This window comes from Eutrigla gurnardus (genome assembly GCF_963514095.1).
Source record: "Eutrigla gurnardus genome assembly, chromosome: 23".
NCBI lineage: Eukaryota > Metazoa > Chordata > Actinopteri > Perciformes > Triglidae > Eutrigla > Eutrigla gurnardus.
The window spans coordinates 18,516,211-18,571,946 of NC_139934.1; the positions used below are offsets into that span (position 1 = coordinate 18,516,211).

At 42.8% G+C, this 55,736-nt stretch overlaps 5 protein-coding genes and 1 long non-coding RNA gene across 8 annotated transcripts; 5 read left to right on the forward strand and 1 right to left on the reverse strand.

The window, feature by feature from the left end:
- Positions 1 to 4,390: 4,390 nt before the first annotated feature.
- Positions 4,391 to 13,817, forward strand: naa40 (N-alpha-acetyltransferase 40, NatD catalytic subunit). The gene is made up of 8 exons (XM_084003737.1): positions 4,391 to 4,706; positions 6,165 to 6,260; positions 8,135 to 8,187; positions 8,404 to 8,499; positions 8,929 to 9,087; positions 9,203 to 9,286; positions 9,994 to 10,071; positions 10,310 to 13,817. The coding sequence occupies exons 1-8, from the start codon at positions 4,701 to 4,703 to the stop codon at positions 10,455 to 10,457; spliced, it is 720 nt and encodes a 239-aa protein (XP_083859863.1). The 5' UTR covers positions 4,391 to 4,700; the 3' UTR covers positions 10,458 to 13,817.
- Positions 13,818 to 14,217: 400 nt separating this feature from the next.
- Positions 14,218 to 18,905, forward strand: b3gat3 (beta-1,3-glucuronyltransferase 3 (glucuronosyltransferase I)). The gene is made up of 8 exons (XM_084003733.1): positions 14,218 to 14,354; positions 14,664 to 14,771; positions 15,194 to 15,365; positions 15,472 to 15,655; positions 15,799 to 15,960; positions 16,078 to 16,164; positions 17,095 to 17,298; positions 17,814 to 18,905. Exons 2-8 carry the CDS (start codon positions 14,678 to 14,680, stop codon positions 17,910 to 17,912), a joined length of 1,002 nt encoding a protein of 333 aa, XP_083859859.1. The 5' UTR covers positions 14,218 to 14,354; positions 14,664 to 14,677; the 3' UTR covers positions 17,913 to 18,905.
- Positions 18,906 to 22,472: 3,567 nt separating this feature from the next.
- Positions 22,473 to 27,855, forward strand: LOC311009508 (uncharacterized protein). Its single transcript, XM_084003736.1, has 3 exons — positions 22,473 to 22,548; positions 23,962 to 24,678; positions 26,109 to 27,855. The coding sequence occupies exons 2-3, from the start codon at positions 24,013 to 24,015 to the stop codon at positions 26,262 to 26,264; spliced, it is 822 nt and encodes a 273-aa protein (XP_083859862.1). The 5' UTR covers positions 22,473 to 22,548; positions 23,962 to 24,012; the 3' UTR covers positions 26,265 to 27,855.
- Positions 27,856 to 28,334: 479 nt separating this feature from the next.
- Positions 28,335 to 32,752, forward strand: LOC311009512. 2 transcript variants are annotated; one of them, XR_014596653.1, is made up of 13 exons: positions 28,335 to 28,360; positions 28,869 to 28,899; positions 29,102 to 29,136; positions 29,744 to 29,790; positions 29,975 to 30,029; positions 30,220 to 30,261; positions 30,515 to 30,570; positions 31,078 to 31,124; positions 31,315 to 31,366; positions 31,786 to 31,838; positions 32,013 to 32,056; positions 32,251 to 32,340; positions 32,516 to 32,752. It is a non-coding gene; the product is annotated as an uncharacterized lncRNA (long non-coding RNA). The 2 variants fall into 2 exon arrangements; XR_014596654.1 differs by having other exon boundaries at positions 28,349 to 28,360; positions 28,869 to 28,964; positions 32,013 to 32,060; positions 32,259 to 32,340.
- Positions 32,753 to 34,343: 1,591 nt separating this feature from the next.
- arl2 (ADP-ribosylation factor-like 2) lies at positions 34,344 to 37,750 on the reverse strand. The gene is made up of 5 exons (XM_084003738.1): positions 37,563 to 37,750; positions 37,114 to 37,224; positions 36,178 to 36,340; positions 34,850 to 34,930; positions 34,344 to 34,757 (listed from the first exon to the last, which is right to left on the reverse strand). The coding sequence occupies exons 1-5, from the start codon at positions 37,709 to 37,711 to the stop codon at positions 34,623 to 34,625; spliced, it is 639 nt and encodes a 212-aa protein (XP_083859864.1). The 5' UTR covers positions 37,712 to 37,750; the 3' UTR covers positions 34,344 to 34,622.
- Positions 37,751 to 47,657: 9,907 nt separating this feature from the next.
- batf2 (basic leucine zipper ATF-like transcription factor 2) lies at positions 47,658 to 55,429 on the forward strand. 2 transcript variants are annotated; one of them, XM_084003729.1, is made up of 3 exons: positions 47,662 to 48,109; positions 49,670 to 49,789; positions 52,947 to 55,429. In XM_084003729.1, exons 1-3 carry the CDS (start codon positions 48,026 to 48,028, stop codon positions 53,991 to 53,993), a joined length of 1,251 nt encoding a protein of 416 aa, XP_083859855.1. In that variant the 5' UTR covers positions 47,662 to 48,025; the 3' UTR covers positions 53,994 to 55,429. The 2 variants fall into 2 exon arrangements, with proteins under 2 accessions (XP_083859856.1, XP_083859855.1); XM_084003730.1 differs by lacking the exon at positions 49,670 to 49,789 and having other exon boundaries at positions 47,658 to 48,109.
- The last annotated feature ends 307 nt before the right edge of the window (positions 55,430 to 55,736 follow it).

Genomic DNA, 55,736 nt, shown 5'->3' on the forward strand with positions numbered 1-55,736 from the left:
TGTACCACTCGCAGACTCTCGTTGCGCCCTCTACTGGCACGTGAAATAAATTGTTTCAACCGACAGCCGAGAGACAGATTTCCTGAAGACAAAAGACTGTAGGCGGGGTTTAAAGCCTGAACCATCTGCGTGCTGGGGAGGGCTGCTGTGTGTGTGTGTGTGTGTGTGTGTGTGTGTGAGAGAGAGAGAGAGAAAGAGTGAGCCCCCTAAACAAGGCCTTTATTTGCATTATGAAGAAGTGGGCAGCCCTGTGAGGGTTTCCATCCACCAAACCAATAACTCAGTTATAGCCAGTGATTGTTTTTGGTCCCCATTGCTGTTTGTGTAAACATGATATTAATAACTACAAAATGAACCATTTAAATGTATAGATACAAAATGTTAGATGTGAGCAGTTCTAACAACTAACCACTTCAGGAAGGAGCCACATGGCAGCCATCTTGCCGGGTTCAGTTTTAAACTTGCTTGCAATTGGAACCGGCAAAGAGGTTTTCTTCATACTCCTTGTAGATTTCTATCAATACGCAAAAGAATCTCCAATAAAAATAATAAAAAGATTCTGGCTGATTATTAGTTACAGCTCCAAGAGAGCAAATCAAGCTTGCTGGTTATGCCGTATCTATTTAGCTAACAGATTAATACAGCAGGCAATCAAGAGCCAATAACTCAGAACTCAGTGGGTCTGTTGGTAGCTAACAGTAAAGTCAGCTAGTTCACAAACTGTTTGTAGTTCTAGTTGACCCATCTGTAAAAGATAAGTCTCCCTCTATACTGAAATGTGGACAGTGATACATCCCTGGTCTCTTTGGTCCTTTGAGGAAACCAGTTTGGTGCTGAACAGCTAAAAAAGGTCCATTAGTGGTGATTGTAATCAAGCAGGCGGACGGCTAAGATCAAATCTAATGTTTGATATCTTTGGAAACAAATAAGATCATTTTATTGCTAGGACTCTAAGTATATAACTGAGTATGGTTTTATATCTCTTTCATCCATTTTACATATTTTTTCATCCTTTGCCATCTGCACTTAAAACTCCACCCTCTTGTATAGTTCTCAGGTTATATTCGTACATCAAAGTTCATCAGATTCAAGCTTAATCCTCATCTTTAATTCCATTTTATTGATAGTGTCATATCACAACAAAAGTTATCTCAGGACACTTTACACATGGAGCAGCACTAGAACACTCTCAGGAGTCAATGAGTTTCAGAGTCCCAACAGCACCAGGAGCCAGAGTTAGAGCGTCACCTAGTGGAGAGGAAAACAGCCCTAACAGACTCAGGCCAGAAATCTGGAGCATACCAGGTCGAATAGTCTATTTTGCCTAGGAAGGTTCCTAACTGAAGAAATGACCCAGAAGTTAACAAGTGACTATTCGACCGCAGCCCAAAGGTCTCCCTAAGGTCTAAACCCTGAACCCTCAGGGACTTAACTGACGTCACCTGGTAAATGGTGAATGTGAGAGGTTGTACAAATGGGACATCACTCGGCATGTTACTTTGATGACACTAAATATATTATCTAAAAGTGTTGGTTTTTATTTGACATTTTACAGCCTGGTCTGAACGTCTTTCAGACTCTTATCATCCCAGATGGACCTGTCACGTAATGTATTTACTGTGATGTAATGTTTCTAATGTTTTTTTTTATTCTCCAGGCTTCCCCTGGTAACGCTGTGTTTCACATCGCAACGCTATGAACTGTGGGTAATTCCCTCAGGCAAAGTCAGCATATGCTGACTTACAGAAAGTGGGAATAAAGGGCTCAAAGAGTCCGCAAGCCCTCCTGCACCTGATGATGTGACCGTGGGACAGACCTGAACCCTCAGGGACTCAACGGGAACGCCCATCAAAGTCCGTGAGTCCAAGGATGTTGGGATTGGTCCAAAAACACGATTTGACTGCAGCCCAGGATCTTGGTTCCATCTGTGTTTGCTGTTGGTAACTAGATTGGAGCATTGTCATACTGCTTGTAGATACCATCATATATGGGGAAACCCAACACATAGAAAATAACTCCTTAAAAAGACTAGATTGTGATTTCGGAGGGGCATTGTCAACACCGATCACACATGTAGGCCTAGAACAAATGAAATACCACTGTATGATGGATGTGTAAATGCTACTGTTTTAGAAACAACAACATGATGCTGTGAAATGTCTTCAGGGTAAAGTGTGTACTTGTGTACTACTGACCTTAATGGGCTCCTTGGGAATTACTCTGTGGTCTTACAGTGTTCTCACAGGGGCCTGTAGTTTGACTATGATACCGTTTTCCTCTAAATGTTGGGCATTCTCACCAAGTGAAAGAATCTGTGACTTAGCTTTACTGCTACAGGGTGAGGAAAGATACCACGGTGTGTTCTGCTTCTTTAGTCTGTAAGAACTGAGTCAGAAGTAAAAGAGCCTGAAATAAAAGAATAGATTTTCTATAGCTACTTGTCTTTTAAAATCTTGTCTGGAGCCTTTTCTTAGATTTGGAAGAAAGAAAAATCTGCAATGTGAGACTCCACATCGCCACCTAGTGGCCAATGCTATAAACGGCTTCTTAGATAACAAGGATCTATCAGCAGCTGATTTCACCCTCTGGGGTTATTGATGTAATTATTTTCTGAATAGAATTTTCTTGTGATATCAATGAGCCAGAGATGTGGTCAGATGTCCAAGCAGCCCCTCCACCCACATTTGCTTGTAAGAGACCTACCGATTTGAATTTTTTTTCATGTAGTTTTAAAAATAGAAATAGGCTACTTATTCTCTACTCTTTCTGCCGGAGATGTGTTTTGATAATTGTCATTTTTTTCTATAGTTTATGCATGTGTACATTTTCATAAAATATGAGCTGCCCCCCCAAAACGCCAAATATAAAACTTTAAATTACAAAATTCAAACTGCACTTCAGGCCTCCATATTCTTCCATAAGAAGCTTGTGAGCACATGATCTCTGTGTCGCAGCATTGAATCAAATCTACAGAAACAACGCCTTACAGAAAGCCTTTTACAACCCAACTGCATGTCTCACACGTTTCCTGTTTCTTTCTACTCACGATGGGCTGATTTGTCTCAAAATCTAGGTCAACACAATAGAGAACAACATAATGTAACCATGTGAAAGAAATTATTTTTGAATATAATAACTGAAAGGGGTGTAACGGATTCCAACATCTCATCGAGCTTGTTCAGTTAAATCATTGTAATTTTGTTATGTATTATAATATATTTAATATGTGTTTAAAACATTCTGTTATAGAATGGAAATTGCCGTTAAGGTCAAAGTTGAATTATGCTTGAATAAAGCGAAGTAGGCACCGCATGTTTCTTCTTCTGTCGTCACTTTGAACAAGGAAACCATATTCGCGCTAAAGCAGTGCTGCTTTCAAAGGCTATTGGAATACTGACATGCCAAGAATTAGCGTTAAAGAATATCTTCACATGGTAGCGTGGCCGAGCGGTCTAAGGCGCTGGATTAAGGCTCCAGTCTCTTCGGGGGCGTGGGTTCGAATCCCACCGCTGCCAAGAATGTTTTCTGTGGATATATTTGGTACTGTCTACAATTTCTATGTGTATAATATATAGTCACCCCATGTCCTCGTGATGTGGTGTAAACGCATCCGTGCTGATACCTTCGCGTACCACCACGTGGTCGTGCAGCAGTCCCTTGGATAATCATAAGAACCATCAACATAAAGTGGAAGATCAGAGCCATGTCTGCAATTACTGGTAAACTATGCGGTTACATTTCATGATCGGGAATCTATTGACTGTCTTTAAGGAATATATTGTTGCAAGAAATGTGCAGTAAGAACCACGTGGTTTTTAAACATAGATTAATTAAACTTTTACAAATACTCCGAGATGGTGTTGTACTTATTTACTCAAGTGCTGTACCATACTCAGTGTATAGTATATGTTAAGTATAATTTTGAGTTTCTTTCTGCTTCTTTAAATTTACCGAATAAATGATGATGCATTTTGTATGATAAACTATCCAAAGCTGTGTAAAATATTTTCAACTAACTCGACCAACTGCTTAATGACACGTTCACCTTTGATGCTCAAAGTACATTTTGTTGATAATAGTCTACATTATTTTACCAACGAGTATAGATAGCTAATACTCTTTGGTTCCACTATAAATGCAGGACTTGTTACGTACATTGTGGTATTGCTCATTTTAAATTAAAACAGTATAACGTAACATAACATAAGATATCAAGTAAAAGGTAAATCAACTATATTGTAAAATGTTAAATGTTAAATAAACAAGGTGTGTATTTCTCAAAAATACTAGGTTACTTTCCCCAAATTCTTTTTACCATTTGGGGCCTCAGATGTCGGAGCTAGTAGAGAGCACGTGAATGTAGCATAGTTGGACGCAACAGAAAGGAGAGGAAAGAAAGGGGCAAGGAAGGACCTGTAATAAATTCAGCCTCGTACTCTTGGCGCCAATCCGATTTAAAGAGAACAAAACGGCAAATTTTTCATTGATGTTTTAATCCATTTTTCGCTCTTTGCTGCTTCTCTCGCAGCCGTCGGTCGGTGCTATAGCTAGCTAGCGTCGTTAGCGCACTATCATTGTCATATTAATCTGACCCCCTTCTTTGCCTGTAGTGACGATACTAATAACTCAGCAACAGTAAAGCACGGGGACAATAGGTGTGTTTTCTCTCTCCAGGGGGATCGGCAAGACACAGCTGCAAAATGGGGGTGAGTTGTATGCGTTTTGCTTAATGTCTCGACGCGAGGTGATCTGATGAAAGGTGGATGTTTTGGGATCGTAAATGCGTGATGGGGAGAGGAGAGAAAGAGGGGAGAGGAGGGGGAAGGAAAGGAGACCATCGTGGATGTATGTAGTCCAAGGTGTTGGATGTCACTGCTCTTATTTGTTTGGGTTAGCTGCCCCCGGAGGACGTTAGCTTAAATAGCATTATAACGCCAGCCCAAGCGTTCACATAGCTCTATATTTCCAGCTTTACAACTGCATTGTCTCGCCGCTGTGTACAGTTAACTTCTCCTGGTGTGTGCTGTGCCATTGTTAGCGTGCTAGCTGCGTTAGCCACTTAGGAATGCCATATCAATGACGAGTGCTTTGCTAGCTGTTACTGCTAATCGTTTGTGTGCGTGTTTGTGTGTGTGTGTATATGTATATGTGTATATATATATATATATTTTACCAACAACCCAGAGTGTGGCGTCTAAGCCCACCTGGTTCTAATAAATGCAGACTTGTTGGATGTGGACGCTGTACTCTCAGCCGCAGCCAGGCCTCCACTCGTGCTGTAATTCTGAGTTAGTTTCCCAAACGTCAGCTAACGTGAGACTTGAGTTTCTCCTCCACTTTCACTAAACCGATCCACGTGTGTGCACAGTCCCAGCTCAGTGTGCAGCTGCTCGGTGCTAGGTACAGAGTTAATGCCCTAGCTGGCAGGTCGGTGCATTCCTTCACATTACTGTTACCCCTTCTGTTCAGGTCTGCCTCCGATGAAGGCGTTGAGATAATTACGATGTATCTGTTCATGGAGCATCAACCCACCAGTTCTACACTGCAAACATGGCCCAGAGGACTCGATTCATATGGAAATACCCCAGTATGGGTATAGCAGCATACATGTCAGAAAGTAATAACAGCAAAGACAATGACTCGCCATCCAAATACATACCAAGCTAGACTCGATTGTTGGTGTCAATAATCAAAGACAACTAATAATTGCTATTTATGGCAGTGCACCTACTAGAGGAGTATCTGTAGCAGCTTTAAGAGCGTCTTCTCAGCCAGGCATGGATGCGGTCAGAGTAATATTTGTGTGAATTATGGCTGCACCACTGCTGATACTAGCATTGGACATCGAGCCAATTAAACTATCAGCATCAGATTTATTCGACACTATAGTGCAACACTGAGGGGAACATGCAGCCATCAGCCACATGACATGGACTTTTTACACATAACTCAAAGCTCACTATCGTTACCTTGGTATTGCTTTTTATAGACAGAATTATCATGTTTATAATAGTAAATTAAACGTGTGTGTGTGTGTGTGCATACATACATATGTATGTATCAATCCTCTTCTCTTCCATGTTGTCCTTCTCTTCTCTTCTGCATGATTGCCACCACCTCAGCACATTCCCTCATTTATGCTTTTGCTTATTTCTTGTGGCCAGAGGAAGTCCAACAGAGCAAAGGAGAAGAAACAACGGCGTCTGGAAGAGAGGGCAGCCATGGATGCCGTCTGTGCCAAGGTGGAAACAGCCAATAAGGTGATGGTTGCTGATTAACCAGTGAGGCATTTGTGTCAGCCTTGGGAGTAGGCCACATGCAGGGCTTTTGAAGAGAACTTTAGGGAGATGGAGTTTAAAAGTTGCAGTTGTGTAGTCCTGTCGGTTGATAATGGACTTGCATTCATGTCCAATAAGTGCTTCAAAAGCATCCACCACTTGGCCCTCATACATGCTGCTTCCGACCTGGCTTAAATTGTATCCAGCACTTCAAGGACTTTAAACCTCCATCGTGAGCTTTGATTTGTCTAATTTGTTAACTTGCAGTAATTGACATGGTTTCATGACATGACAACACAAGATGGCGATGCCCTCCTCATCCTGAATGCACCCATACTGGATTTTAACACGACAGGAACAGGCAAATGCAGTGCCATATGTTTCTTTATGGATTATTAATACGTGTTATTAAATCCTAGCCATGTAGCAGCTCCTGTAGCTCTGAGGTTGGCTCAAGAGATGAATCTTATTGAAGCATGGAGGAGAACAAAGTTAACACTCAAGCTGAACTTTCACTACTTCCTCAACCAGCTCTGAACGGTAGGGAAGCAGAGAACAGCCTTGCAAAAATGGTTTTGTTTTATTTCATTATAACAAGTTATTGTCTCGTTATCCTGAGATAACAAAGCTTGATTTGTCTTGATAAAGAAATAATAACTTGTTATCATGAAATAGAAACTTGTTATCACCAGATAACAAAAGGTTGTTCCCTCTTATAGTTTATAATATTTAGCATAGATGGTATCCTGACAGCAGTAGCTGAAAATGTCAGAAGAAAGCATTGATGAATGCATCAGAGTGTAATTAAATCAAGGTTTAAAGCAGCAGAAATTGCATTGTATCTTTCTGTTCAAGATAATATTCATATAAATCCTCGTCAAATAAGGAGAAGAGTAGCCTGGCTACAGGCGCAAGGTAAGTAATCCTGCTGAGACTGTGAACTCCACCAGTAATAGCAGGACCAGGTCATCTTTCTGGTTACCAAATGATGCCCGAGAGGTGCACATTAGCTGGACTGCGTGTTACTCGAGATTTGGTTTCAGTCATACCTCGATCCAGAGGACGTACAGCAACGTATGCAGCAAACAAAACTCCACATTTATGCCTTGACCTACTGTTAGTTGCTGTCATCAAGAACTCTGCAGCAGCTTGTAGGCTACCATGCATTGCATACAAATAAAATAAATGATCTCATAATCTCCAGATGACGAACTAGTTACCTTCAAAATGTGCATGCATGGCCATTCTCAGCCTCCGTAGAACTGACCTGTGTGTGTATTACTTTCTGTGTCACTTTGTCCCTAAATGGGCCACTCACTGTGTTGCATACTGTTCTCCTGGGGAAGTCCTCACTTTTGTGAGCCTTAAATATATCTGCTGATTCCCAATCTGAACTGATATTTATTTGTACCATGTTTTTTCAACTTTCCTCTAATACAGCTGCATCATTCACATATCTGTGCCCAATGTCTCATAATCTATGCAAGAACAGTGGTATTCTTCATTTGATATGATGTATGCTCTCAAGGCCAAGGGAAATATTACTATGTGGGCACTTATTGTGAGTGAATAATAGGGGCTATAACATTGATAGCTCTGTGATTTCCCTGCCTGTATGGGCCCCGTTTGGCCTGTTTCAGCTTAGTTTGGCCTGTAGTTGAGCCCGAGGGATGTTTGGATTATACAATCTCTTAACTGTCCCTTTGTGGAGGTTTTACTGCATTTAGGGCCAGAATTCTATCACGATGAAGGTAATTTCATATCTCGCTGTGTAATAAGACGTTTGCATGGAAGGAGTTGATCGTGTTGTCTTTCTGAAAGTCTCTTTAAGCTAATTTGGCCTCTTCTCATCACAGCTTGATGACCCACTGGCTGCCTTCCCAGCCTTCAAAAAATACGACAGAAATGGGTATGCAATTTCTTTTTGTACGCCTACAAAGGACTTACTCAGTATTTCATGAAATGCATGCTTGTTTCATTTGGGTTGGTCTGCTGGTGACATTTCTGTGTGTTCTTCGTTTTGTGTATCTCTCATTTTAGTAGTGTTGAGACACACACACACACACACACACACACACACATTGTTGATGTTATTATTGACCCTCTTTCTTGTCCTTCCATCCAGTCTGAACCTGCAGATAGAGTGTAAGAGAGTGACCTCCCTCAACCCGCTGTCTGTGGAGTGGGCCTTCGAACTCACCAGAGCCAACATGCAGACACTGTAAGAAGTCTGTTCTTCTAGTTCACAGTGTAGTTCAGGAACCGAGTGAACATCTTTAACAGGGATCAGACCAGACTGGCGAATGGTAGATTACGGCTGGAAATACACCATCTTAGAAAAACAAGTGCAGACAAGCCAGGAGAGTGACTTCAAACATAGTGCATGTATGAATGAAATTCTAGTCACTGAGAGAGCAGAGGTAATGCAGACATTAGGAATTACTACAATTCATCTTCTCTCACTTTGCCAGAATTTGAATAGTGTTCAATGTAGCAAAAGGCAGCCAGCCAGTCGGAAGGAGTTGTTCCACCTAGAAAATGTGTCTTTTCTGGGTGGCGTGGTGGTGGATGATGGGTAAAATGCGAGGGTAAAATTAGCATGCCACGGCACCTTTTGAGATGACCCATTTTCTTTTTTGTTGTGCTGTAGGTATGAGCAGAGCGAGTGGGGGTGGAAGGAGAGGGAAAAGAGGGAGGAGATGAATGACGAGAGGGCGTGGTACCTACTGGCCCGCGATGGCGACTCTGCCCCGGTGGCCTTCTCTCACTTCCGGTTTGACGTGGAGTGTGGAGAGGAGGTTTTATATTGGTACGGCATCCTCATAACTAACGTAACTTTCTTAGAATAAGAGAAGAAAATACGAAACTTTTTTTAATTTTACAATATGCTCCCTCTGGTCTAACCCGTTGTCTTGACTCTCCAGCTATGAGGTGCAGTTAGAGAGCAGAGTGCGGAGGAAAGGACTTGGAAAGTTCCTCATCCAGATACTACAGCTCATTGCTAACAGGTAAAATCCACAGCTGTCATTGTTGTGTGTGACATTCAGATGCTTGAATCTGGATTAATGGTTATATTCTTTACATATAGCTGTAAAAATAAGTCAAATATATAGTCATTTGACAATTGTCTCTATGGCACAACAATTTCCATTTGGGTCCTACACTGCAAGATTTCACATTTAGTGTTGCACTACATAATATATAATCACAATGTGGTTTAAAGAGAGGTTTGCCTTGTTCTGTTTTTCTTATTGTTAATATAATCCCACTAAAAAGCCCCCAATCTGTAGACGAAGCAAACACAGATGTCAACAATGCAGGACATACAATATTTCTATAATGAAAAAATGTATCTTAACATGTTCTTAGACCTCCAGGATGTATGCATTGTGTTTTTTGGCGAGAAATGTTGTATGTTAAAACTTAAGTTTGTTAATAGGAAAACTCTAAAGGGCGCCTTTAGAGGATGAGTAGGTGAATGTCCTCTGTGGCCGTGGCAGGACTGTAAAAACCCCATCCAATCTGTTAGGTGTTTGTTTGTTTTTATTTATTTAGATCCCCATTAGCAGCAGCTATTCTTCCTGGGGTCTTTAAGTCTAACACTGTGTGTTTTTTCCAAATGACCTACTCTGACTTTAAGGAAAATGTGTCCGTGACATGTTTGAGGTTGTGAAACTAAGGTGTTTCCTTTGGTCCTCTTGTCCTTGCTGTCCAGTACACAGATGAAGAAAGTGATGTTGACTGTCTTCAAACACAACCATGGGGCTTACCAGTTCTTCAGGGAAGCTTTACAGTGAGTATACTGGCTCCACAAAGGCTGTGATGTTAAAGGAAATACCTGGTTGTTATTCATTTTATTCATGTTAGTTTGAGTGAAAAGGACTAAAAAGCATTTCCCTAGAAGAAGAAGAAGCAGCAGTTTCAGTGGTGATGGTTTCCTTCACACCAAAACTGGTCTCTTCCCCCTCGTTAACTGACCCCCGTCTTCCCCCCCTTCCCCCTATCTCCCCCCTGTCTCCACACACACTTAGGTTTGAGATCGATGAGACTTCGCCAAGCATGTCCGGTTGCTGCGGGGACGACTGCTCTTACGAGATCCTCAGCCGGCGGACCAAACACGGCGAGGCCTCGGCGGGACACACCCACGGGGGTGGGCACTGCGGGGGCTGCTGCCACTGATTCGCTTCAATTACACCTTTTTATGATTGGTTGAAAGCCAGCAACTTTCATGGCTGTGTGTGAAAGCTTGAGCTGCCTGCTACTCAGCAAGCATTTTCAGTTTGAGCGGCGGTAAAGTGCCGTTAAAAGTTAACCGATGGTGGAATACACGGCTACAGATATTGGTGTCGCATTATGGATTGAGATTTATGTGGTGTTTTGTTGTGTGTATTTCCTGCTGCGAAAGCAGTATGCAGTGTGAGCTTTCACACATAGCTTCTGTTCTTTCTTTCTTTCTTTCTTTCTTATTGGTTCAAAGTCCAAGCCATCCGTTCTCATTCTCTTATCCCAGTTAACGATGTTGATTAGTATTCCCAGTCAAGAAAAAGCTCAAGCATTGCTGACATTCTCTACCATGGCAATGGACCTCCTCTCACCCGGCTGTCATCTTTGAACGTGCTAGACTGTATTCAATCATTCTGCAGCGCTTCTTAAACTGGCTTGGGACCTGGGCTAAGGCTGTATTCTAGGAACTCACTACCTCAAGAAGTCAAGATTTCAGAGTACATATTTCTAGATAAATCATGCCCTCATTCAAATGACCATGAAGACAAACGCAGATACAAAGAGTTAGTCAGTTTCTGTGATACAAACCTGATTTCAGCTTGTTTCACTGAACCAGGGTCCCATGCCGAGTGTCCTCACATTTGGCTCTCCAGAAAAAGCCTGAGAAGCCCTGTTGGACCACCTGTTTGATTGCGAATGCTATGCACACTTGGCATGTAAGTAGTTTTGTAATGCATCTCCACAGCGGCCCATATACCACCGCTCCAACATTACAGTCCACATTGGCACCACCAATCTTCTCTATTCATGTGATGCCTACATGCAGCAGCTTCCCTGCTTTTAATTCTCATTCTTCTTTCGTGATGAGGCAAGGTGTCCAAGCTTCCTCTTCGGACCTTGTGCGTGGAAAAGAAATGAATCTGTTGCTGTCAATTGGCATCCAACCCAGAAAATAATCCCAGTATCATCTCTTTCAGATGTTCAACTTGCCCCCCCCCCCCCCCCCCAGCCATATTTGCTTATCACTGAAGCCATTTCCATCCTTCCTTCCCCATCCCCTGCTTCCAGACTCTTCCAGCCATCATGTGTTTTCTCATGCCTCACATCAGTTTGCAGTCCTTTTCTTCTCCTTCTGTCCTTTCTGCCTCCGCTCTGCCACCCAGTCCTAAAGGTGCCGGACGACGGCTGCAGACTTCCTCATTTTGCTCTCATCTTTAGTTGCCTTTGTACAATTTCATTCATCCTGCTTGCCTCCTGTTCACTTCATTTCCAAGAGGTACTAATGATGAACAAGTTGATCATGATGCTACATTTAGCTGTATTTAAAAACACAAATCATACTCCATCCCTTCTCTTACATATTTTGTTAGCATGAGCAAATCATATTGATTTAACATGGATGAGGATTGTAGAAGTCACCGTTCCATTCTGTGGCCGTCTGAGGCTGAATGCTGTTCACTTGGAGAAGGGAACACATCGGATGGATGGATGATAGAAGTAATTGAAAAGCACTGAAAGTTTATTTTGTATTTTTTGTGATCGTCGATATTCTCTTCTCCTCAGTCATCACCGGTTTACCCAGCCCGTTGTCATGAGTTTGAATGACAACATTTAGAAATGTTGTAAATCATGTAGTTTTAAATCACACTGAATCAACAACACTGTTTGAACACGTGTCTAAAATCCTCATGTGGGTCACATGGCATTACTTTAATATTTCATACACATCCCCCATGAACAAGTCCATGTTGGAAGTATGTAATGGGGGAGATGTGAAAAATCTTAAGTCAATGCTTCAGTTTGGTTTTCCTTAAAGCATCTTGGCACAAAGTCCCTTCTATGAGGTTTGGACTGTACATCTGCTGCCTGTTCACTTGGTCCATAATAATCTTACTGCCAACATTCTTGTAGGAATTCCATTCCAGATTTTAGATGACGCATTACTAGTCGAGAAAGGCTTCGACCTGCTTGATTCCATGTCTGTTTACAAAAGCTTCAGGGTATTTTTGGACAGTTTTGGAGCGCCAGTTGGCTGGTTTAGAAGCCTTCTCTAGAAACCATCATGAAACTCTTTAATTGCAGGACTGTAGTCAGTTTGTGCAGGTTTTCCTTGTGGGCTGGTGGCTAAAGATATCACTTTACACTGCTGTGGATTTAAAGATTCCTCTGTCTAGTGTGGCTGTGAAGTGCTTCAATTAGTATGTTTTTGAAAGGTATTTTTTCTTTTTTTATAAACTGGTCATATTGAGGCTCAACTTGAGATTTCATACAGGTTAATGCTTGGTCAAAGTATGTGAAGCAGAGCAGACAGATATGTGAGGTTGACGAACACCTCGGCGACACCTGAAATAATCTGTGTTACAAAAGATCAACATGTTATTTATCACCAAAATCAAGCCCTCTTGGATGAGCAGGTCCAGATCCTTGGGTGATGGGTTTTGTTTTTTTCCAGACCGGGCCGAGACAAAAAGAAAATATTCAGCACCTCGTGAGGACATGATGTCTCATGAACAACAAAAATGATTAAACAACATATTGCTTGTTTTAGTTCTAGACTACCTTCCGATAAGTACAGTTAGTCCGTTTTTGTACTGCATAGGTTCCAATACAAAGAGGCTGTTGTACACAGTGGTAGTATATAGTGTATCCGACAGACAGTCTCTCTCTCAGGTTAATCAAACGTAATCAAACCTCATCTGTTTCATTTAACAGCTGGATGTTCACTGGATTGGATTGGCCACAGCTCTGACCTAGAGTCGGTTTTTGTTTGTTTCATTCCATTGAAACGGAGAACGCCACTTTTCAGGAGGTGTTTTTGTTTTCACGATCTGTTACCGTTAATAGAAAAAGCTCCGCTCTACCTTGGAAATGTGAAAATGCATGAAAGTGAATGACACAAAGTTTGAACTGTCCCTAGATCAGTGCTCAGTTGTCACATTAAATCCAGATCGATGGGCTGTCTTTAAAAAAAGAAAAGAAAAAAGGATCAATCCTTTTGTGAATATATCTTCAGTTTGAAAAAGAACCCAAACTTAACCAGTTTGTTTTAAGACATTGAGTACTTTTATTTTGGAAAATGGTTACATACCCTCACTAAATCCCATAATTATCTTGGTCTTTGTTGTGAATCATCTTCATTTTCATTACTTGGCCTTTTACAGGTAAAACACTTTTTAAACATAATTAAAACTAAAACTCCATGTTTGAGAGTGAGTGTTACAGTCCTGTCCATAAACGACAATGAAAGGGAAAGTCATTCTGCCTTGTCAGTGTTTTATTTGTATGTTACAAATAAAGGAAAGTTGTTTGACTTTTCATGAGATGTCATTGTTTTTTAAGGGACTCTCCCTGGAAAAGGAAATGAAAATACTTTATAATAAATAAGTGATCGTTTTACTATAGTATCGCATCATTTAGATTTACCGTGAGTTTTATACATTATTTTAAAACAAAAACTAGGTGTACATGGACTTCCGCAGTAATACCGCTCCCGTTTTCATGTATTGTATTAGAGAAATCACACCTTTTGAAAGGCAACGTTGAATTATATAGATATATTCAGAATAATATAGATTAATGTGTGTGTGTGTGTGTATTTTATATATATATAAAAATAGTATTTGTAGAAGTGACGCTCGTCCAGCTCTCACGCGGGGGGATGACTTGTGTCTGCGCACGTTCTGGGGGCTCCTTACTGCGCTGCACACTTACCGGAAGTTGTTGGTCTACCATCGCCGAGCCCAATGAATGGATGCTCTGATGCACTGAGGGTGCCTTTGCTCACATTGTCAACGATGACATGAACCGTCGTGCTTCCGTAGCATCGCTCCCGTCGTCCACGTCTTCCCGCCGGTAAGTACACGGAGCTGCTAGCGCTGCCAGCCGGTTATCCGGCTAACGGCGGCCAACAGGCATTTCTCACCAAGCATATCCACGTTAGCCGACTTTCTCGGGAAGAGCGTCATCCTCAGCTTTCACAGCTGGCCTCTAAACATTCAAGGTTATTATGGGATGTCGCTCCACAGATACACGTTGTGTTGCTGTTGAGTTAAAATCTCTAGGACACGAGACAGAAATCACAAACTGATAAAAGAATACAAATCATCATGGAGTAATGATATGTGACTAGTAATGTCCTCGTGTCATATCGTCACCCTGCAGCTGGTCAGGGTACCATGGCAACGAGGATGAAGCTGAAGCTGAAGACTGTGTTTGTGCTGTACTTCATGGTCTCCCTGCTGGGACTCGTCTATGCACTGATGCAGCTTGGTAAGTGGTGCTGCACAGACTCAATGGACGCTTTCACTTGTCATAGTCGGATCCCTTAAGTGGAACGCAGCCATCATTTATGTGAGATGTCCAAATGTCTGCTTGACACACTGATCCATCAGTGTAATGGCACAGAAACACATTATTCTTGCATCACAGATAGGACACACGCTTATCCTGAGCCTGGATAAAATCCTATATCATCTCATCGCAAATAAGGAGCCAGTTTTTAGCCACTGTTGCTGATTAGTCTCTCCCCATTGGTCCCCTGATATTGGACGACACTGATACTGACACGATGGCTGCCCTTAAAGTTGAGAGGTTAACAAAGACAAACATATAAACAAACAGCGATTATGTCTCAGTTGTACAGGCAGAGAACGTTTTCTTTTTGTACTTTAACCTTCCCAAACACTTGGCAGGTCAGCGCTGCGATTGCTCAGAGCACGATATGCCTAAAGACCGTACCATATCTCGGCTGCGGGGGGAGCTGCACCGTCTTCAGGAGCAGATGAAGAAGTTTGAGGCGACCAAACAACCACAGAAACAGCCAGCCAAGACCGCCATCTTTGTTATTACCCCAACATATGCAAGGTAGTCCAGTCAGGCTGGGGTCCTTACCTCATGTCCTCTATCCCCCTCTCAAACTGTCCCTTTCTCGTCACACACACACCTGGGATTTGTGTCCGTCCCCGTCCAGGCTGGTGCAGAAGGCTGAGCTGACTCGTCTGTCCCAGACCTTCCTCCACGTTCCTCAGCTCCACTGGATCGTTGTGGAGGACTCGCCACACAAGACGCCACTGGTGACCGACCTCCTGGTGAAGAGTGGCCTGACCTACACACACCTACACATGCCCACTGCCAGAGACCGCAAACTGCAGGAGGTGGGCAGAGACATGGCAGCCGTTTATGGAGGCTACATTTTTCTCTTTCTTAACTTTGATTCATATTTTTCAGTGTTGTTCCTTGTTTTAGTGTCAACAAAAGAGTTTGAACTTTTGGTTGAAATGCTCATTTCCCACCTCAGGGCGACCCCAGCTGGCTGAAGCCTCGTGGAGTTGAGCAGAGGAATGAGGGTCTACGGTGGCTCAGAGAGGACAGAAGGGCACAGCCAGGAGGAGACAACCAGCAGGGCGTGGTGTACTTTGCCGACGACGATAACACATACAGCCTGCAGATATTTGAAGAGGTAGGTGTTGGAGTGTGAACATCTTCATCTTGTTACTGATGACGATCAGTCCACAGCTGTGTGCTTTAAAATGCCATGATGGAAGGAGAAAAACCAAGTTCTCCTGTCTTGTGTCAGATGAGGAGCACCCAGCGGGTGTCAGTGTGGCCGGTGGGGCTGGTTGGAGGGATGAAGTATGAGAGGCCGGTGGTGGAGGGAGGAAAGGTTGGTGCTTTCTATCTTGTGGTTTGCTTTTGCTCGAAGACCAGAAATACTGCTAATGCTGACCAGAAAAACTAGATCTCATCTCACGTTTTTTGTGCGAATCCTATGACTGATAATGTCTTCTCAGAACCACTTCAATGAAATTATGATTTAATCGCAGGTCTTTTGATCTCGCTGCATACACTGTCCCATAAGAGCAGATATTAAACATACAGTTTTGAAGAATCTAATATAATAAGTGTCAGACATTGTGTCATTACATAGTTTGGCCCACAGAGTGCACTGCCTCCTACAAGAGCCACACAAAACAAGTATGTTACATTTTGGAATCTAGAAGAGTAAACTTAATAAACTACCTGGTCTAGGCCAGGTGGGAAACACCGGAGGGGCTGTAGCATTTTACACTGCATAAAGTAGAGTTGTGGTGAGTGGGACTTTCCCTTCTACTCTTACACTAAAAAGTTCAGTCTGCATGTATGTTTTCTCAGGTTCACTTTACTGAAATAGAGCAGCTCATACTGATGGAGAGGGAAACCAGTTAGAGGACTGGTGATGGTTTGAATGTGAGTTTAGAGGTCACGGGAGAGAAAGTAGTAAACGGTAAATCCTCTTCACGATGAATTAGGAAAATCATTACTAAACGTGTCTTAATAATAAAAGAACACTTATCCAAACAAATGATATAAATATTGGGACAATAAATGAAAAACCAATCAAATAAGCAGGCAACTCAGATAAATCAGGATATGCTTCCAATTCAAGTATGTGTTTAGACGAGACACTGACTTTACAAAATATGAATATCAGCCGATATATTGATATTGGAATTTCTTAAGTCCAAAATATTGGAATCGACCCTAAAAATCCAACATGGATCAGGCTCTTAATTATTCCCCTTGCTTTGTTTGTGTTGTCTGCTGGTTCTTCTAGGTGGTTCGCTTCCATACCGGCTGGCGTCCCAGCCGTCCCTTCCCCATAGACATGGCCGGCTTCGCTGTGTCCCTCAAACTGGTCTTGGCCAATCAAGAGGCCTGCTTCGATGGAGAGGCACCTATAGGCTTCCTGGAGAGCAGCTTCCTTCAGGGATTGGTCACCATGGACGAACTGGAGCCTAAAGCAGACAACTGCTCCAAAGTATGACCATTATTATTGAATTGTGATTCACAATATTATCCTGCTAAACATTACAAATATGCATAAAACTCTAAAAATGGCACTTAAGCATACTGGAATCCCTTTCCGTTTTGTTAAGTAACAAATAATTTCATTGCATCATCAATCTCTTTCAAGTCATGACTCGTGACGATATTTACAATTATCTAATATAATGGAAATTCACCATGATCAACTAATTCTATGTCATCCCATCCCTATGTGCTTAGTTGGAAAGAAAACTCTCTAAAATCTGTGTGTGTGTGTGTGTGTGTGTGTGTGTGTGTGTGTGTGTGTGTGTGTGTGTGTGTGTGTGTGTGTGTGTGTGTGTGTGTGTGTGTGTGTGTGTGTGTGTGTGTGTGGTGTGTGTGTGGTGTGTGTGTGGTGTGTGTGTGGTGTGTGTGTGTGTGTGTGTGTGTGTGTGTGTGTGTGTGTGTGTGTGTGGTGTGTGTGTGGTGTGTGTGTGGTGTGTGTGTGTGTGTGTGTGTGTGTTGTAGGTGCTGGTCTGGCACACACGGACAGAGAAACCCAAGATGAAGAGAGAGGAGGCTCTGCAGGCTCAGGGACTGGGTTCAGACCGAGCAGTGGAAGTCTGAGGAACACACACACACTGTAAGGCGTACAATGCTGTTTAATGCTGCACATGTCACTCTGCATTGTAAATGCTGTAAAACAATATCTGTTAGAGGTCCCATTTAAATGTATCTGGTCTTTGATTTCAGGTAGTACATGTATATATTGAGTGTATGTTAGTGTATGTATAAAGGTATTCTTAATAAGTGACTTTGTCCAGCAGTAGAGTGGAGGGCGACTCGATAGTTTTAAACTTTGGAACGCTATGCTGCATTTTTTCTTCAAGCTGGAGGAACACAGCGTCTAATTACCATTTGTAGGGTTTCACGTGTTGCAGCGTAACATTCCTGATGCCGTTTCAATATTACGGCTGACTGAGAGCAGGTCTGTTCCCTCTGCTTTGTTGGGGCTGATCTCTAACCAGCTTCTTCAACATCTTAGTACAGTTGCAACGGAGCACTTTATTCACGCATGGCTTTTATCTTTGCTTGATTAATGTCCGTAAATCTGTATATTTAGCTATATAGAAATTATTTTTTTTCATCAAAGGCATGATAATAATCTTTAACCTGTCTAATCCAAATGTCTGCATCGCTATCAAGTTAACAAGTTGTTTCTTTTTCATTTGTAATGTTTTTATAATATACTATATTCATAACATACAAAATCTGCATTTAAATGACATACAAATTAATTAAATAGTTGTTTGCCTTGTATTTGTACCCTGTGCTTCACACACAAGCGGTGCAACACACACAACAGAAAATACACACACCCTGTGTTACTTTAGTGTTAAAGCTCAGAACATAAATGCTGGTTTTCAATTGTGTCATCATTGTAGTTGGTATTTTTCAATGTATATTTTATGTGATGCTTTTAAAAACATAAGGCTTGTGGGATCCGCTTGAAAGCCCTGGATAATGGAACAATACTACTGAAACTGAAATAAATCCCTTATGCAGTGAAGAAAACATGCCGTCCATGTTACATTTCCACTCTGATGGCCAGAAAAAGACTTGAATTTCATTGGCAGGAAAACCCCTTCCTGTGTTCAATAGTGTGTTTAAAAAAAGTTTCTGATATCAATCCAACCATTCGAGCTGTGCTTGATTATTTTCCATGAGATCCTCAAGAATAACGAGCAGAATCCCATTCTACATGCTCCTCAGCTGCTGCTGTATCATACTGTACAAACTGCTCCTGCCTGCTTCAGTGTCATTAGTGCCTGTAAGTCAATTATCTACTGGTCTATTATGTATTTATTTATGTAATATTGTTCTTTACATTAAACAATGTGATAATATCTGTCCTTGGCCTTGAAAATAAACTGGATCATGTCAAATGTTTTTGTATTTTGGTCTTTTTTTTAACTTGTTTTTGAAAATTATTTTTAAACATTTTGAAACACATGGATGTTATATTTAGTCTAGATGCTGATATGTGATCAGTTGTCTTCATAAGACGCCTCCGTCTTGCAACACAATTTGGCTTCTGACCCCAACTAGAGAAACGCAGAGTGGACAAAGAAGTTTGTCTGTGCGGCTGCTTGCTTCATGTGATGACACGTCTGTTCTGAGTGAGTCAGATAAACTTAACAGGGTCACACTTTACTGTCTGCCTTCCCACTAACATCTCTCATTCTCTCTGCCTCTGATGTTTTTAGGTTTCATCAAACATCCAGGCAGTACCAAACCCCCAACCTGTTGCTGCTTGAAGGTCACCGTGGCAACCGGCTCTCGGCGTCCCGGTGGCGACAGCAATAAGCACCCACGTGGGCGGAGATTCTCTGAGCTCCAACACAGCTGAGGTGTTCGACAGTTGTGATTGACAGATGCTACGCCCTCTCAGCAGGGAAGTCGCCTGCTTGGTGACTATATATGGAGTGTTTTATATCTGTGAGTCACACACACGGCCATAGATAATACATAAGATGGAGGTGAGTAAAGAGCTGAAGTCATAGACACACAATGACTCACTAAGACACACACACACACACACACACACACACACACACACACACCTGTAGACCACCCGTGTCACTAGAAAGTAGTTTAACTGAAAACTTAAACTATCGTCATCTATACTGTCATGCTTTCACCCTTAAATCTGTGTGTGTGTGTGTGTGTGTGTGTACAAGAGGGTGTGAATACATCCTCAAGCTGACATGTATTTCGTTACCACACACAACACCTTGTCCCACCCAAATGTTGACCAAACATAAGGTAACGTTCAGAGACCAGCTGACTCATCTTATCTACACATACATGCTTCCATTCAGCTGCATGTGATCAAAAGATAGAGTCCTATTTTGGACACAGTTAAAAAAAGATGTATGTATTCATTATGGATGTTTTGCAGAGGAATGGGATGATATAGGTTTTTATTGAGGGTCGCAATAATAATAAACACAATAACTTGCTTGTAGTTCATTTCCATTATCGGGATCATCGTGAGAAAAAGCTTTCTGTTATTCACAAATAAAGATCCATTTGTGATGCAATAAATATTGTTTCTCAACAAAATGCATAAGCGTAGTTTGATGATTATCGGTCCTTTAAAATTAGAAAAATCCACATTTTAAGATGATGGTTACTCTATTTGAGAATCTCCTGTTCTGAAAAGGGAAATCAAGCTCCTTAAACTTGCATTCTCTCAGCAGGCCATCAGGGGGCGACTCCTCTCTGATTGTATAGAAGTCTATGAGTAAATGTTTCTACTTCTCTCTATCGTATACATGAGTTTATGGTCTCGATCTCTAGTTTCAAGTCTTCTTCAATCCAGCCTGATGTTCATTTAGTACATTATGGTCCATTTAGAGTCCAACAGACCAGAAAGCAGGGGACGATTTAGGGGGTGGGGCTACCATCGTAGCTATCATTGCAATTAGCTACTTAAGATTAAAACCAGCGTTGCCGTGATAACTAGCAAAACCGGTCCCCATGGAAACGGTGACATCACAGCTCCACTTGATCATGTGTATTATATTTGCAGTCAAATCGCAAAAGTCTACAAAGTTTCATCGCAAACTACTGGCCTGGCATGCATACTACAGAGTTTTAGGTACGTTTCTACGGATCCCTGTGCATGCGGATCGTTTTCAAAACAATGTCTAAACACAACGACATTTTTAAAAATGCAAAGGAAAAACTTTACCATTTTTAGAAAGACCGTTGTCATGGAAACGTAGCCTGAGTGTAGATGGTTGTTGATTTGTGTGGGAACTGATCTAAATGTTATGTCTTGAACCACCTCCTATACATTTTATTCATAGTGTCATATCGTAACAAAAGTGCACACTTTTCACATAGAGCATGTAAAGTTGACCTTGAATTATGAAGCTAACTTTGTTAGCAGCTTCACACCAGAATCCAGATGGATCCAGATCCAGTAAGGGTGCTGCTCTGCTGCTTGTGTTAGTCAGATCCACCCGTCGCTCCCCTGCAGTCACTGCAAAAAACAAGATGGATGACCGTCAAAATGCAGAACTTGAGGCTTCAAAACCGTATGTCACCTTGACTACATTTTTTGAGAGTTAAAAACATGTGCTGGTTAATATTTGTCTTTTAATATAAACATATGATGCAAAGCTTTTTCAATTCATATTTTTAAGAATTGTGAAAAAGATGTGCTGAGTGGGACATCTACATGAAAGTCGACAGTCATGCTAGTAGCTCTGTGAGGCTGTACTTAAGGGTTAACTTAGCATGCTAACATGCTCACAATGACTGCTAGCATGCTGTTGTTAAGCAGGTATAATGATTACCATGTCCACCATCTTTGTTTTAGCATGTTAGCATGCCAGAATTGTCGAATAGGCTCCTCATTTGGAATATATCTGCCGCAAGCTCACAGCTGTGTATATATTTGCTCCATAGATATTTTTCCGAGGATAAAGTTTTCAAAAAATGGGTACATTTTAGCAGAATGATTGAAAAAGGCAAAGAGGACCCCATTAATCGCTTCCTTCAGGGGGTTTGACATCAATGAAAGAGAAATGAATGAAGTGTTTCATACAGCTACAGCCATGAAGGCCTTTAGGTACATTTATATTGTCATTTTGCTTTGAATGTATATATATATATATATATATATATATATATATATATATATATATATATATATATATACTGTATATACACGTGGTTGTGTGTTGAAGGTGGTAAACACAGCCTTTGTGGTTAAAGTTGAACTGAATTCACATCTGTGACAGCTGAGGACTTTCACTGTTAAAGATTGATAGCTGGTGATATCAGAAAAAGATGTTTGGCTAGTCGAAATACTGATCCAGGCCTGTGTGTGTGTGTGTGTGTGTGTGTGTGTGTGTGGGGGGGGGGGGGGGGGGGGGGGGGGGGGTTAAATAAGAACTTTATCTCCAAGTTGATGTGTTAAGGATGTAAAGAAGTGTGTGCGGTAGAAAGACGAGACACACAAAGAGTCCTTGAGAGTGAGAGTGTTTGGATATGCATGTCCTTTTTGCGTGCGTGTGTGTGTGTGTGTGTGTGTTTGCTTTGGTGACGACAGAGCTGCAGGTCTGAGCAGAGGGAGTGTGTGACGCTGTGGTTAGGGGAGTAACTCGGGAGTTCAGTCATTCAGTCTCACACACAGGACGTATTGTTGCTCAGCGGGCTCACAACACACACAGAGGGAGAGGAACGTCAGGTAAGACTCTTTCTTATCCAAACATGTCTTGTCTTCCTACACTGTGACATTATTCTAATATATAAACAATCAGTTATGTGGTTGTAAGTGACTATATTTACACTTTCTTCTTACAATAAACAGCATGATGTTAAATGAATTGTTTCAGTCCTATTGTTTTTTTTCCTGCTTGCTGCTCTATTAATCACTTTATTTGCTTTGACTAAATTCTCAAAATACATATTCTTTGTCTTTGTCACGTCCAGCCTTCGTTTCCCTTTTTAGTTTCCTCATTTAACAAGTAATCTGGGCCAGGCTGGCAGATGCTGTGATTTTGGACCTTCACCTCTCGACCTGTTTGCTCTCCTTCTGAGAGACGGACAGACGAGGAGCTGCTCTCATGTCTGTGTTGGAGATATGAAGAACAAAAGCCAGTTAGCTTAGCTTAGCATAGAGACTAAAACCAGGGGGAACAGCTCTTTTACAGTTTTTACAGTTAAACAAGAAATAACCAGTGAGCTTTACTGGTGCTGATCTTTGCACAGAGCCATTCTCACTGTTTCCCTGTCTTTATGCTAAGCTAAGCTAATTGGCTGACATGAGAGTGGTATTTATTCTTGTCAACATTAGGAGTATTTCCCCAAACAGAACTATTCCTCCATAACTGTAAATAAGTTTTCACTTTCATGTGATTGTAGTGGAATATTCTGAAGGAAAGATGAAAAGTGAACTCCAATAGAGTGCTGTTTGTGCAGACTTGTTGCTTATGTAAGGTTGGATTGTGAAAGATTTAAAGGGTAATTAACACTGAATCAAACTAAATCAGGCATGTGACAGAAGGTGTTTTAGCCTTGTTGGCTGATGGAAAATAACCTGCGGTGACACCGATCCCACCATCTGTGAATTTGATCCTTTTCTCTCTTTTGTTACTGTGAACGAGAGATGATCAATAACAAGTCATTGATTTTGGCTGCTGTGGAGCGTCCAACCAGACAGCCGTGTCAAAGTCTGAACCAAGTCTGAGCCTGTGTGTGTGTGTGTGTGTGTGTCTTCAGTGGTAAGAACATTGTGTCTTTAGCGCTGACATTATCACAACCCTGATAACACTGACCTACGTACACAAACACACACACACACACACACACACACACACACACACACACACACACACACACACACACACACAAACACACACACACACACACACACACACACACACACACACACACACACAAACACACACACACACACACACACACACACACACACACACACACGCTATAAGAGATTTTCAGAGATACTTGTAGAGATCCTAAGGACTTGAGTGTACACAGATCAAACATGCAGGCATACCCATGACACTGACATCTCATCATACGAGTGCGGGTGAGGGTTATGTAATGACACTAATCTCTCTTGCCCCCTGTCTTTCAGCCGTGAAGCACGAAAGCAAAAAGAGTGAAACAACAACAAGAAAGATAAAAGATGGTGATTGGGAAGAACTCCAGGAAAAGCTCTACGCGGAGCTCCATCCGAGCCCCAAAGTTTCTGGACAAATCCAGCGGCTTCTACGGTCGCCTTGATGAGCCCGAGGCTGCTGGAGGAGAAGAGGAGGTGAAGGGAAACGATGTGGAGGAGAGGTGGAAGGGGACGGCGGTCGCCAACAGTGTGGTGCACATTTGTGGGGCAGATGAGCGAGAAGAAGTCGGGGCGTTTGACCTCAACGAAGGGATGATGGAAGACGACGGGGAAACCCTTCTCCAGAGGAAACCCAGCCGCCGCAGCAGCAGGTGGAGAAGAAGCTCCAGGAGGAAGCAGAAGGAGCAGAGAGCCGAGGAGGACGCTGCCCAGGATGAGAGGCCCGACCTGGGCACAGAGGCTCCAGCTGACCCACATGGCCTGGAGGACACCAGGCTCGTGATCGAGGTAGAGATGGACAACGTGAAAGGCGAAGAGAATGAGAAGGCAGGAAGAGCAAAGGAGCCCACGCTCATTCAATTCCCGATCCGGGAGGATGCAGACGACCAGGTCCTGATCCGAGACAAGAAGAGGGGGAGGAAAGAGGAAGGAAAGCAGGAGAGGGAGATGTTGAGGGAGCAAGAGGAGGGGTTGAAGGTGGTGAAGAGGAACGCGGTGAAGAATTACAGCAAAGTGAGAGAAAAAGACAAAGCTTTCTGTTGTTCTGTCAGGTTGTTATTGTCACGTTGCAAAAGACCTTTTCTTAACTTCTGCTTTCTGTAGCTCGAATTGCCATAAATTCAACGTCACGTTGAACTTTAAGGTTAAATAAGTGGTGGAACAACATCCTCCACATGCTGCACATGGGGCTATTAAACACCATGGAAACTATCACCTTAATAACACACTCCCAACAGGGTCAAGGTACAGCAGCCATCGGCGCATGCCACCAACTCATTAGGTAACTTCCTCTGATAGGAGATTTCCCTTACGTCACGTTTAACAACGTGAAAAAAGAAAGCTGGAACAGAGCTTTTTAGCTGTACGGGTACATGTACATGTCCCCACTTGATCCACCTGATCCACATGCTCCCAACAATGTCCTACTTCCTTTGAGACGCGTGCACAGAGGGGACATTCCTGCGCCTCCCTTATCGCGTCCGTTCATCAGGAACGAAGCATGGCGGTTGTTGACCCTCCTACTAGAACCACACCATAAAAACATTCCACTGCTGTTAACCAATCACCTCCCCCTCCCAGCCCGACCCTGAGTTTGTGTCAATAGTTCAGGGACCTGGAGATGTAAAATCATCCAAAACAAGAAAAGAACAAACTTAACTCGCTAACTCAAATGCTGTAACTGACCAACACTCATTTTTAAATCATAGCTAACATTTTTATATGGGTCCAATTTAGGATAACAACAGAGGTGTAAATAAATACGTAACAGTGAGAGAGTTGTAAATCACCTTTTACACGTCTTACTTCAGTTAATACTTAGCTATATATTTGTTTTATGGGATTGGCCAGTGTATTTATGATTCAACATGGGGTATGAATTCTCCTTCTGAATATAACATCCAGGTATTTACACCTCTGTTGGTGTCCTAAATTGGACCCATATAAAAATGTTAGCTATGATTTATTTATGTTGTTCGGTTTCTAGCTGTTAAACCAAGATATTAGCTAAAAGGTACACAACGTTAAGTTAGTTCATTTCTCGTTTTGGATGATTTTACATCTTCAGGTCCCTTAACTTGATTTTACACGCCTCCTTTTTTCCCTGGTTTTCTGGAAACAGGTGTAATGTTTTCACCCAAACAGATACTTTTCTATAATTCCACCTGTTTGTGTCCACTGAAGAGGCTTTTAGTCAGAACACAGCAGGTCAACATACCTGGACAATATAGTTGGCCCCAATAATGAATAAATATGAATAGATGGGGTTGAGCCTCTTCCAAAACTCTCATGAACATTAAACTCTCAGAATGTATTCTCTATTTTCCCTATGGTTAGTTCTAAACTACAACGACCTTTCCAGGAGAAATAAAAAATGATTAGGAGAATGGAGGAAGACCTGTCTGAACATGTATGCTAACCAGGACCCTTTTCTTCCCATGCAGGCCTTGGATCGAGCCTTTCGTCGCGGCTGGGAGGCCTTCATCACCAACCTCTACAGCGTCACGCTCACGCCCGTGACATCATCCTCAGCGCCATCGCCTTCACCGTCGCCAAAGAAGAAGCCGCTGCACAACTCCGTGTTGGCTGAGATGAAGTAGAACTGGCGAGAGACGTGGACAGCAACAGGAACCTCTTTCTAATGTTTAGTTGGTTGAAACCATGATCGTTGTGATCCTGCATGTATGACAGTTACCTCACTATCAGTGCTGATGTGAGTGACACATCAGAAACATGAACAAGTTCTGGAAGTCTCATCATCAAGTCGTCTCATCATCAAGTCGTCTCATCATGGTGCACATGGGGATTCAGTCCCACTGCTGGTTTACAGTGAAGCCTTTGGGACTGGTTTCTTCAGCTACTTCTGCTTTCCTTCCTTTGGATTCCTCCTGAACATATGAGCTCCTTACATCCCGTCCACTGTTAGAGCTTAGGAATAATCTTTCCATCATTTGGCACTATGAAACCGTAAAAGTGTTGATGTGCAACCAAAAGGAATGGGAATGTTCATAAGTGATGACTGTGATGGAGGACTTGGACATATTCACATTTTGATTTACTGCTGTCTGACAGCTGATCACCAATCATTAATGACGGGAGGACTACATTATTGATATATTTTTAAATAAATGTTAACAGAGTGAAATGGGAGAGCTTGTGAGTGTTTGACTGGCTCCCGGTGAGTTCTGGTGAAGGTGGTTTAACCTGAAGGGACAAGGCACCGAGAGTGAGGACCCAGATTATTTATAACCTGCTTCTAAATCAATAAATAAATGTGTTTTGATAGTTACCCTTACAGCTGCACACGTTTGTTATACATGTTTAGTTGTCTAAACCATCACTCCATGGCACTTTAAAGGTCAGGATAGTGTGAAAGAATCATCATTATATTAGTGATTCAAGAGGGTTTTCAATGTATTCATGATTGACCCTTGTTACAATGAAATATCCATCCATCCATCCATTGTCTACCGCTTATCCTGTATTCAGGGTCGCGGGGGGGCTGGAGCCGATCCCAGCTATCATTGGCGAAGGCAGGGTACACCCTGGACAGGACGCCAGTCTATCGCAGGGCACAAGGAAATATGTGAACAATAAACTTTGTGAAATAAACTATGTATCTGATTTCTATATGACCTCAAGTATCCTCTTACTGAATAGATGGGAAAACTCACATGTAATAATCTAAAACCAATTGTGAATTAGACAAACACCCTAATCAAAGCTTCTGATGTCATCAAGCATCAAGCAACAACTTATAAATAATATAAATGAAATCATGTAAAGAATATTTACTATACACACTTTGGATGGATGTGTGTGCTGAGGTCAGAGTCATTGTTATACGGATGATGATGAATCACAATGAATGAGACGTAAAGTACAGCATCACATCATCATTATGTCCTAGGAACTGTTGCCATGACACTACAAGCATTATGAAAGAGTGACCAATGAAAACACTCCAAACTCAAAGGTAACATTATTATATTCATATGTTAAAGTCGGTCTGTTTTGCTCTTCTGTGTCTGGTTGCAATTACCTGCCATGCATATTAGCCATTCAGCATACCAAGGATAGTTCAACATATCCTGGTGACATTTAAAGAAATATTTTATTATGTTCATAATTGAATGCCTGATTTTCTCTCTTGGAGCTGTAATAATCCAAATTCAACCAGAAATGTTTAATGTTTTAATGTAGAAATACACAGTTGACTTATTATCTTGTATAAAAACAACAAGTATAACATTAATGTAATTTCAATTTATACATGCGGCACTTATTTTAATTGCTGATTATTACTGTATTATGGTAAATAAATCTGGAATGAGGAAGAATATGTTGTCCAGCAGTGTGGCGTTCTTATTGTAGTTTTGGTATTTTTGCTGCCATCGTGCGGGTGTGAAAAATACTACCTTTCTTAACGGAAGTGACGTTGTAAAATAAACTCTGGTCAATTTATTGGACTTCAGCTGAAAGCCTGGACTTCTCTATCTACTGAGGGTCATAGTGGGTTTATCATTCACAGAACACTTCTCTTTATAGTTTAATTTCCCCCAAAGCTAAATGAAGCTCGTCGGAAGGCCAAAGACGGTTTCCGGTCTCAGTGCGGCGGGTGGGAGGAGCCTCTCCCCGGACATAAAAGGCAGACGGACCGTCTGTTCCGTCCATTTCCTCCTCTCTTCGGTCCGAGGTAAGAACCTGCATTCTGCGGTCTAGCACCCATTCATTTTCAGGCGTGTTACTTTTATTTAGTGATATTGTAAGCAAACTACATTGGAAAACCATTTCAATGGCAATGCTTTATCGTTTTAAACCTTTTTACAAGCTTTAATGGTGTTTTAGCGACCAGCTAATGTGAAGCTCTTAAGTTCAGCATCGACCACAATCCTCAACCATCCGGCAGTGAAGCACATTAATTTAATCCGATGAGTTTTATTAACAAACTTTCAACATGTATGCTAGATGCTGCATGTAGTATTTATTGGGCAAAGCGAGTAAAACTCGTGTGACGCGGTCTTCTAGTAATGGCGGTGCCAGCGGTGTCTCAATGATGAGAATTAACACAGACCTGTACTGAATGACTGTGATTGATTTGAATTATTCTGATGTGAGACATTACTGAGCACGTCGCGTGCAGCGGCCACGTGTTCGCCGTCCAGAAGGAATGTACCACTAAATCAAACGTGTTTGTCTTCTAGATGAAGGATCCAGGAAGAGATCGCTGCCAAGGTAACTAGTCTGCACCACGTGGTCCGTCGACACTGTTGGACAGTCGCATGACGCCTCGTGCTACAGTGATGTTCTATTGAACTCTCTCACTGATACCTTTGAGGACACTCTATATACAATTCTGAGTAGCATGAAGTGTTGGAAGGTGCACATGTAAAGTCGACTTGCATCTCATGACGTGTTTATTCCTTTTCTGGTTCAGGTGTGAGAAGAATGTGGCAGAACTCTCTAAATGAGGTAATTCAAACTTTGTGCCCAGATTCTCCAACTGCAGTAGTTCTGCTCCATGTGTTTGGCTCACTGGTGCTATGCTAACATTGTAGCATCTCCATCAATGCTAAACATTATCTAGACATAAATACAGCATCAATGTTCTTTGTACCAAAGACTGTAGTTTAGTTACGAGACATTTTTATTGCATCACAGATGAGATTTTTTTTTTTTTTTAATTGGCTGATCATAGTCTCCCTGCATGAAGAGTACATGCATTTAGTACCCCCCCCCCCCAAGTACTCGTGATATTTACAAAGATCCCCATGATGGAAATTCACAATGATCAACTTATTGATTTTTTTATTTAATGGTGATGGAATCCTGTCATTCATTAATATGAAGTGATCCTGTGGCTCATCAGGAGCTCATTGCTGCAGTGATGAAACAATGAACTCTCTCTAACTGAATCAGCCTTGAAGAAACCTCTTTACCAGATTCTGAGTAGCAATGAACTCCACTGCAACAGTCAAACGCAACTCTGGTTATATACGCACAATGTGATTCCATAATCTCATGTCTCATTGGATGCCGTTTGGACCATAACAAAGTCAAAACTTTCTTTTTCCTTCAGATGTTGGTGGCCCATCAAAGACCAGCCAGAATAAAGGACCTCGGCAGGTGAGTCGGACTGAAGCTAGAAGGAACTGTCAGATTCCACCAGGGTCATAACTGATGATTTTTCAGACAATCATATGGCTGATTATTTTTTTTTTTTATGCTAGTTTTAAAATCTGATACTCCTTGAACATGGTGGAGCTCAGATTTCCTCTCGGGTTATGACTAACGTGGAGTTTCTCTTTAGATCGGCCTGCACAGTCCACACGTTGACCTCTTGAAAGCAGCTGGGAAGTGCAGTGGTGAGTAAAGCATGGCTGTGTTTTAAGCCAACCAGTAGGGGGTGGATGTGATGATTTATTAATGACAAGCATATGCCTGATTCAGATGATGTCAGCCTTTTTCTCTGATCCCTCATCATTGAAACATGTGAAACATTGCCTTCCTCCTGCAGGTGATTGACTCCGATTGTTTGCTTTGTTTCTCTGCTAGGTAGGAGTTTGACAAGTGAGGATGTTGGCTGGATGTGAACATGTAAGTCTGATTGATCACAAGTGATCAGTAATGCCTCTCCTGCAGTCGATCTGGATGTTTTGGCTAATTGGCAACAGTATTAAGAGGCGCAGTGTTTCTGAACGTTTGAGAGGATGAAATGGGGTAAAACCCATCACACACCTGGACGACTAATGTCACATGGCAGCTTGTCACCAAAGCACTGATCAAACAGCTGATTCTTAATATGCAGTGTTGTTGTTGTTGGACTTTAAAGTACTGGTTTCCCTTGCAGAGCCTTGGAACTGTTGAAGACTCTTGTGGACTGTTGAAGAGGAGCCACGTCTCATGGTAACCTTCCTCCCTTATGCTGTGTTCACGCAAACGCAAAGCACATTTCCCACGTGACTAGATACAAAGTTGATATGATCCTAAGGATGTCTGCATCGAGTCTCTGACACCGAGCTCGTATTGGTAGAGACAAAGTGTAAATGTGTAGACGTCATACTGGCTGGCACAAACGCTGCTGCGTGATCCTCTGGATCACGTTGCAAAGTGATGCAGCTACAATGTTGGAATACCAGTTACACCACACTGAGCTTGGCGTTTGGTGTGAACACACGTTTATGTCCAAGTTGCAGTTCCAATGATGATGATACTTAGCTCACTTTGACCCGATGTGAAACGACATGAACTTCTGAGCAACTGCAACTTTGACTTCTGTTCAACTTAAATTCCGGATTGCATTCTGACATTGTTGCTGCAACAGTCACTCTGCATCCCGCTCAGTAGTATGATCTAGCAAATATTTGTTGAGAGTCAAAATGGAGATAAAGTAGTTTCTCTTGCTTCCACCAGATGGTTCACGGCCTTCTCTCAGCTCCATGACTGTCTTCTCCTGCAAGGTAAGACATCAAAGCTTTGGTGCCGCTGTACAAAGTTCCCACATCCGCTGAAAATGATGAGATATATTTGGAATCTCGTTCGTCTGAACTGCTGTTGAGAAATTAAATATCTGACATTGGTGAAGGTCAATGGTGAATAATGTCAAAGTTTTACCATTTCATGCTCAACCTTGAATGTACTGTATTACAGGTACCTGGTTTTGGAATATGCGGCAACTTCTCAAGGACCAGTCTTTGCCCAGGTGAGGGAGTCCTTGAGCTATTTACTGTCAGTCATGTTGGTGATGTGCTAATGCTAGACACGCAGGCTGAAGGTTCATGGACTGTAATTTACAGCCAGAAGCGTTTGTTTCCTTCATGATGACACCTGCACATGTCTTACGCCTTGGTTCAATACCAGAACCTGTAAAGGTGGACCCACTGGTGTTACCTTGGCAACAAGGGGAAGACCTGTTGGGGTTACCAACAGTCTGAATGGAAACGTATCACTGTAAAACATGTCTGACAATGAGATGTGGGGGAATGCAGGATTTAGAAGATGAACTAAAAATAGGGCTAGTGTTACTAAATTAACTGAAAACCAACCTGATCACATTCCTCAACGGTAACACTGCACCAGCAGCCGGGTGGTTGTGTGACCATGTTTCCTTCTGTTTCAAAGGTTGACCAACACGGCTGAATAAAAGGTCATCAGGATGGGTCAACATGTCAATGGTAGGTATCTGTGATTACTTGTGACTCTTAAACAGAAGTGATGAGTTTCTTATTACCGCCCCAGTCTGAGAATTCATGACTGATTGGTACCCCTCTGATCCCACCTGGATGAAACCTTAAACATTCACGACTCCAAACGGTGGATTTGTAAATGATAACCATTCTATCCTTCAGGTCCATGCAGCCTGACGGCATCTCGTAGTCCTGTTCTCATGTTGGTGAGTATTGGTTTACATTGTACTGAAGTTTGAATAGACTTGCTCTCAAATGTCTAAGAAATGATGACTTTCTTATTACCGCCCCAGTCTGACAATTCATGACTGATTGGTTACCACTCTGATCACACAATCGTCTAAGACTGTTGTTCATGTGACTCAAACTGGATCAACTCAAATCTTTTCCCTTGTTGCAGGTTTGAAGTCGGTAACTGCGTTGGTGTCGGGACAGCAGCCACCTGATCTTCAGAGTCGAGCTGCGTCTGCTGCCTGCTTTGGAGTTTATCGTAAGAACATCACTTGACCTACAAATGAAACGGTTTCTGTAGAAATGATGACTTTCTTATTACCGCCCCAGTCTGAGAATTCATGACTGATTGGTTACCACTCTGATCAAAATGATTACTGTAACTGAAATGAGCTTATTGCCACCTGTTTCTAAGAGGTCGTCTTCCTCTGCAGGATTATGGTGTCGTAACAGAGTCGCCTGCTGCCAACACAACTCCTGCAATCAAGTTTCCCAACCCCTCAAGGATGCTTCGGACAATGTGTTGATGTGCACCAGAGAGCAGCAGGGGATCCTCCTGCAGCCAGACCAGCACTGCTGTCCTTCATAGGTTGCAATGACTTGCTCTGCTTGCTTCGATGCTTACCCGGCATGGGATAACTGGCACATTTCAAATAAAGCTTCATGAAAAACATTGTCTGCTGCTATTGTGTGACTGCTATTAAATCAAACTATTACTGGTTCAGATAGTCTTGGAAAATTGTGAAGGAATATTTGCTCAAATGTGAGAACTTGGAACTGAAATGCATTCAATGTCTAGCAGTACAAAAAACTACTGAACTGCTGCCTTCAAGCAAAACCATGTAAAAGACATGGCATTAAAGTGGTGGTTCGGAGTTAAATGGACCCTAGGTCATTTCAACCAAGACCTCCAGCCAAACACCCCCTCGGAAGCATTTTTAGCGATGGTCAGCAGTGGTCAAGATAGGGCGATCAGCCGAACGGCTTCGTAATGGCGCGATGGTACTTACAGTATATCTCGTAAATGTCCCCACTAATGCATGGAATGTTACCAAACTTCTGCAGTAGTACACATAGGGTCTGTACTCACAAAACGAGGCATTTGAAAGTTTGAGTACATCGGGAGTTTATTTAAAAAAACAACACTTGTCTGATTAGCTTCTACTGCTAAAGCTACGCTGTTTGCGTAGACGGCAACGTGTTTACACAGCTTCTTCTTCGTTGGTGTATAATGGCAGTCGGCGTATACCCAGCTGTTTCCGTGACGCGAGTTTCACGCGAGAGTGAAAAGATTTCGCTTAATTTTTTTTTTTTTAATAAATGCTTATTATCAGGTCGACAAGCATTTATAAAAAATCGGCGAAACTTTTTCATACACTGGCGTGAAACTCGCGTCACGGAAACAACTGCTAGTGATTGAGGAGAAGATGACGGCGGCAGCAGAGTCGGACTCTACATTCGCGATCGCGAGATGGGCATACGCTGCACTTTTGGAAAAGCGTGAAAGCCGGTCACACCGAGGATCAACAGCTGAGGGGCGGCGGCGAGGAGGCGGAGGCTCCGATTCTCCCTGTCGGGTTTGGACCGCTTTTATGTCCGCGTCATAACGCTTTTGGTGCGAGTTTTAAACAGTAGTTTACTTCAAAACGCGAGCGTCAGACGCTGTCAGAGCGTTTATGAACAGTGTTTTAGAGCTCCCCTAAATGTCTCAGGTAGGCCTTCAGGTAATTTCGCAGCATAACACAGCACCTTCCGGGTCATTAAAAAAAGAAGCAGGCTACGGCAAATCTGGAATGAAAAATGGCACCGAATCCCATTCATGAACACAATATCTAATATCAGTTAACGAGTCGTTTTCCGTTTTTAAAACGAATAACGGGATAGGCTACGAGTCATTTTCCGAGTCATATCATCAAGTAATATTGTAATTGAACTAATTACTTTGAAATGACAGTAACAAGTAATAAATAATGCATTACGCTTTTGAAGTAACTTGCCCCACACTGCTTCTACTTCTACTACTACTACTACTACTACTACTACTACTACTACTAATTGAGGACTTCCAGTCAGGATTTAGAGTACATCGTAGTACAGAGACAGCTCTGGTGAAAATCACAAATGACATTCTAATTGCTTCTGACAAAGGACTGGTTTCTGTACTTGTCCTGCTAGATCTTAGTGCTGCGTTTGACACCATTAACCAAGATGTGGGCTCAACTTTATGCAGGAGTTTACATGAGGATTTCAATTAGAAGTCAGTTCCAGAATTTTCAATAGTTCTTTATATCAACATGAGTGAAGCACAAATCAGCTGACATCAAAGTATAGAACTGGGAATGAACTGCCAAATGATGTCATTACATAAAATAATCAGTAAACTGAAAGTTTCGGTGCAAATTCAGGATTTTGACACACGGATTCTTTATGAAGTATAATCCAGAAACCAGATGTGATTCCTGTAAGTGGACGGGAAGATGTCTGGTCCCTGATACTTCAGATCCATGTTGTCCAATAGTGAGCCTGCTGTTTAAATCACACTTAGTCAATAGTGAAAATCCTGGCAGCGATATCATCCAATAACCAGTCCACTCCAGCCAACAGACTCTCTCCTGTTACTGCACTGCAGCCCATGATGCACCAGTGATGACTTTTGATGTCATCAAGGCCCAGCGCCTGCAAGGGAACACACATTGTGATGTACAATAATTCAATACTCTGACATGAAGCATTTAAGGCAGCAACAGTGAAAAGCAGGCTCATCTCACCTCACATATGGCCTCTTTAGACATGGCTCCTGGTAAGTCTTGTTTGTTGGCGAACACAAGCAGTGTTGCACCAGCTAACCTCTGCATGGAGGAATGGACAAACGCAACTACTGACATTGACATGATGACAGTAATTAAACAAGTATAACATTTTGGAGAAGGGGTTGTAGCCGATTCCGTGGTCTGTCCAGGGACCATGGTCTCTGGCACGGACCAGTGGTCACAACCACTAGGGGCGCTAAAGACACTGGTCCCGACCAGCTCCTCAGTGATCTGCCCTGTGGTACCTGTGGTCTGTGAAGCAGCTTTAGTATTTTCTCCCCTTTACACTCGTTTTGGCAGCACTGTCAGCTGGATAAATGTCAGAGATCATAATCTTTTGTCTATAAAATAGAATTATTATGATTAATATTGTTATTATTATTGATTATGAAGATCGGTGTGGTTGGGACCAGCTGGTCTCTGGCACGGCCAGTGGTCACAACCACTAGGGGCGCTAAAGACACTGGTCTGTCTTGTGGTCCTTGTCATCTGCCTGTTGTCTTACCGAGTGGTCTTTGGAGTAGTTGTACATTTAATACACCTTCTCCCTTTTCTCATTGTGTTGGCAACACTGTGCTGAATCAATGTAAAAATAATTATTTTGTCTGACAAATATTTTTACTATCAATAGAAATCATAACGGAATAGAAATAACTTTGTCCCCGAGGGGAAATTTGCCTTGGGCACAGTGCTATATTTGTTGCTTCACAGAAACAACCCAAAAAACAATTATAAAAACATCTCAAAATATGGAACACAATACATTTTAACAGTTTAGTTGTTCAACAGCTTGGTTGAAGTCAGGAAAAATGATAACTTCAGTCAGTATGATTTCTATTGATAGTAAAAATATTTGTAATGAATTTTTACATTGATTCAGCACAGTGTTGCCAACACAATGAGAAAAGGGAGAAGGTGTATTAAATGTACAACTACTCCAAAGACCACTCGGTAAGACAACAGGCAGATGACAAGGACCACAAGACAGACCAGTGTCTTTAGCGCCCCTAGTGGTTGTGACCACTGGTCCGTGCCATAGAGCTACTGGTCGCGATCACTGAGGAGCTGGTCGGGACCAGTGTCTTTAGCGCCCCTAGTGGTTGTGACCACTGGCCGTGCCAGAGACCATGGTCCCTGGACAGACCACGGAATCGGCTACAACCCCTGCTGACATTTTGGCTCCTTTGTGGCTCAATAAATGGAATTAATCACAGATGGTAAATAAAACGACCTGTGATTAAGCGCTACTGTGTAGTAGCAGTATTACTGTGTATGCAGGCATTTACCTCCTCCAGCAGCAGTGTACTGAGCTCCTGTCTGCAGTCCTCCAGCCTGAGTCTGTCTGCGCTGTCCACCACCCACACCAGCCCGTCTGTGCTCTCAAAGTAGTTCCTCCAGTAGGAGCGCAGTGACTTCTGACCCCCTACATCCCAGATATTCAATTTAAACCTGGAAAACAGAATGAGGAATGTGATGCAAGACTGGAAAAAACAGTCCTCAGTTACGTGTAGAGGTTCAACTAATGTGGCTGTCAGTCTATAACTCAGTTGCTGTGTCATAAGAGTGAATTATGGGAATTTGCAAGATAAATACAAACCACTGATTGCACTTCATGTGTTACAAACATTTTAGGAAATGAGTTTAAGCTTTTCACAACAGATATTTTGACTTGCTAAAGTGGGAAACGCACAGGTGTTTAACAACATTTATGGCACTGTTCCATACCAAGTAGACCCTCCATCGATTAAGGAAGAACTCCCTAAAAGACCCTTTAAACAGGGAACTAAAGGAAGAATAATCAGGGAGACATTGAGGAGGGCCCTCTATCAGGATTGATCAATAGATGTCATGTGTACAGAATAAACAACAAAAATGACAGTCAAACAGTCAATCCATATGACAGAAATTATACATCTAATCAGCGCAGTACTAGCAGTAGCAACAGAAATAATAGTATAAGATGATTGCTACTAGTAACAGCAGCAGTAGACATAATGTAGTAACAGTAAAGCAGAAATACTTTTCCAACAGGGACAAAGAAGACGTTTCACTAAATGTCCTCTATCAAAATGCCAATACGGGAAGCCGGTGCAGAATGTGTTGTGTGCACTAGATGTGCTCGTAGCTAAGACATAGTGTGTGTGTGTGTGTGTGTGTGTGTGTGTGTGTGTGTGTGTGTGTGTGTGTGTGTGTGTGTGTGTGTGTGTGTGTGTGTGTGTTACCCTCGGTGCTCCAGTGTTTTGATGTTGAAGCCCAGCGTCGGGGAGATGGTGCTGACGTCTTCCCCGTTAAACTTCTTCAGGATGGTGGTCTTCCCCGCGTTGTCCAGACCTCTGCGCGAGCCACGTTCAGGAAGAAACGCTCACACGTCACTATTCAACATCCCACGTCACTTTTCAACATCATAGTTCATGTCATTGATGACGGTTTAACGGTCTCCGTCTCATTCACCCAGGTTTATTTAACCAATAGGACGAAAGAACTAGCAGGCTAACTTTAGCATGATTCAGCACGACATGCGCGAAACACACCTCACGAGCACAAACAGCTACCGTGTTTTATCCAACATGCACTGATATCAACTCTGTCATGTTAACGCCACGGATACAACCCAAACAACTGGTACAAGCTGCTGCTTTGTTTCCAGCTAAACTAGTACCAAACAGGATACAACATCAGCAGCCTCATCTCCCGCTCCTTCTGCTTCATCTTCTTTAAAATCGTCAGCAAACCCATCGCGACGGTGTCCCACTCAGCTGCAGTCTCAATACATGTGCTACTTTGACGGATGTATAGTTTTGTGTGAAAGATATTTAGCATTAGCAGTATTGCGAACCAGGAAGACGCTGTAAAGCTAATCCCGCCTCACACAGACACCAATTGGACAGTTGGGCAAAAAGCGAACGTTGATTGGTTGTTGGAGACGTTGGGCGCTGCTTGATTGGTCAGTAAGTATTTTAGGTGTGCCCGTGGTGTAGATGTGCGGCGCGTTTGTATGGCGCCACTGTGTGTTTTCCTAATTCATAAAAATGGGAATCACAGGGTTTCATCAATAATACTTTTTACTTCCACAGTATCAGAGAATAGTATTGAAACGCTGGAAATTCATCTCGTAGAACATAAAAATTAATTTAACATAAAAAACATGTACCTTCATCAGTTAAGTGCGGTAATATCTGACCATTACCAAGCAAGTATATCAATTTTTATAAAATAATCCAGTTTAATAATACATCTTATGTTGGCCAGATAGTTTGAGAATTCAGGTTTATGGATAAGTGATATTTACCTTTGCATTTTATGCCTAGTTAAGTGAATCATATCTCTATGAGCTATTCATCGATAATAAGCACTGATACCAAATTAACACAAATCTGAAATAGGTTTATTGAGGATTACTTTTCACATCAGGCTAAATCATTTATTGTGGTTATCAATGTTAACAATTTCAGTAAAAACAATTATAGTTGTTGTGTTGGGCTACATTTTTAACTTTGTTAAGAAGAGATTCAGCCATATTCAATTAATAGGCTCGTTAGAGATGAACTGCTCCTCGCCTGGAAAGTCAACGAGAGCAGGCGGCAGCAGTAGGCGGCGGAGCCTAAAAGCTGCGTTCCAGTCGGACACATTAGGCTCGTTGGAGATGAGCCAGGCCTGCACAGAATCGCGATCAGGAGCTCTGAAGTATATCCATCCTGTGAACAGGGAATGATGTCCAAGACCTTGGACCTTTAGAACCACGGCTCCACAAGAGTTGAAACCCACCACAGTGGTCCAGTTGTGGAAAGTTAAACTGTAGCTGATCGGAAAACTTAGATGCACTACAGCATCTATCTGAGGGGAAAAACAAAACAGTATTATAACCAATTTGGGGGTACATTTTAAATACGTGTGCTTTAATACAACACCTTGGACAAGTCTGAGTGTCTCTACTTAGCAAACAAGGTCCTCCTGTGAAGTCAGGTGCATACCCCCTATACAGGATGATATTCACTTGCTAGGAGCATTGATGCCTGGCGCACCTCCTCTGGTGCCCTCAAGTTAGCTCGCTGACCAATCTTTGACATTTTAAACAGCACAACTGACATATACAATACAGACTGTAAACCTACTTGGGAATATGATTTTCCTTTCTCCTAATCCTGCCCTTTCAAGTGCACTGTTCTGTCTTTTTGCCAAACAGAAGAAAAGGTGTGTGTATGTTGTCCGTCTCAGTTTTTTGGTATTGATGGCTGGTGGGGCTGACCTCCTTGGTACACCTCGTGCTGGGTAAGGACTGAACAGCCTCCAAAGCTCAGCTGGAAGAAATATGGAAGAAGAAAAAAAGTATACGAGAAATTTAATTCATGATGATGTCATAATTTGCGTTTCAGGCGTAATCCACCCTGGGACCTGGTTGCAGAAAAGTGCACCGGATCCGTCTGGACGGTTGGTCCAAACGCACAAGACTTATGTGTTTTCACCAAAAAATCGGTTTCGTGTGGACGGGTCCTCAGGGGGAGGAATTTGTCCTCCGCAGAAGATTTTTAAGAGAGTAGTCTTTTCCTGTATTCTGGTACCTGTTAAAAGGTCGTTTGATAGGCACTTTTAACTGCCTATACAAGCATGAGACATGTACAACTTATTAATTGTAATGACAATTGTGTTATAATAATTGTTATTATAAATTATAATAATAAATTCGTCATGAGGAAGTGTTGGCACCAGTTAATATATAAAAAGCTAGAAGTAGCCTACAGAAATGGATTGGTAACAGTATACAGTATTTATACAACAGTATGCATAGAGACGTCCACACAGTGCAACAGGCAACGTTGACCAGACTTACAGGATGTTTGTAACGTTCTTTTTTGGTGTGTGCAGCGGCATTGGCTGTGATTGGTCCGCTAACTACATCCGCTGGAGACCGCTATCCGGTTTCCACTCATAAACACCGCCATTTAAACTTAATAAGCTACTTTTATTGTTTGCACCTCGTTTTATTGTTTGCACCTTGTCGCTTTTGCACAAAGAAATAAAACACCAAGTTCTGAAAAATTGTGGATGTTTAAAGCCGGAAAGTAAACAAATAGGCTATAATGAGGCTAACGACGATATACGTCAAGAGTCTCGGTCGGTCGGTCATTCTTTACAAAAAACATAGCACCCTTTACCGGTGTGGCGTTGAATTGCATTTCGACACGTAAACCCAACGCAGAACCATCACGGTGTCCAAGCAACTGCATGGCCGTTGCGTGGCCGTTGCATGATCACTACGCGGAAGCATAATCAGGCCTTAGTTAAGGTTTAAGGTTTCACTGCGCGTAGTGGCGCGTAGTGACGCACAGCTGACATCAACTGACGACAAACTAAGAAGTATTTTAGCTGACAGACCTTTGACCAACCTGAAGTGTATAACACTGGTATAACTGTCCACAGTGTCCACCTGCTCTGGACATTAATAATTTCATTCAAACCCTCACTTTTTGATTTTCCAGCTGAAAACATAAATAGAAATCCATGACTTCAAGGCTATATCGGGATATTTATGCATTTTCTCCTCAGTTTAATCATCAACAATGAATCCTAACTCAAACATCAAACATAGACATTATTTTTATATGAGAGGGTCACAATGTTGTACAAGCGCTGCAACCTGTTGCACATTGGAAATCACTGAGCCGAATAATCCAGAGAAAGTGTCGGTGGAATCAGCTCATCCAGCAGATTCCAGATCGTTTTTCATAGATTTGAATGCAAACTATTTCTAGAAATGTGTTTGCAGCTGCTTTGACTGTGACTTTTAAGAGTTTGTGGTGACAATTTATATTTCAGGATGTGAGTATTTTCTTCCAGAAAGTCCTTTTATGGCGAAAACATTGATGATATTTTCATTTTTAAATGCAATAAAAGCTTAAAGTTGTCTTTGTTACTGTCCTTAGACTGTTGGGCGCTTCACCTGGACCTCTGTCCTCCTGCCAGACGCCGACCCCCGCATCAACCCCAGGCTGATTCTGAGGAGGGTCCCGGCTCCACCCTCCTCCAGCAGCTCCTGCAGGAGCTCAACACCCAGGTTTTCCCCTCCCAAACCTTTTCCACAGGTTCCCCTCCTACCCTCTTCTCTCACTCCTCTTCCTCTCCAAGCTCCTCTCTTAAAGGAGTCATCACCTGGTTTTATACGTATCCAGCCCCCCTTGGATCGCTTTGGATCAATTCGTAAAACTTATTAGAAAAAAAAAAAAAAATTTTAATCAAACATTGAGCTTGTTCTGACCCTTTTTCGTACCGCGATTTTATCACGCGAGATTACGCGCGAGGTTTTGACTGGTCCGGATGTGCATTGTATAATATGTAATGAGGCGCGCGTTGATTCGCCGCAGGAAGGACAGAGCCGGGGGGGCTTGCCTGCATGCAGACTCCAAAACATAATGGCGGCGCTTCGGCGATTTCAGGTAGCGGACGGGGCGGGGTTGGGTGGTGAAAGAGGGGTGGGCTTATGCAAGTAGCCGCCACGGTGACGTCACCGAAGGCGCAGAATCAAAATCTCGTGCTTTAGGAATGCACACCCTTGTGTGCTATTCCTGTTCGGAAAAAGAGCAGAAGCGAAAAAACGGCGCCACTTTCAAACTCCAGCCTCTCAGGCAAGTTTCAACTGAGGTCAAACACAGATATGCATGTTTTAAGAAGAGAAATTGCGATTTCCGGGTGATGACTCCTTTAACTGCTCCGCTGCCTCCTAACCCTCATCCTCACCCGCCTCCTCCTGTCGCTCCTCCTGTCGCTCCTCCCCAGCTCCTCCCCCAGCACCTCCTCACTTTCTTCCTCGATCTCCCCCCTCAGGCTCTTCATCAAACGATTAATCGGGTGATTATTTTACCGAAGTGTAAGCTGCACAACACACAAGGAAAACGTGAAATTAATTTAGCCAAAGTTAGTACTCGACAAGACACAAGGCGGTGCCTCCGCTTTAGATGCCCCAACATCGCTGTTGTGCTGGTGTGGTATGCCAACTCCATTTGGCGAAGACTGCAAATAATGACGCCTTTGCGTTTGTGATTAATTTAAAGTTTTCCCATACTTTTGATGACCTAGGGCCAGCTGTTTGTTTTGGGGCTTTTTGCAGGGCTTTGTTGGCAATCCTGTGAGGAGGTCGCAGTTTCAGTCTCCATTCTGTGAAGTGCGATTGCAAACTGTTTGTTTTAGGTGACCCGCGTGTGCGTGGTGATGCGTCGACGACAAAATATTTATATTTATATTTAAAGTTAAGGGAGCACTTCAGATTTATTGTAAATCAGCATGTCTACATGTATGGAAAAAAGTTTAAAAATCACTGTGAAAATATAAATATAATATAATACAAAATATAATGATATAATATAAATAAACCAGCTCTATTCTTTTTCTTCCAGAGCTACTTTTGTTAAGAGTGAAGGGGGGTGGCGCTGGCTTTTAGCACTGAAAGTGGCTTTTTTTCATGAGTAAATTACCTGTAACTAATGTATTGTTGTATGTTTTTTATGCATTGTTTTCTTTTTTAATGCATTTTTGTACGTAATTCTAAGTGTATGTTTTTATGCATCTTTTTTCAGCAGAGAAGCAGAGCGCAGGAGCAGCAGCAGAGGAACAGAGGAGCAGAGGAGCAGCAGTAGAGGAGCAGCAGCAGCAGAGGAATAGAGGAGCAGAGCAGAGGAGCAGTAGCAGCAGAGCAGGAGCAGAGAAGCAGAGGAGCCATTTTTTTAATGCAGGTTTTTTTTAACTAATGTTTTGTCGTATGTTTTTTATGCATTGTTTTCTTTTTTAATGCATTTTTGTACGTAATACTAAGTGGGTTTTTTATGTATTGCATTATGTATGTTTTTATGCATCTTTTTTCAGCAGAGAAGCAGAGGAGGAGCAAAGGAGCAGAGCAGAGCGCAGGAGCAGCAGCAGAGGAACAGAGGAGCAGAGCAGAGGAGCAGCAGTAGAGGAGCAGCATAGGAATAGAGGAGCAGAGCAGGAGCAGAGAAGCAGAGCAGAAGCATTTTTAATGTAGGTTATGTTTTTTTTAACCAATGTATTGTATTATGTTTTTTTATTATTATTTTTTTTTTAACATGTATTGTTAGTATAATATATGTTTTATGCATCTTTTTTCAGCAGAGAAGCAGAGGAGGAGCAGAGGTGAAGCGTAGAGGAACAGAGGAGAAGCAGCAGAGGAACCGAGGAGCAGAGCAGAGCAGAGGAGCAGAGCAGGGCGCAGGAGCAGAGGAGAAGAGAAGCATTTTTTAACGTAGGTTTTTTTAACCAATGTATTGTGTTATGTTTTTTATGCATTGTTTTCTGTTTTAATGCATTTTTGTAGGTATTTTTAAGTAGTTTTTTTTAACATATATTGTATTATGTATGTTTTATGCATCTTCTTTCGGAGAGAAGCAGTGCAAAGGACCAGAGCAGAGGAGCATAGCAGAGGAGCTGAAGCAGACGAACAGAGGAGCAGAGCACAGGAGCAGCAGCAGAGGAATAGAGGAGCAGAGCACAGGAGCAGCAGCAGAGGAGCAGCAGAGCAGGAGCAGAGTAGCAGATGAGAAGCATTTTTTAATGTAGGTTTATTTTAACCAATGTATTGTATTATGTTTTTTGATGCATTTTTCTTTTTTTCCACTGATTTTTGTAGTTATTTATTTTTTTCATGCGTTTTTGTAGTTTTTATGCATAGGTTATTTAACCTATGTATTATATTGTTTTTTATGCATTGTTTTTTTTTTTAATGCATTTTTGTATGTATTTTTATGTAGGTTTTTTTGTATTGTATTATGTATGTTTTATGCATCTTTTTTTCAGCAGAGAAGCAGAGCAGAGGAGCTGAGCAGTCACAGGAGCAGGAGAAGAGGAGAAGCATTTTTTAATGTAGTGTTTTTTAACCAAAGTATTGTATTATGTTTTTTATGCATTGTTTTTGTTTTTAATGCATTTTTGTAGGTATTTTTAAGTAGGTTTTTTTTTTTTAACATATATATTGTATTATGTATGTGTTATGCATCCTTGCAGCAGAGAAGCAGAGCAGAGGAGCAGCAGCAGAGGAATAGAGGAGCAGAGCAGAGGAGCAGCAGAGCAGGAGTAGAGAAGCAGAGGGGAAGCATTTTTTAACCAATGTATTGTATTTTTTAATGCATTTTTTCTTTTTTTTCATGCATTTTTGTAATAATGTTTCCAGCTTTTTTCATTTTGCGTTTTCTTTTCTTTTTTTTTCATGCATTTTTGTAGTTTATATACGTAGGGGTTTTAACCTATGTATTGTATTGTTTTTTATGCATTGTTTTCTAATTTTTTAATTCATTTGTGTATGTATTTTTATGTAGGTTTTTTAGCATGTATTGTATTATGTATGTTTTATGCATCTTTTTCCAGCAGAGAAGCAGAGGAGGAGCAGCAGCAGAGCAGGAGCAGAGAAGTAGAGGAGTATTATTTTATTTGTAGGTTTGTAGCAGAGCAGAGGAGGAGCAGAGCAGAGGAGCTGAGCAGAGGAGGAGCAGAGCACAGGAGCAGCAGCTGAGGAATAGAGGAGCAGAGCAAAGGAGCAGGAGCAGAGAAGCAGAGGAGTAGCATTTTTATGTAGTTTTTTTATTATTATTATTATTATGCTTGATCTAATACATTCACCTTTGTTTTCTTCATGAAGTCAATTTAATAAATCAATGAAATGTGTTTTTTTCATTCATAAAGAAGCCAAAGGATGAGAAAGATGAGCAAGTGCCCAGAGATGAAGATAAGGGAAGCGACGTGTTCACAGAGAACATGGACGAGCACAGCGAGGCATCAAAGTATGTGAACTTCATTATGTTGCAGTGACTTTATGTCGTCTTTAGAACGTCTTTAAAATGTCTCTCTAGATACTGTAAGTTTCCTCCAGAATATTCTAGCGTTGCTCCCCACTGCTGCTCTAAGTCTGGTGTTTTCTGTTCTTCTTGTCCTTTCTCTTCAGGTCCATCAGGTCCAGATCTATGAAGTCTGTCTGTCTCCTCACCAGCAGCAAAGCAGCAGAGCGTCCAGAGAAGATCCTCTCCTCCAGAGACGTGTCCAGACTTCTGCTTATGAGAGCTGCTGCCGTCTGCACCACGCTGGTAAACAGGTATGTGACAAACTGTCTGCTGGTCGTGTCTTAGTTCATGGAAACATTTCCTCTAACCAAACCTCTAAACAAACATGACAAAGGTGAACATGTGCTACAGCACATGTTCACCTTTGTCATGTTTGTTTCTTTGTTCCAGCTGAGAGCAAACAGCTGACCAGTTGGCAGAGAGCATTCTGGGAAGTGGCAGCTGAAAGACATCTCTAGCGTCTACAGTACATCATCAGACCACCAAAACAGTTCCTCCAATAAAAAGTCAAAAGTCTGTCTACGTTTACGATTGGTCTCTTTCTTTAATATTGGATGTTAAGAAATGAAAGCTGAAAACATTGAGTGGACTCAAACGTGTAAAATCATTGTTCTCAGTCACTTTGCTGCAGTTATCAAATTCAAATAGTTACACATCACATCATCATGGAATCAGTCTTGGACCACTTTGAGTAACTTCTATATATAAACAACCTTCGAATGTATTCTAAACATACATCCTACAGATATCATAAAGCCCTCAGATAAATTCAGATAGCAGTGAAACAGCACCACCTTGTGTTCGTCGTGTGTTGCTCTAAGTCCAACCAGAAGCCTCCGTAAACACTTGTTATGGTGTGTTATCTTTCCAGTTTATCAACCCTGAACTGTAGTTGGGAGCACACTGTGGATGCTAACGTGACCTTGGCTCGTTCAGCCGGTGACCCACACTTCTAGTGTCCGGGTGACATGACCAGAAGGATGACCGTCCGCAACCAGAGGCTTTTATTGAGTCGTCTACAAGAGGACAGGAACACTGCAGTCTTGTGAGGCTGTAATCTTGAGCTCATCTAATACACTTCTGCTGGCTAACAACACTAATTTGTGCAGTGAGGGAGCAGCGGCTTTTCACATCCACACACATACACGGGGACTACGCTTCCCATCACACCGGCAGGTTACCCATAAGGCCCGCGACACTACCCACTCTGGATGATAATTTAATCCCTAATATCACTCCAGCATGAATACACTACTGAAATATTCCCCATGAAACCCACATTTCCCACAGTCCATGAAGGGGTCCTCTCCCAGTGAGAGAACTTAAAGGCAGGATGGGTAAAGGAATATCCAGCCTCAGGTAAAGTGGCGGTCTCACAATGCTCAGTGACCGACACAGTCACCAAGCAGGTCTGGTGCTCTGCGGACCCTCCTCTGTCTCCGTTGAGCTCAACGGTGGGCCAACAGTCTGCTCCCCGACAGGATACTGGGTCCCAGCCTCATCCAGTTAAGGCTGAGGGGGGATGTCAGGAGGCCGGCGGCTGCTCGGTGAAGACGGTGGCGAAGAGAAGCAGGGACTCCACAGCAGGATCTTCTGAGTGGGATGCATCCCACAGGCTGAGGGGACCAATGTCTGCAATCCAGTAGCGAGGGTGCCACCTCCACTAGGGTCCAGGTATCAGCGTCTTGGAGAACCCAGCTGTTGTCTAGCGGGGTCCTGGAGCAGTCAGGTTGGAGGTCAATCCCCCAGTCGCTGCGTCAGTGTCGAGGAATAAATGTGTACAATGAATCATGCGTATTTCACTTTCCACAAATGTGTGTTCTTTAACTTGCAAATATGTATTACTTACTCCGAAAATATGTATTCATATTTACGGGTCCATTTCTACATGTGAAACTGGGTCTGCATGTTTGCAGGTCGCTCCTGTGAGTTTGTGAACCAAGTGTATTTGTGACATCATCTTGTCCAATCTGTACCGCAGGGATCTGTAGAATTCCATCCATCCATCCATTTTCTACCACTTATCCTGTATTCAAGGTGGGGGGGCTGGAGCCGAACCCAGCCATCATTGGGCGAAGCCAGGGTACGCCCTGGACAGGTCTCCAGTCTATCGCAGGGGTGACACATAGAGACAAACAACCATTCACACCTACGAAGTCATGGGACTTAGAGTCATGGGAGGAAGCCGGAGAACCTGGAGAGAACCCACACTTACACGGCAAACTCCACACAGAAGGGACTCAAACCCGACCCGGGCATCGAACCCAGGACCCTCTCGCTGTGAGGCGACAGTGCTACCCACTACACCACCGTACGCCAGGATCTGTAGAATTGAATTCTGTGAAGTTAATGCGCAGTTAGACAGGTGCACCAGCAGGTGGCGATCGTGTGGTGCTTGAGAGAAGTACAGGCACGCTGATGTCTGCTCAGAACATTCGACATACAAGAAGTGTCCGAACGTCTTCATTTTGCCGATGAGTGCACGATCTAGTGCTCTACATAGAACTCCCTATGTAGGGAGGAGGGAATGATTTCGGACACAGCCTCAGAAACTCTTGCCAATGCATCCGGGCATTTCTCACTTACACACATTCACGTACAACTATATGTAGACGCACTTCTCAAATGTACGTCATACGCTAGTATGAATATGACGTTCGTATGTCATTTAGAACGCAGCCTTGTCATCATTTCCTGGCAAAGGCGTTTAGAAAATCCTCTGTGAATGTGAAGGGGGCGCAACCTCATTCATAATCAAGTGTTTCAGCCCCGAGCTGTTCCTGTCCCCGCAAACATCGCATTCCAATTGATCATGGTGCGTACAAACGAACAATGTCCTTTGATGCTCACAGGAGAAAATAGCATACTTATATGGGGAGATTTGACACAGTATGCATACACGCGGGTCTATTAAAACAAGCGCCAGCGGATACATTTGTCATCTGTAACTGCATTATAGGGAAAATATCAGTAAGAAATGCTGTGCCTCCTTTTTATTCCCCGCTCATTAAAAATCTGCAGGCATTTGAAAAAGCGGTGTCACCGAATCGTCGTTTCCGCTGTTCGTACACACGTGGACGCTAAAACTAACACGAGACGCTCCTTTGGCTCGACGGGAACATTTAAAATAAAAAGAAAGTGAAAGCAGCGGCAGGATCATGTTGCATCATCTGCTGTGTGATGCCACAAGTTCATGCGCTGGAATAAAAGCCACCAGTGAACCGGACGGCTCAGCTCTCATGATCCGGGCTCGGTGAAAGCGGACCCGCGGACTCTGCCGGTCTGCTGCGGGTGAAGGATGTCCCCGTTGTTCATGGACGCTGGGTACGAGCTCACCAGCCCCGACTCGGTGTCTGCTGAGGAGAGCAACGCCGCTGGATCGGTGAGTTCAGCGTTCACTCTCGTCATCTCATCTCCAGGTGACTGCGCAGGGATACACTGTGCCCGCTGCAGGGACGTGGTTCGGCCGGGGTTAGGGGCTGGAGAGAGCCTGCATTGTTCCCAAGCCCCCCCCCCCCAAAATCATTTGGCTTTTTATTTATTTATTTTCAGAATAATCTCATACTGACATAGAGTTGTAGGATTATAGCACCATAGTCTGTAGAAAGAATATACTTAAGTATTTCTGTAGAGCCTATTTGTCTTTTTATTTATTTTATTTTTTTTACAGACACTGTATTCTCATTTTGCTGGAATTAATACAGAATACATACATACAACATACAGTTATTTGGGTAAAGTTCATATTTATGTTGTCAGATTTGACTGTGACCTTTAAAACCAGTCTTGGTTTATTCTACGGTATACTTTATGACAGAAACATTACAGAGCAGAATCCCACTTAGATATGGTCTGACTTTAAGAACCATTTACACAACCAGGGCCTATTCTAAGCATTTTAATGTGTCTAAAAGTTACCATGACAGTAACTCTTGTTCAACAGAAGAGAATGGAAGACAATGACTGTTGCTTTTAACTTGTTGCTGGACTTCTTCACTGGTTATTGTGTCATTGTACAGTTCTGGGGGCTAAGCCCCCCCTAGTGCAACTCTGATTTGTACTATAGGTATCACATGTCCCATGTAGATATTTACGAAACCAATCAAAACCCACCATTTGGGGCTGACACTACAACTAATATTACTGAGAGGATTTCCCATCAAGAATAACCCATGTGTTCTGTTGGGTTGTGGCTAGAGAGGAAAAGCATTATGCTGGGATTGCAAAGTCCCCGTTTCAATTTCAGCTTTGGACAAGATTCGCCTGTCTGTCACACCTTGTTTTCTGTCACCTGTCAACGGTTCACTGTCAAACAAAAGCAAAATCCAACAATACTTCAAATACCATCAGCCAGGCATGCAACAGTGGTCTGAAAAGCACATTTCCAACACAAGCTACTTTCTGCCTTTTGTGGTGCCGTTAGAATAATGAGCCAGTCACTCTGATAATGGTTTCTATTACTGCCATCAGCATGTGAAGGCCATCCTCGTATATGTGCACATGTGATTTCTTTAAAAACAAACAACATCTCTATGATCTTAAAAATGTCTCAATTAAAAGCTTAGCTTAGATGGAAACACTTTCAGTTTGACATCTAGCTGCTGTTGTGTTTGCCTGCACCTACTGATACATGAATGTCCATTTGGACTCAAGTGTCAAACACCAAATTAATGTTTCATATATATATGTTTGTATATATCTATCTATATATATATATATATATATGACTTTGTTAGAAGCTTCACAAGTTGAACTGCTCCTGGCTATAACATCACACGGTACAACACAACAACTTCCTGAGAGAGAGACCACATGTAACTTCATGTGATAGGTTTATTATTATGCAATATCCAAAAATTGTCTGTGAAGCCATAGGAGAATGAGTTTATACTGTAATGAATGGTAGGTGAGTGTGGTGAACCGTGTCCATTCATCTTCACAGGAGAGAGAAGGAGGGGGGAAACAGATGGGGAACAGAGGGAGGATAAGAAAAGAGAAGAACAGGGACTCTGCAAGGAAGAGCCGGAGAAAACAAATGGAGAGAGCAGACGAGCTTCATGAGGTTCGAAACAATGACTCCTTATGTTTGTTCTGCCCTTAAACTCTGTCCTCTCACCTGGGAACCTTGTCTGTCCCCTTCATCACACACACACACACACACACACACACACACACACACACACACACACACACACACACACACACACACACACACACACACACACACACACACACACGCACACACACATGCACACACGCACACACACTAGCTGTGAGACCAGTGGTGTGTGTGTCTTGTGTAATCTGACAACATGCTCACAGGAGCCGTTTCTTGTAAACACTCTGCTTTAGCAGAAGGGCTTCCACTCCCTCTCGTTTGCCCTCCCCATTAGCCCTCCCTTTCCTCTTTGCAACACACACACACACACACACACGCTCAGCCTCTTTTTTTCTTTCCGTGCCCCTTTTGTTTCCCAGGGACACATTCCACAGGTTGTGTGACACACATTATGGACTTTCTGAAGCACTGACTCAACTTCTGATAAAACCTTCATTAAAAACAATTTATGAAAAGACATAATTACATCTTACAAGAACAATATTATCCAGGGGTTTCCTTGATCAAAAATTCTTAATTGACCACCACTTGTTTAGTTTTATCTGTAAAACTGAGTTTCTCCACAAAATATGCAAAGGTGGTCCGCCTTTGCAACACACATACACACACACACACACACACACACACACACACATACACACATACACACACACACACACACACACACTCACATTCACACATACCCGGACCCCCCTTTATTTTATTTTAATTATTTTTTATTATACAAGACGGAGAACAGCACAGAGACCATGATGGCAACTTTACTGACAAGTCGATGGCGGGGCGTGAGTGGGCGGAGCGTGAGAGGGCATAGCATGAGTAGGCGTAGCATGAGTAGGCGGAGCGTGAGTGGGCGTAGCATAAGTAGGCGGAGCCTGATTGGGCGGAGCGTGAGAGGGCGGAGCATGAGTAGGCGGCGTTTGATTGGGCAGAGTGTGAGAGCGTGGAGCATGAGTAGGCGGAGTTTGATTGGGCAGAGTGTGAAGGTACGTGTCCACAGGGGGGGTTTTAAACGCGTGTGGACGCGCCGCTTCCCAGTATTGCACGCTTGGTGGGCTGCCAGTAGAGGATGATTGACAGGCGCTCTCCTTTAAACAACACATTTTTGCGAGCGTTCCCGAGGCGGCGAGTCGAGCCCGGCGCCTCTGATTAGCATAAAGTAGATTCGACTTCAACTTTAGGCAAATGAGGAGCGGCCAACTTGCGCGCCGTCTCTCGACATTCGCCGCGACGCTACCAGAATGCATTGCACGGCTTTTCACATAGACAATGAATGGGACGCGGGGAAACACCGCTGCCTGTGGACACGCACCTTGAGAGAGTGGAGCGTGAGAGGGCGGAGCGTGAGTGGGCGGAGCGTGAGAGGGCGTAGCATGAGTAGGTGGTGCATGATTGGGCGGAGGGTGAGTGGTGGGAGCGTGATTGGGCGGAGCGTGAGAGGGCGGAGCATGAGTAGGCGGAGTTTGATTGGGCAGAGTGTGAGAGGGCGGAGCATGAGTAGGCAGAGTTTGATTGGGCAGAGTGTGAGAGGGTGGAGCGTGACTGGGCGGAGCGTGAGTGGTCAGAGCGTGAGTAGGTGGAGCGTGAGTGGGAAGAGCGTGAGTGGTCGGAGCGTGAGTGGGCGGAGCGTGAGTGGGCGGAGTGTGAATGGTCGGAGCGTAAGTAGGCGGAGCGTGATTGGGCGGAGCGTGAGTGGGCGGAGTGTGAGTGGGCGGAGTGTGAGTAGGCGGAGCGTGATTGGGTGGAGTGTGAGTGGGCGGAGTGTGAGTTAATTAATGCCTGCGTCATGTCCATGTTGCGTACCCGTGCATGAACCGTACCAGACTCAAATCCACCTCTTCAAGCGTGCCGGGGCAGCGCACCGTCCTTAAGTACGGAACATAGCGCTGACACTAGTCAGACAATCCTGAATTTTCCACTTCTCATTATGATAGTGAGTTACACAGCTTTTTCAAGTTGCTCGTGACAACATTTAGGATTATGATGATGTAAATGGACCATGATTAACTTAATGTGTGTTAATGAGTGTTTTTACTCATGATCAAATCCAAAATTGCCCCATCCCTATTCACCAGTAGACACCACAAAACCCTGATCTGCAGGATCTGTTTCTCAATGAGTAGAACAACGTTTCAAATCTGTTCATTAATCTGTCACGTGTGTTTTATTACTCACAGGCAATGAACACGTCTCAGTACACACCCATCAAACTTTCAGTTTCTTTCTCTCTTCTCTTTTTCTGCTCCTTCAAGTTCGTTTTGAAGAAGCACTGGTGCCACAAACCAGTTTTTCTCAGAGAAAATACAGAGTTGGTGTCAGCAGTTCATAGTTTAAAGGGTCAGCGCATGTGACGCACAGCTACATAGCACTTCCTGTCTGACTGTCACTGGGACAATACAGGAGAATGTAACCTGACTGAAGGGAAACACTCTTCATCAGTGGAGATGAATACTGGCTCCTATGGAGGCCAAGTGTTCTCAGGCTGCACTGACACTCACTTAATGAAGGCCTTTGACTATATTTATATATATTTATATGTATATGTGTATAGATAGATAGATTCAAAATGTATTTAAAAAAAAACCAAAAAGATTTCACTCTTCCATCATAGTGAGCTACACAGCCTTTTCAATTCACTCATGACAACTTATTGTGAATGTTGTTTTTTTTTGTATCTTGATCCACCATAAATAGGATATCCCCATTTAGACTCTTTATGAACAGAAACGTCCTTCATCAGCAGGGATCACTAGTGAATCACCGTCCGGATCTCTCCACCTACTCTCTCCTTTCATGCTGAACTTGCACTTCAGTCACTTACCAGCAATATCTCAGTTCTCCTCCGAGGTTCAACGTTGGCTGCACATCAACCGCTCTGAGAAGGGTCATCACGAAGAGCGTTTGATTCCAGTCAGGCCGGGTGTGATATGATGTGTGGGTGGGATGTCTTGTGATGTATGTCTGTAATCAGGTTTTATGGCTGATGAGTGCCACCCTTAGGGATGAGTGAGATAAACCTGACTCAACTGACCTGAACTCTCTCTTCTTCTGCCTCCCTTATATTTCTCCCCCTCTATCCCCATCACCCTCTTCTCCATAGGAGCTCCAGGGTCTAGAGCGATCAAACTCAGCTCTTAATAAGGAGATCGCCGCCTTGAAGAAAGACCTCCACCTCTATACAACAGCTCTGGAGCGCCACAAGCCTGCATGCTGCCTCAAACAGTCCCTTGCATCAACATCCCCCTCAGCCGCCTGTCGGACCTCCTCCAGCCCCCCCGGACTCCCTCCCCAGGCCTCCAGCTCCTCTTCTGCTGCTGCCTCTTCACCCTCCACCTCCTTCATCTCCAGCCTGGGTCGTCTTCCAAGCCGTGACTGTGTTGAAAGCACACTTGTCTCCTCTTTAACTCCTCCGTCTCCAGCGTTGGCCTCTTCCAGTAGCTCGTCCACTGACCTCTTCACTTCCTCCAGATCTGCAGCTTCTGTCTCTTTCTCTTCTTCTAGCTTTAGTGAGGACCCTCCTTCTCTCATCACATCAAGGCCGACCAATGATCCGCCCCTTTGCACCAGCCTTCTTTCCCCCCATGGGGCCTCCAGCTCTCACCCCATAGCTGCTCAGTCCGGGCAACGCAGCATGCACGACTCTTCCTCAGTGTCACCCCCCGCTGGCTTCCCTCCGCTCCGTCCTCGTGCACTGGATGAGTTTCTAATGACACAAGCTTCTTTTCTTCCTGCTTCCTCTCCTGTAGTTCCCCCTCACGGCCATTTGGTGGCAGAAAAGGAGGGTCTGGTAGCACGAGGCTGTCCCATGAATGTGTCCCAGCCTTATTCTGGACAGTCCAGCAGAAAATCATGTCCTCCAGGTTCTCTTGTACCACCACCTCCTGCTCCACACGCCCTCGCAGCACCCTCTCCTGCTTTTGATTTGACCTTAAAGCCAAATTATAGTCCGCAAGTCACACACAATCATGTGCCCCTGCTGTCCCTGCTCACGGCCCCGAGTCCCCTTAATGTGTCTACCTCGAGCAGCTTTGATGGAGCTGAACCCCCCCCCTCGTTGCCACTGTTGGGGGACCCCTCCACAGACCTGTCCCTTTCTGAGTTCCTGGAGGTCAATGATTGGATAATAAGTGGGACGAGTCACCAGTAGCACTACATGCCATGTAGCATCGACTCGTTTACTTCATCCAAAATGGTTTCTTTAGTCAAAAGTCAAACTGTGCTGAGCGGCTCCAGCAACAACTTGAAAACCTGACATCAGGTCATAATCTTAAAGGGACTCTATGGGATTTAGTGTTGAGCTTCCATTAAGTTGACTCGCGAGACGAAATGGTCAAAGCCACCCAGGTGGAAAATAAATATACTTCAGTGTATTTCAATTATGCATTTGCATTTTCAATAGTATATTGCAAGTGTACTACTTTTTCATCTGGGCAATCCAGCAGAAGCAGAGATATCCCAGCAGCCAGTGTGGGTCTACACTTCCCATAATGCAACCAACATCATCTTCTGCTTCGATGCTGGTAAATGGTTTTGTCCTTGAAGCTACAGTTTGTAAGGCCGGCCCAGCTGAGGTTTGCTGCAGCTGAGAGCTCACGTCTCTGAACGTTTACTGGCTAGCAGGTCAAAACGCTCATGGAAGTCCAGTTTAATGTCCCTTCTTTCATCCAGAGACCAGATGCTGAAAAAACATTCAACATCAGACTTGTATTTTTAGATGCAGTGGAGAAATCACTTCCTTGCAACTTCTAGGAAATTGCAAGGAAGTGTAGAAATTTCCAGCCGCATGTGTGAACATACGATGTGCCAAACTTAACCACACAGCCATGACCTGCCGCCCATTGTACTTCAAAAAATTGACATCATTTATTTCTCTACATTTCAGATGAGAAGAAATCTATTTTCTTCTTCACTTAAAATCATAGAATATGAGTATTTCTACTTACTGTAATTATGCTCAGAGATGATTCATTCATTTAGGTATTTTTACCAGCTTTGCTTGCGAGGGTGTATCAGTGGGAAACTTCCCGGGGCCAAGAACCCTCAGGGGCCCCAGATTGAGTGGTCATTTACAGGTTGGTTATCTATATTACACATCTGTCTTTGCCATGCTTCCAAGGATCCCTAATGTGCTACTCAGGATCTAGTGGCACTAACACCTCTCACCCCGAAGGTCTAAGCCTGTGATCAAAATGGGTGTTATTAATAATGTGCTTATTATGTTCATTTCCAGTGAGCCAAGTGACTGAATGAACTTAATGTTACTGTCTAACGTCCCCTGGTGGCTGCTCACACTCCTCCCCCAACAGAATGGATTCTGTTTTTAAAATGAGGGAATATAGCTGCACCATGATTGTATCCAAATGACGATTTTGTTTTTTCAAAGGATGATTTATGTCTATGATTCTGCTTTATGTTCACTTGTATCTGTCAGTATAGGAGAACTCTACATAGAGGTTTGTGGATTTGTGTGAGGCTTTATTTGTGTGTGTGAATTATGTATTTATCATGCATTAGATTATTTTATTTATGCTGTAATAGTGATAAGCAATAGAAAAGTTAATTACAAATAAAAACATTTTATTTCACTATTATTAATTATTATTTCACTATTTCACATGATATGTCATACAATATTATAATGTGATATTGAGCTATTCATGTCAAACTCTTAGACTTTTGAAAGAACAAATGACAAAAAGATAATTTGTCTTACAAATGAAAAGTTAAATTAATGAGCAATACAACAGTAACCAGTGCTGCTCTTGCAGGACCCGTTGTTTAAGGCACACTTTAGATAAATCTTTTCAACTTACACAGCTGTTCCACCACAGTTTAGCATTTGACTATCGTGATGTAATTCTGTTGGTTACATTGCTTATAGAGACAGTTT

Bases quoted from the DNA above. Each gene is read 5' to 3' on its own strand.
- arl2 (XM_084003738.1), bottom strand. From the start codon at position 37,711: ATGCTAAATATCTTTCACACAAAACTATACATCCGTCAAAGTAGCACA. The intron at 34,931-36,177 runs GTAAATGCCTGC...TCCTCCATGCAG, and splicing joins GTACACTGCTGCTGGAGGAG to AGGTTAGCTGGTGCAACACT. The intron at 34,758-34,849 runs GTGAGATGAGCC...GTTCCCTTGCAG, and splicing joins CTAAAGAGGCCATATGTGAG to GCGCTGGGCCTTGATGACAT.
- b3gat3 (XM_084003733.1), top strand. From the start codon at position 14,678: ATGGCAACGAGGATGAAGCTGAAGCTGAAGACTGTGTTTGTGCTGTAC. The intron at 14,772-15,193 runs GTAAGTGGTGCT...AACACTTGGCAG, and splicing joins CTATGCACTGATGCAGCTTG to GTCAGCGCTGCGATTGCTCA. The intron at 15,961-16,077 runs GTAGGTGTTGGA...GTCTTGTGTCAG, and splicing joins GCCTGCAGATATTTGAAGAG to ATGAGGAGCACCCAGCGGGT.
- naa40 (XM_084003737.1), top strand. The intron at 8,188-8,403 runs GTATGCAATTTC...CCTTCCATCCAG, and splicing joins AAAAAATACGACAGAAATGG to TCTGAACCTGCAGATAGAGT. The intron at 9,088-9,202 runs GTACGGCATCCT...TTGACTCTCCAG, and splicing joins GGAGAGGAGGTTTTATATTG to CTATGAGGTGCAGTTAGAGA.
- batf2 (XM_084003729.1), top strand. From the start codon at position 48,026: ATGTCCCCGTTGTTCATGGACGCTGGGTACGAGCTCACCAGCCCCGAC. The intron at 48,110-49,669 runs GTGAGTTCAGCG...TCATCTTCACAG, and splicing joins AGAGCAACGCCGCTGGATCG to GAGAGAGAAGGAGGGGGGAA. The intron at 49,790-52,946 runs GTTCGAAACAAT...TCTTCTCCATAG, and splicing joins GAGCAGACGAGCTTCATGAG to GAGCTCCAGGGTCTAGAGCG.
- LOC311009508 (XM_084003736.1), top strand. From the start codon at position 24,013: ATGGTGATTGGGAAGAACTCCAGGAAAAGCTCTACGCGGAGCTCCATC. The intron at 24,679-26,108 runs GTGAGAGAAAAA...CTTCCCATGCAG, and splicing joins CGGTGAAGAATTACAGCAAA to GCCTTGGATCGAGCCTTTCG.